The sequence below is a fragment of the Tasmannia lanceolata genome, unplaced genomic scaffold, assembly GCF_043159265.1.
Source record: "Tasmannia lanceolata isolate RefF3 unplaced genomic scaffold, GAP_Taslan_0.1 ptg000021l, whole genome shotgun sequence".
In the NCBI taxonomy this organism is placed as follows: Eukaryota; Viridiplantae; Streptophyta; class Magnoliopsida; order Canellales; family Winteraceae; genus Tasmannia; species Tasmannia lanceolata.
In genome coordinates, this window is record NW_027518698.1 from 7570800 (window position 1) to 7642888 (window position 72089).

General features: G+C 37.6%; 2 protein-coding genes and 1 non-coding gene across 3 annotated transcripts; 2 read left to right on the forward strand and 1 right to left on the reverse strand.

The window, feature by feature from the left end:
- Positions 1-31157: 31157 nt before the first annotated feature.
- On the reverse strand, positions 31158-31264 carry LOC143855564 (small nucleolar RNA R71). The gene has a single exon (XR_013237939.1). It is a non-coding gene; the product is annotated as a small nucleolar RNA R71 (small nucleolar RNA).
- A 665-nt stretch (positions 31265-31929) lies between these two features.
- On the forward strand, positions 31930-37621 carry LOC143855413 (uncharacterized). Its single transcript, XM_077365529.1, has 3 exons — positions 31930-32378; positions 35277-37446; positions 37550-37621. The coding sequence occupies exons 1-2, from the start codon at positions 31930-31932 to the stop codon at positions 36925-36927; spliced, it is 2100 nt and encodes a 699-aa protein (XP_077221644.1). The 3' UTR covers positions 36928-37446; positions 37550-37621.
- Positions 37017-38865, forward strand: LOC143855414 (uncharacterized). The gene is made up of 8 exons (XM_077365530.1): positions 37017-37199; positions 37315-37446; positions 37550-37621; positions 37727-37798; positions 37904-37975; positions 38081-38152; positions 38256-38492; positions 38588-38865. The coding sequence occupies exons 1-8, from the start codon at positions 37017-37019 to the stop codon at positions 38609-38611; spliced, it is 864 nt and encodes a 287-aa protein (XP_077221645.1). The 3' UTR covers positions 38612-38865.
- Positions 38866-72089: the final 33224 nt, after the last annotated feature.

Consider the following 72089-nt stretch of genomic DNA (forward strand, 5'->3'; position numbering starts at 1 on the left):
AGACGAATTGAAGGTTGCATAGGTATAATTGTACATCCCTTCTCTTTAGATTTTCAAGTCAAGGCAAAACGTTTTCAAAGTGTTTTCAAATTGTTTTTCAAAGAACACTTAAGAACTTAAAATGGATTAGTGAATGGTTATGTGGTGGACCAACATGTTGGGACCCTCATAAACATTCCAAAATAATCATAGGAGTTGAGTTCCAAAAGCTAAAAATCAAACAAGCAATAAAAATCAAAAACTGCAGATTTTTAGGCTTCTCGGAACTCCGAGATTTTTCTCGGAGCTCCGAGCTCGGAACTCCGAGAAAAGGTCCAGTAGCGTCTGGACAGCTCAAAATATAGCCGTTGGATTAGTGAATGGTTATGTCCAGACGCTACTGGACCTTTTCTCGGAACTCCGAGAAATGGTCCAGTAGAAAAATTCCATTTTCTAGCCGTTCTCTCGGAACTCCGAGAATATTTCTCGGAACTCCGAGAATGGTTTCTCGGAACTCCGAGAACCTTGCGACAGCTCAAAATATAGCCGTTGGGATTTGAATTAATTTGTGAAAATTGATATCTACACCCCCAAACGGTCATATTCTTTGAAGAGGCTATATATACAATATCTAGAGGATTCATTTCCTCTCTCTTGATTTTTGAAAAACCCTCTTAAGCACTCAAGCTAACTTGCAACCCTTTTAAGCATAAGATTTTTGGTTTTTCCCAAACTTGCCTTTCACTTGTGAACCTATTGAGTTTGGATATTTTAGAGCTATCACTTGCAAATCTTTGTTGAAGAGCAATCAAGGAACTACAAAGGGCATCAAGCTTTCAAGAAGAAGCCAAGCTATCAATCTTTCATATCTTGTATAGGTGGCTAGGGCATTCCGTTTTTAATTCCCTAGAGAGCAACCGCTTAGAACTCGGCGGAGAAGGAGAGTCTTTGTAAAGGTGTAAGGGCATCCTTGTTTAATATCCCTTGGAATTGTAACCGCCTCGGAGCCGGGCATAGTGGAGGTCTCCAATAGTGGAATCCCTCAAGTGCGACCTTGAGTAGAGTGGAGTAGGCCGTTGGCCGAACCACTATATATCGGTGTGTCATTTCTCACTCTTGCATTTTCATTATTGTTTGGTTTGGCATTTCATTTTGTTTTTCAATTATATTTGCACTAACCAAATATTTAATTAAGTGAAGAAAATTCCAATTAGGGTTCATAGGTAATTTTCAAAAGGCCTAATTTTGAGTTAAAATCAATTCACCCCCCTCTTGAATATTTCAATTGGTATCAGAGCCTCATCTTTAATTTTTAGAAAACCCTAACCGGTCTAGAGTAAAGATTCTAAAATGGCAAACTACCCTCAACACCATGAAGGTTATTCAAACACTAGGCCACCCTATTTTGATGGAACAAACTATGGTTTTTGGAAAACCAAAATGAAAATCTTTTTAACCCAAGACTATCAAATGTGGAGAGCAATTAATAATGAATACATCTTACCCACAAAAAATTTAAATGATTGGACCGAAGCCGAACAACAAGCTTCGAATTATAATGCCAAAGCCATGAATTCTCTTATTTGTGCTCTATCTCCCGGAGAATTCAATAGAGTATCAAATTTGAATTCGGCTAACGAAATTTGGGACACTTTAGAAGTCACCCATGAGGGAACCAATCAAGTAAAAGAATCTAAAATGAACCATCTTTTTCGGCAATACGAACTCTTTCAAATGACACCCGATTAAACAATTGCCGACATGTAAACTAGATTCACCAATCTTGTAAATGGATTAAGGGGTCTTGGAAAACAATTTTCCAATAGAGATTTAGTGACTAAAATCCTTAGGTCCCTACCTTTGTCTTGGGAATCCAAAACCTCCGCAATCACCGAAGCCAAGGACATGAACACATTGAACCTAGATGAACTAATAGGGTCCTTGATCACCCATGAAATGATTTTCAAAACAAAAGCACCCGAAATCGAAACTAAAATCGAAAAAGGAAAAGGAATTGCTTTTGCTTGTAATGTAGGTGAAAATGAAGATGCAAAAGAAGACATGGAAGATGAAGTTGCCCTCCTAACAAGAAGGATCAAATTCTTGCAAAGGAACATGGGAGGGATGAAAAATAGAAGGACAAACCCTCCATTCAAGAAGAAAGAAGAACTCGGTGATGGATCTTCTCAACCACGATGTTACGGTTGCAAGAAGCTTGGACACATTCGCCCGGATTGTCCACTCAACAATGAACCAACTTCAAACAACCGCTTCAAGAGAAGAGATGGCTAGAAAGGAATGACCGCCACATGGGATGAGGAAATTGATAGCGAAGGCGAACAAAATGATGGCGAAGATTGCTTGATAGCAAGGAACGTATGCTTCATGGCCTCAACAAACGACAACAATGAGGTAAACACTTTAAATGATGTTATTGTCTTAAAAGAAGTTCTAGATTCCTTACAAAATGCAAATGATGAACTTGAAATTCAATTTGATAAAATTGCATCACTTGAAAATTCTCTTGTTAACATGACAAAAGAATTTGGTTGGTTAAAAAAGGATCATGAATTTTTAGATGATGAAAATGAAAAATGCAAAGTAAAAATTCATGAGCTAAATGCTACCATTAAGACTTTGAATGAAAATCGACAAAATCTTTCTGTTGAAAATAACAAACTAAAGCATGAAAACGGTAAACTATCGTTTGAATATGATGAACTCAAGAAACTCTTTGAAAAATTTGAAAATAGTTCATTAAAATTGGATAGGCTTGTTAATATTCAAAGAATGTCAAGTGATAAAAGTGGACTTGGACACAAATGGAATACTACCATATCTAACTATAAAAACAAACTTGAAAAGGCTTCTTCTAGTGGTACCAAGATTATAGAAAAAAAAATCTCGAGTGAATAGATGAAATAATCGGATCTAGAAAATGATGGTATGGGATTACCATCAATCGGATTGTTTTCGTTGGGACTCCACCAACAAACAAGGGGTTTCGCCAACCCGCAGCGAGAAAGCACCACCACCCTGTCATGGCACTCACCGACAACGGCTATGCGCCCGACTGCGGAAGAATTTGAGGCATCGATCTGGAGTGGGTCTTTGATTGCTATTACACGAATGACAGGAGAGGGGCCAAGCACGGGCCTCCAACAAGAAAAGGTAGAAATATGGAAACTTCTCTGCCATTTGGATCGGAGAATTTATGGAGGAAATCGGGTTTCAAATTTCCAGAAGGTCATTATAAGGTTGCTTGCCTACATGCTAAACAAGATAAAATCAAATTGAACTCTAAAGTAAAAACAACTGAACATAGCAAGATTAGGAGGATTTGGGTACCTAAGGGATCTCACTTGCCTATTCATATGTAGGTATGCCTTAAAAGCCATAACAAGAGGAACACATGGTACCTTGATAGTGGATGCTCTAGACACATGACTGGAGACCTCACTCAATTCGCATCACTATCACTCAAGGATGGTGGAGAAGTTACATTTGGAGATGACAAGAAAGGAAAAGTCAAAGGTGAAGGCACCATAGGTAACTCTACCTCTCCCATACATGATGTACTCTTTGTTGATGGCTTGTCCCATAATCTTATTAGCATTAGTCAACTATGTGATAATGGTTTTGAAGTTGTCTTCAATCCTGATAAATGCATTGTTAAAAATAAGATAAATGGAGAAGTAAAATTCACAAGTTCTAGAGACAATAACATTTACACAATTGGACTAGATGATCTTAGACTTCAAAATGTGACTTGTCTTAATGCCATTAGTGAGGATTCTTGGCTATGGCATAGGAGGTTGGGTCATGCCGGAATGGATCTCATTTCGACCCTCTCCTCAAAAGAAAGTGTTAGAGGTTTGCCTAAGTTAAAATTCATCAAAGATCACATTTGTAGAACTTGTCAATTAAGAAAACAATTGAAAAGCTCATTTGCACCTAAAAATATGATTTCAACTTCCTACCCCTTGGAGCTACTTCATATGGATCTTTTTGGACCAATGAAGACTAGTAGCCTAGGTGGAAAGAGGTACGTGTTTGTAGTTGTGGATGACTACTCACGATTCACATGGGTCATATTTCTAGGACATAAAGATGAAACTTTTGAAAACTTTCTTACATTGTGCAATCAAATTCAAAATGAAAAAGGTATTGCCATCTCCCACATTAGAAGTGATCATGGAACAGAATTTGAAAATGTACATTTTGACACTTATTGTAATAAACATGGCATAAAACATAATTTTTCCGCACCTAGAACACCTCAACAAAATGGAGTAGTTGAAAGAAAGAATCGAACTCTCCAAGAAATGGCTAGAACTATGTTGCATGAAAATGATCTTCCTAGATATTTTTGGGCGGAAGCGGTTAGCACCGCTTGCTATATTATAAACAGGGTATATTTAAGGCCAATTTCTAAGAAAACACCTTATGAGCTTTTGAAAAACTTGAAATCAAATATAAGCTATTTTAGAGTGTTTGGATGTAAATGCTTTATTTTAAACATCAAGGATAATCTACACAAATTTGATAGGAAATCGGATGATGGAATATTCTTAGGGTATTCTTCTCATAGCAAGGCATATAGAGTATTTAATAGGAGATCCCTAGTAGTAGAAGAATCCATGCATGTGACATTTGATGAAAGAGAGCCAACACCACAAGAAATGCCACATGATGAGGATGAACCCATTGAACATCTTTTTCCAAAATTGAGTGCTCCTCCTCATGCATCAACAAGTCATACATTACCTAGTGAGGAAGTAGAAAATGAAAATGATGACTCATTGCATAGGGATAGGAGAACATTGGTAGATCATCCTGAATCCCAAATTTTAGGTGATGCCACATTGCCAGTAAGAACTAGATCATACTATCGTAGTGTGAGTAACAATTTGGCGTTCCTATCCGAATTAGAACCAAAATCCATCAAGGAAGCTGAAAATGATGAATATTGGTTGATGGCCATGCAAGAAGAGCTAAGTCAATTCGAAAGGAACAAAGTGTGGAGGCTAGTGCCTAGACCTAGTGATCATCCAGTCATTGGCACGAGATGGGTGTATAGAAATAAATTGGATGAAAATGGAATTATCACTAGGAATAAAGCTAGGCTTGTAGCCCAAGGGTACAATCAGGAGGAAGGGATAGATTATGATGAGACATTTGCTCCTGTTGCCCATATGGAGGCTATTAGGATACTTTTGGCATATGCATCTCATAAAGGATTTAAACTATATCAAATGGATGTCAAAAGTGCCTTCCTAAATGGCTATATCCAAGAGGAAGTGTATGTTGAGCAACCTCCAGGTTTTGAAGACTTCAAACATCCAAATCATGTCTTCAGGCTTGATAAAGCTTTATATGGATTAAAGCAAGCTCCTAGAGCTTGGTATGAGAGGCTTTGCACTTTCTTAGTTGAAAAAGGATTCGAGATGGGAAAGGTGGATAAAACCTTGTTTATCAAAAGAGAAAATCATGATGTCCTCCTTGTCCAAATCTATGTGGATGATACCATCTGTGGCTCAACTAATCAAAAATTGTGTGATGAATTTGCAACCTTAATGAAAAATGAATTTGAAATGAGCATGATGGGAGAGTTAACCTACTTCTTAGGACTCCAAATTAAACAATACAAAAATGGAATATTTTTAAATCAAGAAAAATATACAAAGGAGTTATTAAAGAAGTATGGCATGGATAGCAGTAAGACATCAAGAATTCCCATGAGTACTACTGCTAAGCTAGAAAAAGATGAATTTGGCAAATCTGTGGATCAGAAATTGTATAGGGGAATGATAGGTAGTTTGCTCTATTTGACAGCCAGCAGACCAGACATTATGTTTACTGTCTGTCTCTGTGCTCGATTTCAATCGGATCCTAAAGAATCTCACCTATTAGCAGTTAAGAAGATCTTCAAGTACTTAAGAGGAACCCAAAGTCTAGGACTGTGGTATGAAAGATCATCTTCCTTCACTCTCATCGGATATTCAGATGCAGACTTTGCTGGATGTAGAGTAGATAGGAAAAGCACTAGTGGGACTTGCCAATTCTTGGGTAAATCACTTGTTTCTTGGTTTAGCAAGAAGCAAAATTCAGTAGCTCTGTCCACAGCAGAAGCAGAATATGTGGCAGCTGGAGCCTGCTGTGCTCAAGTCCTATGGATGAAAAGCACATTGATAGACTATGCAATCAAAATGGAAAATTTTCTCATCCAATGTGACAATACTAGTGCTATAAGCTTAACAAAGAACCCCATACAACACTCAAGAACAAAACACATTGAGATTAGGCACCACTTCATCAAAGATCACTCACAAAAAGGGGATAGAATTAGCGGATATCTTTACAAAACCCCTTAGTGATGATAGAATTTGTTATATCCGAAGTGCCTTAAACATTTGGAGTGCGGATCAAGTCAAAGAAATTGCCAAATAAATACTCTGTGCCTTTCACCAGCTTATCTATATAGTATTTATACATATCATCTCTGTTTGGTAGTATCTGCATGAATGAGATGTCAAATATTAATCTTAAAAATCACTCAATTGATACTCTTAGCCTTCTTAGTTTTTCTAAGTTGGAGACGTATCTTCACTTTAATTAAAAATACCTAACAATTTGACATTTGTCAACATCTTGATCATGAACAGGTATATGTACATTACTTGGCTATATATTTCTATACCATAAGCATTAATTTAGGGGAGTTATCTACTCCTAAATTTTTTTTTTACACCCTTTTCTGTCGATGACAAAAGGGGGAGAAGGTTTTAAATTGATTATCTATTCAATTCACCATATGCACCACATGCTTATAACTTGTATCATTTATCTGTGTGCATATATTGAGGGGGAGTTCCAGTATTCACTTGCTTACTATGTCACTCCACACACACCTCATAATCAATTTTGTTTGTCATCATCAAAAAGGGGAAGATTGTAAGCCCAAGGGTCTACTCTCCAATCTTGTTTTGATGATTCTAAACATAATTGATTGTGTTTTTGAATACTAATCAATTTGCTTTGAAGTGTTGTGTTTAAGATAGGATTGATCATTGAAGAAACCAACACACAACATGGTCATGCTTGAAGATGTACCCAACAAGAGTTAAAGGAGCTCACATCATCACTCAAGCAAGCATACAAAGATGGAAGATCAATTGAAGACCAAAGCTAAAGACGAATTGAAGGTTGCATAGGTATAATTGTACATCCCTTCTCTTTAGATTTTCAAGTCAAGGCAAAACGTTTTCAAAGTGTTTTCAAATTGTTTTTCAAAGAACACTTAAGAACTTAAAATGGATTAGTGAATGGTTATGTGGTGGACCAACATGTTGGGACCCTCATAAACATTCCAAAATAATCATAGGAGTTGAGTTCCAAAAGCTAAAAATCAAACAAGCAATAAAAATCAAAAACTGCAGATTTTTAGGCTTCTCGGAACTCCGAGATTTTTCTCGGAGCTCCGAGCTCGGAACTCCGAGAGTTCCCTCGGAACTCCGAGAAAAGGTCCAGTAGCGTCTGGACATTTTCTCGGAACTCCGAGAAATGGTCCAGTAGAAAAATTCCATTTTCTGGCCGTTCTCTCGGAACTCCGAGAATATTTCTCGGAACTCCGAGATTTCTCGGAACTCCGAGAACCTTGCGACAGCTCAAAATATAGCCGTTGGGATTTGAATTAATTTGTGAAAATTGATATCTACACCCCCAAACGGTCATATTCTTTGAAGAGGCTATATATACAATATCTAGAGGATTCATTTCCTCTCTCTTGATTTTTGAAAAACCCTCTTAAGCACTCAAGCTAACTTGCAACCCTTTTAAGCTTAAGATTTTTGGTTTTTCCCAAACTTGCCTTTCACTTGTGAACCTATTGAGTTTGGATATTTTAGAGCTATCACTTGCAAATCTTTGTTGAAGAGCAATCAAGGAACTACAAAGGGCATCAAGCTTTCAAGAAGAAGCCAAGCTATCAATCTTTCATATCTTGTATAGGTGGCTAGGGCATTCCGTTTTTAATTCCCTAGAGAGCAACCGCTTAGAACTCGGCGGAGAAGGAGAGTCTTTGTAAAGGTGTAAGGGCATCCTTGTTTAATATCCCTTGGAATTGTAACCGCCTCGAAGCCGGGCATAGTGGAGGTCTCCAATAGTGGAATCCCTCAAGTGCGACCTTGAGTAGAGTGGAGTAGGCCGTTGGCCGAACCACTATATATCGGTGTGTCATTTCTCACTCTTGCATTTCCATTATTGTTTGGTTTGGCATTTCATTTTGTTTTTCAATTATATTTGCACTAACCAAATATTTAATTAAGTGAAGAAAATTCCAATTAGGGTTCATAGGTAATTTTCAAAAGGCCTAATTTTGAGTTAAAATCAATTCACCCCCCCTCTTGAATATTTCACCACCTTTACACCGACTCTTCTACTCCGCTGAGTTCTAAGCGCTTCTCCCTAGGGTATTAAGAATAGGATACCCTAGCCACCTTTACAATAAAGAAGAGAAGATTTCTATGCCTTCCGTTAAGGCTTGATGCACAATAAAATCCCCTTGAATGCTCTCCAAGATAATACAAGTTGATATCCTAAATCCAAACTCAAAGATTTGCAAGTAACAAGGCAAGTTGGTGGGGAGAATAAAAGCTTAAGCCAAATGGGTTTTGCAAGTGCTAATGAATGCTTAGGAGGTTGGTGAATCATTCAAGAGAGTTAAATGAACCTCTTGAATGTGTATTTATAAGCCCAAAACAAGATATGACCGTTTGGGGGTGGGGGTAACAAAAACAGCCCAAAAAGCAACTAGCCGTTTGAATTACAACGGATTTTTTTTTTGCTGTCGCGACGCTCAGAGTTCCAAGAGAAACTCTCGAAGTTCCGAGAAAATGACCAAAGAATAGAACAATATTCCCTGGACCATTTCTTGGAGTTCCGAGGGATTTCTCGGAGTTCCGACAAGCCTACTTTCAGCAGTTTTTCCTGTTTTCTTTTTGTTGCTGATTAATTTTGGGCTTTTGGAACTCTATTTTAACAAGATAAATGGAATGTCATGAGGGTCCAAATATGTTTGCCCACCTCACGAACATTCACTTAACCATTTAAGTTCTTAAGGGGTTTTGGAAACTGTTTTGAAAACCTTGCCTTGACTTAGAAATCTAAAGAGAAAAGGATGTACAATGAAATCTAGGTAACGCGCAACTTTTCTTTAGCCTTGGTCATCAATTGATCTTCCATTTTGTGTATTGCTTGTTTGAGAGATAATGTGAGCTCCACCTAGCTCCTTTGACTCTTGTGTGGTACATCTTCAAGCATGACCATGTGGTGTGTTGGTTCCTTCATTGATTAACCTATCTTATCACAACACTTAAAGGCAAATTGATTAGTATTCAAAAACATAATCAATTTAGTTTGAGAATCATCAAAACAAGATAGGAGGATGGACCCTTGGACTTACATCTATCTTACGATACCAGTCCTCCCTCCTATAAAGTTTGATCATTTTATTGCCAGAGACAACTGTGATGATTGGGATCACAAATCAATGGATTCTTTGTGGCCTCTACTGTCTAAAATTCCTAGAGGAGTGTTTGAAGGATATTATCGGTGGTTGGCTACGGACATAGAGGAGCGAAAACCTAAGAAGGCAAGATTGGGGGAGGAAAATGTTTGAGAATTTCATCTTGTAGACATATGTTACATGACCTGATTGTTCAAATCTATGTTGGTCATTTTACTGTTATTAGTTGTCATTTTGTTTCATCTTTGTACTCCAGTCAAATATCATCAATAAAATGTGTTCATGATTTCTCTTGTCTCTATTTCTATAGAATATTTTATCTCAATTATCATTTCTATAGAATTTTAACTTCCATCTCAGGATTCTAAAGTTGAGCAATCATCGCTCCTAGGAAAGACACCCTGTCAAAGCCTGCTTTGTCTAGACCTTCTTTAGTGTCTAGACTTATTTGTCAGTTTCATTCACCAGTCACACCCGAATTACCTCTACTTTCTTCACTACAGTCACCTGAAGCCAATCAAATGGCAGAATCTGCAGATATGTTAGTTGAGATGAGGGAAATGATGAGAAACCAGACAGGGGAAATAGCTACCATGAAGAGGAAATGATACACCTGAAAGCCCAATCCCATTATAAGGCTTCCACTTCAAGAGAGCCTGTGGTCCAACCTCCTCCAGTTGCGTCCCCTAACCTAAATAGACCTACTGTTTTACCAGTAGAGATTGACTTAGAGGATGAAAAGTATGCTGAGGAATATTGTATGCCGAATCTGGCTAAATCCAACAAAGAGAAAGAGCTTTCCAATAAATTGGAGAAGTTAGCTCAGGATATGGAGAACATCAAGTTTCAGGGGCAAAGAAGTTTGACATATCAGAACTCATGATGTTTCCTGGGGTCACCTTACCTCCAAAATTCAAGACTTCTGACTATGACAAATATGACAGGACTAGGTGTCCCCAGAATCATATAAAGTGGTACATTGCCCTTTCACAACAATACGGGCTCACACCTAAGCAGATGGCCAGATTGTTTTCGATGCCCCTTATTGGGGTTGTAAAGAAATGGTTCTTACGTTTAAAGCCAGAGGAAGTGAGAACCTTAGAGGACATTGCCAATAGATTCGTTAAGCAGTTTTCGATGGAAGAGGGTATCAAGGTCACAAAAAGAGATCTTAAAATGTTGAAACAAGGTCCCCAAGAGACCTTCACGTCTTTCACTAGGCGATGGAGAAGTAAGTTAGCACAATTGAGTCAAAGACTCTCTGAGGAGGTTCAGATCAAACTGGTAGTCAAGAGTTTGTCCTCACAGTAATTCCACTTCATGGCTATTCAGTATTACAGCGATTTTAATCACCTTATTAAAATAGGAACTCGAATAGAGGATGCGTTGGCCAAGGGCCTGAGAATAAGGACCTCCTCTGATGTCAAAGAAGGGAAAAGACCAATGGTTGTGCTGAAGGAGGTACACAATGTTAATTGTGCTAGGCCTCCAACCAAAAAGGTGTTAGAAGTAGAGGAACCTGCAAAAAAGAAAACAAGGCAATTTGACCCACTTCCTTATCCATTGTCCTCAGGAAATTACTTAGAAACAACAAAATTGAATTGCCTAATCCTAGAGCCTTTCCCAATCCTTTGCCTAAGAATTGGACAAAGGACATATATTGTGAGTAGCATCGCAGCTCGGGTCATACGACTGATAAATGTTTTACCCTGAAACATAAGGTACAAGATATGATCGAGAAGGGAGATCTCACTGTCGAAAAGCCTAATGTCGCCCGTAACCCTTTACCTACTCATACAGTACCTCCACCCGCTTCAATAAATGACATTTCCGTTGAAGAGCCAGTCCTAGATCTGCATCCCTTATCCGTCCTATCTCTGATACATCACTTGTCCCACCAAATGCCCTGTCTGCAGAGGAATAAGTCAAGAGAACAACACTTGTCAGAATGGAAAACTAGATCGTTAAACTCTTTGCTTAGATGTCCATGTTAACTGAGGAAATAAGAGAGATGAAAATCCAAATGCAATACTTGTCCACCATATGTGACCCAAAGCAGTTTGCCAATGTGAGTACTATGACAGAAGAGGCATAAGTTCCGAGTTTGATTCTCGAAAGATATGTTGATTTGCACAGTAGGAAAAAACCTTCCATTGTTCCAAAGGAGGTTAAAAAGTGTTTGACCAGTTCACCAAGCCTCCAAGAAGCCAGTAGTAGTACAAGAAAAGCCAGTTCAGAAACCACAAAGGGAATTCACTCAGTTACCTTATTATCACAAAGTTATCATGAAGAAGTGGATCAGTGAAGGTTATTTGACACTTCCAGATCCGAAATCCCTTTCTAATCCAGTCCCCTAACACTGGAGAAATGATCATCACTGCGAATACCATAGAAGTACCGGCCATATAACAGAAAAATGTTTGGCTCTGAAACACAAAATTCAGAATCGGATAGAGGAATATCCTTCCATTCTTGCTGTACTCCGTGCCTTTGTGAATCATGCACTTGTAAGGACCATTCAACCTTCCAGAGATCCCACCATCTATGTCACTTCAAAGACGAGAAATGAATTGAAATGAAAGGGAAAGATGTCAGAGTTTGAACCTCCTAAGAATGTCATGACAGAGAAGGTGTCGTCATTATCAAGTTCTCAAGAGCAGCTTGAGCCAAGTCGACAGGACTTCATGGGACCACCTCTTCTGAGATTCCTATACCAGGATCGAACTCCCTAGTCAGTACCATCATGGAGGAAGGCAAACTACTCGTGAACTTTCAGTACCAGTTCCTTGCCTCTATAAAAGTGTCAGTTTTTTAGATTTGTCGAGTGTATGCCAACTTTTCTGGTTAAAGTTGGTCAGTCTAGTCATGTCGCCAATAATTTTGAGTATATTGTGTGTGTCAGTCTTCTCATCGAGTCAGTGTTCAGTCCTTTGTTAAATCTGATGTAAAGCCCATAGAGGCGTGTCCAAGAATCATCAATGTACTTGAAGTTTCCAATTCAATAAATATTTGTTTTCATATCTTTGATATTCTATGATTCACTCTTGGATCTAATGCTTAAACAAATTAAAGACACCCTCCTCAGATGAGATGCAAACAAAATTCCCTCGAGATCTGAAAGACGGTCAAACGAGAGTAAGAGCCTCGAGCATAGCCACTTGATGAAGAAATCGAAGCTATCAATAGTGGTATCAAAATCAGAAACTCAGAAAAGATTGATTGGCAAAACTTTATCTCCCGTGGAACGCAAAGAATTGATAAACCTATTTAGAGGAATTCAAGGTAGTCTTGCTTGATCATATAAGGATAAACTAGGGGAATGCCCTAATATGGTGCAAAGTAAGATTTCATCAGCTTTAGACATCCAGTCGAAAAGCAAAATTCTAGAGAGATGAGCATCAGACATCCAGTGGAGCTAATGAGAGTTTTGAGAGAAGACTTTTGGATGAGGATGTCATGTTAAAAAAGCATAAGCCCTAAAAGATCACCTGGGCTGCATATCTTGATGAGATTCCGAGGTGGAATATTTCATGAATAACGGCATTCTCAATGTCCGAGAGCAGAAGAGAATACGAGAGAAAGATAAAAAGAAAAAGGGAATGAGTCCTTATGTTAGCATCTTAAGAATTTGAAAAACTCAGTGGAGTTAATAGAATAAGAATGATGATGACTAAGAGTGGTAGAATATTGACCATAAATTCGAGATCTCCGTGATGAGAGTTGAGCATTATGATTGAAGTCTTGCCTCAAAATACGACTAGGCACCAGTGAACCTTAATCATTCAAAAAGCTTATACGCCAAAGCACTAGGAGGCCATCCTTGGACGTTGGAGCCTCGAAAGCCAAACTCCTAATGTTTGAAAATCCACTTGCAAACCTCTTCGAACCGAAGCCAAATTAAAATATTTCTTTCGAACACACAACAAACCAGGGGCATTTTTGCACCCGAACTACGTCGGACCTGATCCCCAGCTCTTCGGGGTACATAGGCAGCCTGGCTTGTCAGGTTCGGTCAACCTTTGGAATAAATGTTAAAATTATTCCCTTTCAACCTTTGAGCTAAAAGCTAAATCGTCCTTTGCCAAACCGCAAAGAGAACTACGCGGACCTGATCCTCCATTTTTTTTGGTACGTAGGCAATCTGGCTAGACTAGATCCGGTCCAAATCCTAAGAACCAAAGAAATATCCTACCCTTTTGAACCCAAGCCCACTTAGAAAGTCCTTCTGGTGAAACATGCAGAGGTTCAAGGCGAACAAAAATAGAAAAGAAAAGAGAAAAATGAAAGTTTGAAGACCTGCTAGGTTGAAAACCCGAAAGGACGGTCTAGACAAAAGTAAGAGTCATGTACCTGCTAAGTAGATAGCCAAAGGGGTTGGCTTATGCAAAGGTAAGGGGAGCGGTCTGCCGGATTGAAAACCTAAGATGGCAATCCAGTCAGGGGCAAGGACTTCTCATGCCGAGTGAGTTGATGAGATGCAAAAGGAGTTCCTCAGTCATGAAGAATTCCAAAGTTTGAGTAATGCGAGCAATCCAGGCAAAAGTTAAAGCGAGTGGTCTGCTAAACCAAAACCCTAGAATGATAATAGTCATGAGTTCTTGCAACGATAGAGTTGTTGGAATGGAGAAATAATTGCAAAGCAGGTGTGGCGACGCCCGATCCGGGAGGAGATCCCTTCACGACCCACGAGGGTGGCTTGGATTTGAATTGCTCTTTACTGGTTTGTTTATTTAAAAAAAAATTCTTTTCTGTGAACTTGGGACTACAAGGGCATTCTGAATTTCATACAAAAGAAAAAACCAAAGTCACCAAGTAAGGGACCTAGGACCCATAATTGACATTGCAAAATGGTATGTGATCCCATATGTCTAGGTCCATTGTCTGGTTACGAGAATGGAAGGTGTTAGACATTGTTCTCGTCCTGTAAACCGGTCTTCAATTTCAAAGGATAATTCACTTAAACATGTTTAAAAAGGCTTGTTAAATTCTATAAGATGTGCGAACTACAGAACATGCAACCTAGAAATCTAATTTTGATGTGGTACCTAAGTAGTTTATTAGTATGATATGATCTGTGTAACATGTAACCTAGAGATCTAATTTGGATGTGAGACCTAGCATTTTACTTAATTTATGTATAAAGAAGGCAATAAACAAACATGCAAACCATAAAGCAATATATGCAAAGAAGCAAACAAAGAGAAATTGACCAAATGAGCAAGGAGATAATATATACAAGAGTGCAAGCAACAAAATAATATATACAAGAAGAAACAGAAAAGAAAAGAAAAAGCGTGCGTCTGAACCTGGAGGCCACCACCCAAGCTGCCTACGTACCCCAACCACACGGGATCAAGTCGCTCGTAGTTCAACGTCCTAAGGCGCCTAAACTATATGCTTAAATGCCTAACTTATGGGTCTGGGACTGGGACTCGAGATTGACTTTGTGTGCTTAAGGGTTCCATCTAGGATCTCTACATGTAACTAATGAAAGGGACCTAACCTTCTAAGTGCATCTAGGCTCGTCCTAAAAGGATTTGAGGGTTCGCAAGCGACCTATAGCTAAAGCTGGACTAGCCTAATGACTAGCCTAAAGGGATCTAAGGGTTCCTAAAGGGATTTAGAATCCAAAAGCTCTCAGGAATTCTGAATTCTTTTTTGGGTTTGTTGAGTCTTTTAGAGTTTTCTTAAGGCTTATAATTATCTTGAATTTTTCAATGTGTTGGGCATTTTTTAAGTTGTTCTGAACCTTTTTATTTTTGAAAATTACACTTGAGTTTTTTATTGGTTTTGGATTTTGTCTTTCGAATGTCTTATTCTTCGAATTTTTTCTTTATTAACTTGCCATTTTAAGATGTTCAAGCTAATATTGTGTTTTGGGTTGATTTGTTCTTAAAGTGTTATTGCTCAGGGACTTTTTTCTTAAGTTATTGTCATTTTTTAAAGGGAATTTGCTTTTCAAGTTTTTAATTAAACATTTTTAACTTATTTATTTAAGTTATATGTTAGAAAGTTTTTAAGTTGTTTTGTTAATCAAAGTTCAAGTTGTTTTGTTAATTAAAGTTCAAGTTGTTTTGTTAATTAAAGTTTAAGTTGATTGTTTTGATTAATTAGTTTTTTAACTTTTTTTTTGTCAAAGGAAATAATATTTGCCCAGCCATGTTTTGATATAACACTAACCCATCTTGTCTTTTAGTATTGATGAATTATCAAAGGGTCATTATATACCCCAAACAATTGCTACGAGCCTTTTAAAATAGAAAAGACAAGCTATGTTAATGCAATTATAAAAATATGGTAGTGGTATTATCATTGCCTTTGTTTTCTTATTGTTTTATTAGCTTTTCATTTGGAGAGGAATATGGGTTTAGGTTTTCTGGCATAGGTCTGGGCGTGATAACAGCACAGGTTTGGGCATTGGAATGTTTGAGCATGACTCAAGGGTTTTAATAGTATTAATTTTAATGTGGGTTTGGTTGAACGAATCTATTTTTGGGAATCTGTTGGTTTTGCAAGCATTGATCGAAACGGATTTGAACCATCCAATGATTTTGAGTCGTGGCGGGTAAGATGATTTTTTATCATAGGATCTTGATTGTATTGAAAGTGGGTTTTGAGAGGACGAGCTGAGGGGTGTTATTGAGGTGGGTTTTACAATTCCAGCTATTGTCTAAGCAATAGCTAGAGATATGACAATTATAGCTTATCATGGACAAACTCATCATGGAGATAGATGTGTATATCTTCAAAAATACATGATAAGCATAAAGATACATAGGATAAAGGATTAATCAACTGAATTAGGTTCCTATAAATGAGTTTCAATGAAATTGCAAGTTAAGGCTCAACATTTGAAACTTATCAAGGGTAGATGTTGAACACATGAGGTGCCACACGATAACACCAAAATGGGACATATATACCTTTAAAACTCCTCCTTAGTTAATGACTCATACAATGGATGCATCTAAGGGATGTCCAAATATAGTCCTCAAGGGAGAACAATGAGAATAGGTAAAGAAGAACCCTTGGGCTACAAAATTGCATGATTTCTAAATGAGATTATGAAATAATTTAGCATACACATGCATATAAAAATTGTTTTAAAAAAAGATATTTCATTTAAGCACACCCTACAAGATAAATGATCAAGTCTTAGTTTTAGGTACCCAAACCTTTTTGGGTCCATCTATGTTAGTTTCACAAGACTTGTCTTTTCTCACCCAAACATGGTGAGACGATCTTCTAAATTTACATGCATAGTTGAAATGTCCACGTACACCATAATAGTGACATGTAGGGATGAAGATGCTTGTGTTAGCATGAGTCTTAACATGAGAATAGCTAGCATATGAAGCTTTGGACTTGACAAACTTATTTTTGTAAGCAACTTTCTTTTGGAAATTTTGGTAACCAAGACCACTCTTTCCAAAAGAAATTTTACTTTCTAAGATCTCATTATGTTTGTTCTTGCCACAAGAATGTTTGAGAATAAGCTTATCATAATCACATTTTAGGTTCTTATTCTCCAAACATAACTTGTCAATATCATTGCAAAGCTTTTCATTTTGTTCCTTCAAATGATTAAATTTATAAATAAGATTTTCACATTTTCCACTCAATAAATGGTTTTCCATAATTAATTTATCATTTAAGGAGATTTTCGAATCAAGTTTATTTTTCAAGTTTCCAAAGTCCTTGGTTATCTTTTCAAGAGACTTTTTGAATTTTTGGCTTTTGGAAACTTCAAGAAGTAAAGCTTCTTTAGCTTGTTCACAAACTTCAATTAATTCTTCCATGGTAGGTTTTTCTATATCACTATCATTTTCACTACCATTATCACTATCACTTTCAAGGAAAGAATCTAAAATTTGACTTAAATTGAGTTGAGAAAGATCGCTTGCCATGTAGCATACAAAGTTGGACTTCTCATCTTCACTTGAGTTGCTTTTGGATGAGTCACTCAAGCCATCCCAATTTTTGCTAAAGCTCATCCTTTTCTAGTCCTCTTTCCTTTTTCTTCTAGTCTTGTCCTTTTTAAGATAAGGGCACTCCGGGCGAAAGTGTCATGTTTCCCACATTCATAGCATTGGACATAATCATCATCTTCTTGTCTTCTTGGGGAGTTGTTTCTTCTAGCATATCTATTCTTCTGGTTCAATCTCCCAAGCTTGTTCATCTTCTTGGTGAGGAGATCCAATGCTTTAGTCAAATCCTCAAGATTTGACTCTTGGTCACTCTCGTCTTCCTCACTATCAACCTTTGCCTTGAAGGCTACTCTTCTCTTCCTTGTTTCTTCATTTTTGCCTTGTCTTTTTCCTTCCCTCTTCTTCATCTTCATCTCAAGGGTAATGAGGTTTCCCATGAGATCATCAAGTCTAAGGGTATCCAAATCTTTAAATAGCTCGGTCACCGTAATGATTGGATCCCAATTGTCCGGGAAGCATCGAAGAAGCCTTTGGACCAACTCGTAATTTATATAAGTCTTTCCTAATGCACTCAACTCATTAGCAATATTAGTGAAACGAGTAAACATATCGAAAATAGACTCATTTTCATACATTTCAAAAGATTCAAAGTCACTAATTAACATATTAACTTTTGATTTCTTAACTTGATTTGTCCTTTCATGGGTTGTCTCAAGTGTGATCCAATTGTTTCTTGCCGTCTTACAATTTGAGACTCTATTGAATTCCTCGGAAGATAGGCACAAAACAACAGTGTCACTCCCTTGGCATCCAATGAAGCCCTCTTCTTGTTCGCGGCACTCCAATTCTTCCTCTCCGCGGTAGGTTCAACATATCATTCTTCAATTAGTTCCCACATATCAAAATCTACGGATTTAAGATAAAAAGACATTCTAATTTTCCAATATCAATAGTTTAGTCCATTAAAGTATGGGGGTCTATTTGAAGATTGACCTTCGGCGTACCCGGAGGGACTTAACAACAAAGGGATGGTTGCCATGAATCTTTCTCTTGTAGATTTATAGATCAAAAATCTATATAAGAGCCTTTGCTCTGATACCAAATGAAATCCCAATAGGCAAACCAAGAGGGGGGTGAATTGGGTCTAATTAAAAATCTCTACAATTTGCAATTTGTTTAAGCTCTAGAAATTTAAAGTGAGACTAGCCCTTGTTGATTAATGAATGAACAAGTAAAAGATATTACCATAATCTTGCACAAAGGAGAGAAAAAAGAAGGAGACAATATACACAAGATTTATAGTGGTTCGGTCTATCACAAGACCTACTCCACTCTTCACGCCCACGCGCGAGTTCCACTATCTCGATCCTCCTTCAAATGGCTGGATCAATGAGCCAATTACAATGATCAAGCTTCTCCTTTCATGGGCCGAAACGTAGAACCCTTTACAACCATGCTTTTCTTTTCTCAAGGGCCAAAGCGTAAAACCCCTCTCACAAGCTTCTCCTTTCTCAAGGGCCGAAGCGTGAAACCCTCTCCTCAAACAAGCTTTTTCTTCTATAGGGTTGAAGCGTAGAAACCCTCTTTACAAAAATTGGAAGAAAGAAAGAAATGAAAGCTCTCAAGCCTCTTAAAGGCAAATACAAACAATCAAAGCTCATAAACACTCCAAGGAATAGATACAAATGTAAAGCCTGTGGAGATCCTCTTGATATAATGTAAAAATACAAGTTCAAAGAGGTTTAACCTTTCATATAAAAGTTTAGGTTCAAGAAGATATGATTTGATCTTTCTAAAAGGTTATTTATAAAGGTTTTTAGATAGTGTATATATAGCCCACAAGGAAATATGAACGTTTGGGGGTAAAACTGTAAATTACAGGGTTGAAAAAGTCAACCTGCGAAAGCCCAAACTGATCTATTTCCAAGCCGTAGCGATCGCCCGCCCTTATCGGGCTCTTCTTTTGAAATTCAAAATTCATACCGGCGCGATCGACCGGCCCAAGGGCGATCGCCCGGCGAGGGCTTCTTGTTTGAATTAAATTTTCGGCTCAAAACACTATCGCGGTCGACCTCCGAGACCAACCTGGACTGTTTCTGTTTCAAACAAAAACATATCTGCGGTCGTCCGGCTTACCCCAGTCAACCGGCCTGCTAAATTTTGAGATGCCCTGGAATTCCAGGTTCCATCTCGCGGTCGCCCGGCATAGCCCGGTCGACCGGCCCTGAGTGAAATTCCATTTTTAACTTTAAAGCCAGGGGCTTTGGGCTTTGGTCTTTGCGCTTTAGTCCTAGGTTTTCAAACACATTTTTGGGTGTGTTGATGGTTTTCAAAGATGTAAAAATTTAAGTATGAAAACCATTTTGAAAACCTATTGAAAGTGCATTTAAAACATAAAATCAAGAGGATTCCATATACATTCTAAAAATAAGAACATTGAGTCATCTTGGAATGTCTTGGCTCCTTTGCACTTTCTTAGACTTCTTCGGTTTGAGTGAACTTCTTGAACTTCGTTTGACTCTTGTAACTCCTCCAATCTTCAATGCATGTTGAAAGGTGCATGAGGTGTCACTAATGACTTGTTCAACTCCAAACTTCTTCTTGACACTTGTTGGGAACTTGTAGGATCTTTATGTTGAGCTTCTTGACTTGAACATCTTCAAGTGAGGATGCCTCCAATGTAGGTGCAAGCTCTTGGTTCCTTTGCTTTCTTCATCCACAAGCTATGTGTTGAGAAGACTTGTGTAATGGCGATTATTACATGAAAATCCTGTATATACCACAACACCTCAAAGCAACACATCAGTCCATAAATGCTAATCAATTTAGTTTGCTAACATCAAAACATGAAGGTAAGATGAATGATTAACCCATGGGAACCCTTGGGCTTACACAAGCAATGTTAAATCAACATGGAAAATACTTACCTGTTAGATGACTGACCAAGAATTTGTCCTTCAAGAAGGTTCGGCCACTTGGAGATTCTAATCACAAATGCTTCGGCAAATTTTAAGAGAAGGGTGAGAAGTGGATTCGGTTGAAGGCCAGAGATGGGGAGGGCGGTTTGTGTTTATCCAGAGAGAGATAAGAAGAGCTGGAAAAGGGTAAATGAAAGAAGATGTGCAGATCAGCTTCTACCCCGAAGTTAATCCGTCAATGCCAACAACTAATTTATTTTTTTTAGAACAAGACAAAGAAGGGATTCTTTCTATAATGGGGAGAGAGGGAGAGGGTAAGCGCATCAAAAATGACCTCCTTGCATTGTGAACTGCTTCGTTGAATAAAAGAAATAGAGTATGCCCTTATCATAAGAAAGAAGGAGAAGAGTACGACCCTGGGTTGGAAGGTTTGCGCCCAATTTTCTCGATCAGATGGGTTGGACGGTTGTCTATAAACCAACGAGGAAGACAGCAAGTGGCTGGTGTCAAAATCAAAATGAACACATGATTTCCTTTTCCAACATAAGAGAGAGAGAGAGAGAGAGAGTTGAGAATCGTCCCTTTCTTGAATCAAGGCTTTAAGAGTCTTGAAGATGGGAACCTCTACCTATTGAAGGCTTCTGCTTCGAGAAGACAAAGAGCTTGCCCCCTTTGAAGAGAGGGAACAGCCAATATATAGAAATCCTAATGCTATTCTTTGAATCCCGAGTCTTCATATGTCTTCTTTCTCTTTTTGAAAAATAGCACCGTCTAGTTTAGCAACTTTTAAAGGCTCATTCGATCGAGTTTCCTTTATGAACAGCACATCTTCATTTTCTTGGAATAATTGCCAGCTTTGTAGATCTCCTTCTTATTTCTTTCATAGTAATATCATTTTTCTCCTTTTCATTTCTAATTAAAAGCAACCAAAAATTTGGCCGACCTCCCCTTTTTAAAGTCATGCAACACCTCCTCATACCCAACGGGAAGAGTCCAAAAAAATCAAGCCCAGCTGCGTAACATAAAAAAAAATGCCTGTTTTGGCAAGTGGATGGCAAGTGGGTGACAACCAATTTCTAACGCTTTCCAAAGAAATAAATAGTAGGATCTCATTTTCTAAAATAAAGAAGGCAATTATGAAACATGGCCTTTTAGGCAAGTGGTCTGCCAAAGGACTCCTTGGTAATTCCCATCCTAAATAGGCTTGCCACCTTTCAAACCAATGCATCCGATAGTATGTGAGAGAGAGAGAGAGAATAATCTCTTCTCTAAGAATGGATGGCAGTTGCCCTTATTAGAAGGTTTCCCAAACTGCCCAAAAGTGGAGAGTGGTATTTGGCCTTCTAACACCGACTACTGTTTTGGAGTGAGATAAGATAAGAAAGTGCTTCTAGGTCTCTTCTCTAAATTGAGACGAATTGGTAAGTGTAGCACTAATCCAAAAAAGTGACCGAATGGTCTCTTTGAACCATTTTTATACTTTTTCCAAAAAGCATCCAATTCAATCTCTAATCCTTTTTGAGCTAGAGTAAAAGACAAGTGTCTAATACATCCTTTGATATTTGATCCAACGATCATAAAAAAGTCTCTCTTTTCCCCACTTTAAAGTGGTCCCCACTTTACTCTTTATAAGAAAGATCAAGTTTTACATTTGATATGATGGGCCCTATCCAAGAATGGCCGGATTCCCTTAGAAATAAATTTTGATTTTTTTAACATGGCGGGCCCCACATGTGTAGATCAAATTTTACTTGTAACCACTCTCTCTTTCGCCCTCTCAACGTAACTCTTTCCTTCGCTCTTAGATCAAACCCACTCACAAAGGCTAGAACACATGTTGACTGAACCCCAAGTGAACTAAGACTCGAACTTTTGGTGGGCTCTTCTGGAATTTTGTTGAATTTCATTTGAATCTTTCGAAAAAACGATGGTCCCCACTAGCTTTGGCCGAAATTCCAACCCTTTTGGAACATGGATTTTTCATGGGGAAAATTTTTTAGAAAATGATTGAAAACGGATGGAAAATGATGAAAATTGAGGGGCATGTGATGAAAAAATGGAAAAACACAAGAAATAGACTCTAAAATGAGGAAAAATAACAAACACCTTTGTTGGATAAAGCGGAACCAAATAGGGGTGTCTAAAGATGCCCATCTTTGGCAGAGGTGGCGTAGTAACCGAATATCAAAGCAAAAGAGACAACATCATTTTGCGTAGCTTTAGCCAACAAAGGATCATCGACACAAAATGCAACCTAAATGCAAATGTAAACATGATACCTAATGCAAGATCCTAGATTGGAACCTTAAAATTGGATAAATTAGAGAAGTCGGATGGACATGATAGATTAACTAAACTGGATTCTCCGACACATAGGCATTAAGCTCTTCCTCTCGGGCAGAAGAAAGAATTTTTTGGTTTGGAGGCGCCTACAGTCTTACTCTAAACGGAAAGATTTAGCCTATTTGCGAGTGGGACAGAAGGCTAAGGGAATTAGCTTGTCTGGGAGCGAGACGGGAGGCTAACAGATTGACCTGGCTGCAAGCAAGCCCGAGGGTCGAGAGGATCGACCCGTCTGCAAGCGAGACGGGAGGTCAGAATGAATTAGCCTGTCTGTGAGCGAGATGGGAGGCTAAAGGATTGTGTGGGACCCTATCCCGAGAGAGGGAAATGGCGCGTGAGCCTCTTCCCTTTCTCTTGGTCTCTCGTACCCACGCAGTTGACGTGTGCCATTTATTATTGATTTAATTCATCTTTTCCATGAACTTGGGATCACTAAAGCAATCCGAATTTCACGCAAAAGAGAATGGTAGAGCCGCCACCTAGATAAGAGATCTAGGACCCATAAATGACCAGAAATCTAAATTCGCTACCTGATTACAAGAATAGAAGGTATGGGGAGTTACCATCACAAGCACCATTCTTGCCCGATAATCCGGTCTTCAATTCCAAAAGTTAACTCTCTTGAATTTCTTTTAAATGACTCATTTAACTCTTTATTAATGCGCGAACTATATGACATGCATCCCTAAATCTAATTTCAATGTATCCCCTAATGTGTATTTTAATTTTCTTGATTTATTTGGATTCAATCTAAGTGAATGTTCTCCTAAAATTCTAATTTGAGGGACATCCTATATATTTTAATTAATTTAGTTAAGAATTTAGAAAAAATTAATATACAAAACCCCGCCATTTGTGGTAGGTCGACTCGTGCTTGGTATGCCATTCAAAGCATCCAAAGCTGCCTACGTATCCAAGCCTCATTGGAATCAGAGTCGATCGTAGTTCGGTGCCGGAACTAAGCTACATGCCTAAGACATCTAGGACACCAATCTAGACTGGAAGGACTGTTTCAACAGTTTACGAGAGATTATTTAATTCAAGTTGAGTAAATTTTATTATTCTAGGACTCCATCTAAGATGCTATATGGTCCTATCTAAGTGCAAGACATCCCTTAGACTAATGCAGGTGAACCTACATCCTAGGTAACTAGGCTTGTCCTATGGAAAAAGAGGGTGACTAGTGTAACTAGATCTATGACTCAATTGCTAATAATAGCAATCGGCCGTGATGAGGTTAAACTCCCTAACTCTAGGACACCCACTCTAGGACACCATAAAACCTAGACCACAACACGACGTAAGTGTTCTTAAGGGGCCCAAAAGGTTCCTACAATGGGAGACCGCAATCCAACGGTTCCAAAGGCATGGATCGAATGATCTTAATTTATTAAGTTGATGATTTTCAATTTTTCAAAGATTTTCGATTCCTAACATCTAAGGAATACCAAAGGTTCTAGGGCTTCACGAACTTCAGCTTTGAGTTACATTCAAGAAAGGGAATCGTGCTTTCTACCCTTGCATAATTTGGCACATAAATTATAGTATCTTATTGCCTGGCATAGTTCTCAGGATTTTCGTGGACAGTGGACCTCGGAACCATCAACATACGATAATTTAAATGCACAAATTATCAAGGATTGATCCCAAATTGAATATGATTATGAACACAATCTGAGCGGTTAAGCTATAGCATAGCAAATATTGAATGCATGATAGAGAATTATAATTCTCTGAAAATTTGAATTTATTTCAATTCTCTTAAAGATTTTTAAAGTTTCAATTCAAATTATAGATTTACACATCAACCTATAACAAATCTAATCCAATTTGGCTCAAGTTTTTACAGTAGCTTCCTCTTGACCATAGAAAGTTAATATAAGATGTTCATGAATTTTCAAGATGATTTACTATCAGTTTTCCAATATTAAAGATTTATATCCAGATTATAGATTTACACATCAACTTATAGCACATCTAATCTAAATAATTTCAAACTTTTACAGTAACAACCTCTAGACCAGAAAAGATTATTGTACAATTTCATGGATTATAAAAATGATTTACTATCAATTTTCCAATGTTAAAAAGATCTGTCCAAATTATAGATTTACACATAAACTCATAGCAAATCTAATCAAAATAAGATGAAATGTTTATAGTAGATTTATTTAGACCAGATAGGATTACTGTAAAAGTTGCATGATTTTTCAAGATGATTTACAATCAATTTTCAATTTTAAAAGTATCTATCCAGATTATGATTTTACAAGGAAAACATAGTAAATCAAATCTAAATGAATCCACACTTTCTGAAAACATGTAATTACAGTAGCAAATATCAATAAAATATTTTCAGAATTTTTTATTGCACTTTGCTATTTTATTCTGATTTAATATGGAATGCCAGATTTGGAATAAAAAATCATAAACAAGTATCTAACAGCAACCAAAAATCTTGAAAAATTCACAAGATATTAGATCAAGTCTTAGTTACGTCTCATCCAAATTTTATCTCTGGAAATTCTATATATTTTTCAAAAATTAGTTTTTTCCAAAAATACCCCTTCGATTAAATAAATTTTTAAACAACTTAAATAAAATCTAAAACTTTTCAAAAAACTCGTACTGTTTCAAAACCTTAAAATTCTATTATGTTTAGATTTTCTTTGATTTTTTATCTGTTTTGGCATCTTTTTAAATTCGATCTTTAGAATTTTACCCCTTTAAGGGTAAAGTTCAAAAGGTCAAATCGTAGTCAAAATGAAGTCAAACTTTATGAAAATTCCAGCTTTCAATGCTTTTTAATACACAAAAGACTCAGAGATTGAAAAATTCAAAAAATTTTAAAGGTTTATTAAAGTTGCTTTGTAAAGTGGATTTAAACTCACTTAATTTCAAATTTTGGATTTTAATATTAAAAAATAGATTTTCTAAGAAAAATTTTAGATTATGAAATAACCTAAACCTGATCTCATCTCCTCAAAATTTCACATGCAAACAATTTCATCTTCATAGCTTTTTCAAAGAAAATCACAAATTCAATTCTAGCATGCTTCTAGTTTAAACAACATGAAAGAGGGTTTTGGAAGAGCAATCTTGCTAGCTCTCCTTGTCTCTAGGGTAAGTAATCCTCGGATATACGCTTTGACTTACCCTTTTAATCGCAAAAGAAACCCCAAAGAATCATAAACTAGCCTCCAATATGTTGACTGTATTGAATATGTGAAAGCACTTTGTGAAGAATCAAATAGAAGAGATGAACACCAAAGCAACAAAAGAGATGAATAAATTCCAAGGAGGAAGAGAGAAATTGATGAATTTTCTAGGGAAAAGGAAAAGGTTGTGCTTGCTTTGTTTTTATAGAAAAAGTTAGGGTTAAGAGAAAAATAATAATTTTCCATGTGAGAGCTCTCATCGTTAGTTAGTTTCCAATTTGTGCTTTGACTTTCTCATTCTTTGACTTCCATATTGAACTTATTTCTAAACCTTGTTTCTTGCAAGCTAAGCATTGTTAAATTAGACAATGGAGATCCTTCAATATCAATCTAGAAGCCTTCTCACATAAGAAACTAGCTTTTATGAATATTTTGTCCAAAAAGGGCCGGCTGCCCGACGTTTGAGCTCATTTTTTACCTATTTAGAGGCTGATTCAGGAAAAGTCATAAACTAAAAAGTTGTAGATCTTTTCGAGACATTCGAAACAAGACAATGGTAAATTTTTTGTATGAGAACGTAAAACGTTATGGCCATTTTCGTAACCTGAGACAAAAGCCCTTTTCTAATTATAACTCTTCATTTCTTTATTATTTTTTCAAAACAAATATGTTGTCACCAACCACCTCATCCCATGTTGGATGTTTTTGCATGTGGCATCCTCATGTAGGGCGCCCACTTATGTGGCCGACCCATATGGGTGGGTCCACATGGACCCCAACCTTGTAGGCATTAGCCCAATGGGCCTTAGGACATGTATTTTGGGTTTTTTTAAATGAAAATTCAATAAAATCCTTTAAATTTAAATTTTTTATTGATGAACCCAACCCATAAGATATTTATGGTGCACCATCGACATATGGTGAAACCATCCCCTTTAGAAAAAATAATTTTTCGGACCAAAATACCCTCAAATTGGTTCACCCCTTAAAGGGGAAAGTTAAAAATGGAAAGTCTTTGTAGTAAAACTTTTAAAATTGAGTCCTTTTGGTGGGCAATATCAAACAGGATCATTTGGTACTCCCTGAAAATACCCAAAATGCCCTTTACACATAATTTCCAAGTCAAGCGAAACCCCTGAGAAACTCTAAATTTAACAGGCTTTCCAAAATGAATGAAATGATCTAAGATTCGACACACCCTGGAGGTCAAATGAAACATATTGCAAATGACCAAAATTCCCCTGTAGTGCAAAAATGGGCAAAAATGAGGGTAACCCTGAAAATTCTTAAAATAGCAGGTTTTTTTACTTGCTTGGAAACTTAAACTTTCATCTTCCAGATACCATTGGAACACCCTAAAAACTTTTAGGATTACGAATCAACTTTCAAACACCTAAAATGAGATGAAATCTACCCTAGAATGCATGAATGCCTAATCTATTGCGAAATATGGACTCGAGACTTGACAAACTACCAAATCTTTTACTTTTTAAAGTGTAGCAAAATGGGGGTTTCTACAGATGCCCCACTTTGGTAAAGATGACGTCATCGAATATCAAAGCAAAAGTGACAGAACCATTTTGCGTAGCGTTAATCAACAAATGATTCACTGGACAATACAACATAACCTTATGCAAGACCCTAGATGAAGTCCTAGAACATAATCAAGATCATTTACTCTAAACACCGTGACTTGGTGGTTCGGAATAATGGAGAAATTGATCCAATCTGATTTGCAAAAATTACGCAACTTAGAATGAAAGATAATTATGAGGCAGCGCCTTTTTCAAATGAGCAATGAGGAAATGAGAGATCATTTTCGAATGGATACTGCTTTCAAACAGGCTCAACAGAAATGAGGCACTGTAATTGTACAGGCCAAAGGGGAAATAAGAGATAGATCATTTTCGAATGGACTCACAGAGAATGAAATGTCGTATTTATATTGATTCCAAGGAAATGAGACATCATATTTATATTGTTCCCAAAGAGGAACAAGAGACCATTTTTAAATAGACTCAGAAAGGATAAGATACTGTATTTGTACAGTTCCAAAGGAAATGAGACATCATATTTATATGGATCCCAAAGAAGAACTAAAGACCATTTTTAAATGAACTCAGATATGATGAAATACTGCATTTTTACTAATTCCAAGAAAATGAGACATCATATTTGTATGATGTTCAAAGAGAATTAAGAGACCATTTTTAATGGACTCAGATAGAATGATATACCGTATTTTTACGGATTCCAAGAAATGAGACATCATATTTGTATGATGTTCAAAGATAAATAAGAGATAATTTTTTAATGGACTCAGAGAGAATGAAATACCGTATTTATACGAATTCTAAGAAAATGAGACATCATATTCGTATGATGTTTAAAGAGAATTAAGAGACCATTTTTTAATGGACTCAGAGAGAATGAAATACCGTATTTATACGGATTCCAAAGGGATGAGACATCCAAGGAAATGAGACATCATATTTGTATGATGTTTCAAAAGAATTAAGAGACCATTTTTTAATGGACTCAGAGAAAATGAAATATCGTATTTGGACTCAGAGAAAATGAAATATCGTATTTATACGAATTCCAAGGAAATGAGACATCATATTTGTATGATGTTCAAAGAGAATTAAGAGACTATTTTTTAATGGACTCAGATATAATGAAATATAGTATTTTTACGGTTTCCAAGGAAATGAGACATCATATCTGTATGATGTTCAAAGAGAATAAGAGATCATAGTTGTATGGACTCGAAGAGAATAAAATATCGTATTTATACGGATTCCAAGCAAATGAAACATCATATTTATATGATGTTCAAAGAGAATTAAGAGATCATTTTTTAATGGACACAGATAAAATGAAATACCGTATTTTTACGGATTCCATGAAAATGAGACATCATATTTGTATGATGTTCAAAGAGAATAAAAGACCAAAGTTGTATGGACTCGAAGATAATGAAATATCGTATTTATACAGATTCCAAGGAAATGAGACATCATATTTATATGATGCACAAAGAGAATAAGGGACCATAGTTGTATGGACTCGGAGAGAATGAAATACCGTATTAATACGGAGTTCATGAAAATGAGACATCACAATTGTATGATGTTCAGAGAGAATCAAGAGACCATTTTTTAATGGACTCGGATAAAATGAAATACCATATTTTTACGGTTTCTAAAGAAATGAGACATCATATCTGTATGATGTTCAAAGAGAATAAGAGACCATAGTTGTATCGACTCGAAGAGAATGAAATATCGTATTTATACGGATTTCAAGGAAATGAGACATCATATTTATATGATGTTCAAAGAGAATTAAGAGACCATTTTTTAATGGACTCAGACAAAATGAAATACCGTGTTTTTACGGATTCTAAGGAAATGAGACATCATATTTGTATGATGTTCAAAGAGAATAAGAGACCATAGTTGTATGGACTCGAAGAGAATGAAATATCGTATTTATACGGATTCCAAGGAAAAGAGACATCATACTTATATGATGGTCAAAGAGAATAAGGGATCATAGTTGTATGGACTTGGAGAGAATGAAATACCGTATTTATACGGAGTTCATGGAAATGAGACATCACATTTGTATAATGCTCAAAGAGAATAAGAGACCATTTTCGAATGAACCCAGAGAAAATAAAATACCGTATTTATACGGAGTTCAACGAAATGAGACATCATATTTGTATGATGTGATGAGCACATTTATGTGTGATGGTAGGGGTTAAAAGCATGTATTTTTCTCATTTAAAGCGAAACTACTAAGGTATTTTCATTGTTTTTTGTGTTTCAGGTTATTTTCTGGATGTCCACAGAAAATACAGCTAAAGAGATGGAGTTCCACAGAAAATATCATTTTGCAGCCACACTAGTTATTGGGCCCACTTATATAAATATTTCTCTATCTTTAAATGAACGGTTTGGACCCACTAGAATTACATTGCTGCTGGAATTAAGTAGTGCTGAAATTGTCGAATTCAAAGCTACTGGAATCAGTTATTGGGATTCTGCTGGAATAACTTGCTGGAATGGGAATAAGAAGGTGGAAACGAATTGAAGCTGCTGAATTCGATTGCTGGAATTGGAACTGAATAGTGATGAATTTAAATGGCTGCTGGAATGGGAATGCTGCTGGAATCAGTTGTTGAATGAATTTAAATGGCTGCTGGAATCAAATTATTAGGGGTGCAACCAATGTAGAGTACAGCCTGTCCAATGGACTATTTGGATCATCCAACAAAAATAGAGGGGCGCCATCTATATATATTGTGGCCCATTTATTTTGCAGACCATCAAGTGAACGGTTTAGATCAGCCCATGGAAACGAATTGGTGGCCCCACTAATGGAAATAATATTTTGGGATGTAACCTTTGTGGAATCATCAATTTGAACGTTTCAGATCATCCTAGGACAACAAATGGACGGTTGGCCAAATCATGATGCCTAAACAAGAAAGTGGCTCTCTGCTACTTACCATGTATCCAATGCATGGTGTGGTCTCACTAGTCTCTCTTCACAAACCGGTTAATTGTAGTGGGCCCCATGTTTAAAAAAAATTCAAATGCCCATTCCAAAATATGGTTCGGCTGTTGATGGGGGCCACATGAAAAAATGGTTATTTAGAAACTCCCAATTAGGAAAGTTTTTGGCGCCGTTGCCGGGGAAGAGAGTTGCATTAGAATCTTAATTATTCGAAGTGTTAGATTAGTAGTTATTTTTAGTTTAGTTATATTTTTGGTTTCTTGCTTATCCATCTCTCTTACTTGGTTTTCTTGTGTTTATGACCGTAGGTTGGGTGAGGAACTCGGCCAATCGACTAGAAAGAGCAAACCGGTTAGAGACGGCGGAAGACATCGAACCAAATCCAAATCAAGTAGTCATGGCGGAAGAACAAGAGCCGCCAAAGAGTTTACGCGATAGCTTCTATCCGGCCCGAACCGCGCAACCTTTTTGCATTCAATTGCCGGTTGCGCAGGGCAATAATTTTGAGCTAAAATCACAATTTATCTCTTTGCTTCCTCATTTTCATGGCCTCCCTTCGGAGGATGCTTATTTATTTTTGCATGAGTTTGAAGATGTATGTGCTTTGATTAAGTTGCAACAACTTACCGATGATGCTGTAAAGTTGCGGTTTATTACGTTTTCACTCAAGGATGGAGCCAAAAAGTGGCTCTATAGCTTACCAACGAACTCCATCACCACTTGGGAGGAGTTCACCATCGCTTTCCTAAAAAAGTTTTTTCCATTACATAAAACTAATAAGCTTAGGAATGATATTTTACAATTCAAACAAAAGCCATTAGAGTCATTTTCTAAGTTTATGGAGAGGTTCAAAGACCTACTCCAAGAGTGTCCTCACCATGGAATTGATTTGTGGCACTTATGTCAAATTGTTTATGAGGGCATAGATTACCAAACAAAACAACTTCTTGAGTCCATGTGTCCTAACGGTTTTACATCTTTCACGGATGAGGCCGCGGCATGCAACTTCTTACTTAATTTGGCGAAAAAAATAAGAGAGTGAGAATCCACTCAAGACGGTAAGAGAGCCACTTCAAGTAAGGGATTTCTAATAGAGGGTGCCGTGGCAAAAGAGGCCCATCTTGATAGCCTAATCAAAAGGCTAGAAGCAATAGTTGTCAAAGGACTTTAACAAGATTGCACATAGTGTTCCCATGTGTAATTGGTGTCAAGCCACGGGCCATGTCATGGAAGAGTGTCCAACTCTTGCTAAATTTGGTAATTCTAATGAGAATGTGAGTGCTCTTTATGCTAATAATCCTTATTCTAGCACTTATAATCCGGGATGGAGAAATCATCCCAACTTTTCATGGAGTCAAGGTGGGCCATCAAATTTCCAAGGCCAAGGCCAATTTGGCCAACCTAGGCCCACCTTCCCTCCCACTTTTGTTCGGCCACCCCCTCCCCCTCCTACTTTTCAAAACCCCATGATTAATAATGTTTCAAATCAGCCCCCTCCAGGTTTTCAAAAACAAGGGGAGTCGACACGAATTGCATCTTTAGAGAAGAACATGGAGCTTCTCATGAGTACCTTCATGACGGGCCAACACAACCTAGAAAAGCAAATTTCTCAACTTGCTACGGCCCTAAGTGAAAGGGAAAAAGGGAAGATGCCAAGTCAACCCATTCCTAACCCAAGGAATGTGTCCATGAATGGGAATCAACAACCACAGGTGAATCAGTTGAATGTCATGCAATCTAGTTTGCCGCAGCAGGATCTTGCATACCAATGTAATGCGGTTTATGCTTTGAGAAGTGGAAAAGAATATCAAAAAGAGGAGGTCAGCACCGAACCTTCAAAAAATGCGCAAGATCTTCCCAAAGAGGTAAGTGAAGAACCTCCCTCCACAAGCTCAGAAGAGGAGCCCAAACAAGTAAGTCCAGAAGAGGTAACTTCTCCCCCTGCACGAGATTTCATTCCTAAGCTCCTTTTCCAAGTAGACTTGCTAATAATAAAAAGGTAGATCAAATTGATAAAATTTTAAATATTTTTAAACAAGTGCATGTGAGTATTCCTTTATTAGATGCGATTTCTCAGGTTCCTACTTATGCCAAAGTGTTGAAAGATTTGTGCACACAAAAGCGCACAACTAATGTGCCCAAGAAAGCTTTCTTGGCCGCAAATATAAGTTCCATCTTGTCTCAACAAATGGTGGCCAAGTATAAGGACCCAGGATGTCCTACTATTTCTTGCACTATTGGTAACACAAATATTGAACATGCTCTTTTGGATTTGGGTGCAAGTGTAAATCTCTTACTGTAGACACCCCATTTTGACCGAACCCTAAAGTGCCCGAAATTGATTAAAGTTCCCAAAACCCGAGTTTCGAAACCGAATTCAGAGTCAATTTCAAATTTTCAAAATCGATCTCAAAATTCCTAAAAAAAAAAAAAAAAAACAATCTAGTCCTGAGTGCGAGAGAGCCTGAAAAATCCAAACTCCAAAGTTCCCCCGTTTACATAAAAGATATTTTTGAAAATCCGGAAACAGGTACTGATATCATTTTTCTTCATTCAATGTTGAAGGAGCATGGCTTATCGAAGCGGAGATGTTCCCTTGTCAGTTCCCATCTACTGTTAACCCAAAAGAGAAAGGGTGAGCTGGGGGAGTGCGTTTACCAAAAAAATGGTTGTTCTCATATCATTTTCTTAGTTTTTTTTTTTTTTTTTTTTAAAAAGGACACGAAGGGGGGTTTATTTTGGACAAGGGATGTGTGCCAAACCAATCCCTTTGTCCTAAATGAGAAATGATATATTTGCCCCTCCCCTCCCCTTTGCCTAGCCACCCCCCCATATGATGAGAGAGTAGTGATAAATACACTGGTAGGGGCTGCCCATGGGGGAAAAGGAGGCTAAATATACCATTTCCCCTTGCATAAAACCCATGAACTAGGGTTTCCAAAGGGGATTTTCGGTTTTTCTTCTCCCAACAGGGGAACCCCATTTGCGGCTCCCAACGGGGAAGCGGAGGAAGAGAGGGAGTTGCAGGGGGAGAGGAATTAGGTTTTTTTTTTTTTTTAAGAAAAGGAGTAGCAGAGAAAGAGCTAAGGGAGGAGAGCCACCGATTCCATTTCCGCCGGAGCTCCGGCCATCTCCTCCGGCTCCACCACCTTCTCCCCTCCGGCACCATTTCAGCCGCACCATGTCCTACCTCAATCCCTCCATCACCTTCTTCTTCTTCTTATACACCTCTACCACCATCGCCGGAATCCGAGCCACCTTCATCCTCCGGCCTCTCGCCGGAGCTCCGGCCTTCTTCCACCCTCCAAACCCTCTTCCATCTCCATCTTCCATCTCCCATCTCCATGGATTCCGGCAATTTCGTCGGAATCCGATCGAACCCCTTCTCTGTAATTCTCAACCCCCTATACCACTATCTCCATCTCCACATCTCAACCCACCAACATCTTCTCCTCAATCCACCCAGCATTTCAATCTCTTTCTCTTTCTGACTTTTGTAGAAATTCCTATGGGTTTTAAGGAGGAAGTAGAAGAAAATGAAATGGGTTCCAAGGGAAAGGGTTACAGGATTTTTAGGGTTCTAGAGGAGGAAGAAGAGGATTTGAAGGAAAGTAGCTTTGCCTTTAGGGTTCGGTGAAGAGGAGAAAAAGGAGAGGGTTTGACAGCCACCAACATAACCCCTTTCCCACCCTAACATTTCCCCCTCTCATCTTCTCCGGCCGTGCTCCGGTCAAGCTCTGGCCGGCCATTTGCACCCCCCCGATCATCTTTCTCTTCATTTTCTTCTTTTAATAATCACCTCCATTTCCATTCACCTCCATCCATCTTCCCTATCCCCTAAACCCACTTCATCTTTTTTTCCCAAACCCATCTGCAGAGAGAGATTGAAAGGAGAGGGAGAGAGCCCACTTTCTCGCCGGAATCCGGCATCACCCACTCCCCTTGCATAAATCAAGCCCCATTACCAAACCATTCTCACTTGCATCCATATAAAACCCATCATTTATATCAAACCCATTTGGATACCCTCCATTTTTCCAGCAACCTCACCTGAATTGCCTCCATTTTCTCTTTCCCGAGCTCTATCCGACCTTAGTGTCCTTAAAACCCCATTACTTTTAGCTAAAATTCAGGCAAAGGGAAGAGAAAAAGGAGTCTTCTTCATTTGGCTGTCCCCAACTGAGAGGGAGTAGAGAAAATCGAGCAGGAAAAGTTATATAGCCTCCTTTGTAGCTAGTTGGAGCGCTAGCAAGGAATTGATTTCCAGCAAAAAGGGGCGACAACTCTGGGTTTGAGAGGAAATTGTAATAGGAGGGAGAGGAGCTCGCAGTTTCAGCATTCTAGTGTTTCTGAAAAAAAAAAAGAGGGCGAAGGAGAAGGCTTTCTAATCAAAGAAAAGGTAAGAAGCTTTACTCTTATCCTCGATTACAATTTTAATTTCTGAATGCTATTTGTGAATTTCCATAAGAAAATAAGGCTCTAAAATAAAAACGAATTTTGTCAGATGCTTAGATTTCGTCTATCATATAAGAAGGATACATTTCTGCTGTTTTGCAAATATTTTGGCTGAAATGTCTATCTGGGGTGAAGAGTTGTCCTGGGATTTTCATTGGAGCTAGAAATTGTGTCTGCATTGATAAGCACTTGGTAATCCCGTGTTGAGAATCAAAAATTCAGTATTTGTAAATCAACCAAAGATGTATGTTTAGCTAGTGTTGGATGACTTTTTATACTTCTTCAACAGATTTATTGACCATTAGAAGATATATGAAATGGACAAGAGTTGGATGAACAAGAAAAGGTATAACGCGAATCATACGCTTGGTTAAATTTTCAAGTCCTGTTTATAGAATTTGTAAATTTTTATAGATAACGCTAGTTTTGTTGGATTATGTAGGAATACAGTTGAATATGTGAATGGGATAAAGGAATTTCTAATATACGCTTTCAATAACTGTGTTGATGGGAAGATCTTGTGCCCATGTACCAGATGTGTTTGCTCCTACCGGGTGAATGCTAAAACGGCAAAGGAGCATTTATTTTGGAGGGGAATGATGAAGAATTATACAACTTGGGTTTTCCATGGAGAAAAATCATCACATTATACCTCTACTAGCCGGAATAGTGTGGTTGAAGAAGAGGATGCGAATGACGACATGCATGAGATGTTGGATGACATGCAAGAAGCTATGCAAGATAGAAATCCAACAAATGAAGATAGAGGGGAGGGGGGTGTTGATGAAGCAGGTCTTTCATTTTACAATTTGTTAAGGGACGCCGAACAAGAGTTGTACCCTGGTTCTAAGATGTTTACGAAGTTGTCTTTTATAGTTGAGTTGTTTCACATTAGGTGCTTATGTGGATGGAGTGATAAATCATTCAACATGTTACTAGATTTGTTAAAGCGTGCTTTTCCTGAGGGCGTATTATTGCCGAAGAACATGTATGAAACGAAGAAAATCATTCGGGAATTGGGACTCCATTACGACATGATTGATGCATGCCCGAACGATTGTATGTTATATTGGAGAGAGACCGCCAATCTTACCTCATGTTACAAATGTGGTATCTCGAGATGGAAAACGGTTGAGAACAACTCAGATAATGAGGGAATAGATTCGTGCAAGAAAGGAAAGAAAATTCCTGCAAAGGTTCTTCGCCATTTCCCTTTGAAACAAAGGCTTCAGATGCTATTCATGTCATCAAAAACAGCGGCCTACATGAGATGGCATGATGAGGGCAGGAAGGAAGACGGTGTATTAAGACATCCTGCTGATTCCCCAGCATGGCAAGATTTTGACGTACAACATGAAGGGTTTAGTTTGGAGACTCGCAATGTTCGTCTTGGGTTAGCAAGCGACGGGTTCAATCCATTCAGGACCATGAGCATTACACACAGCACATGGCCCGTCATTCTTATTCCTTATAATTTGCCACCATGGATGTGTATGAAGCAACCCTATATGATGATGTCTTTGCTTATCCCTGGCCCACATTCACCTGGTAATGCAATTGATGTGTACTTGCAACCTTTGATTGAAGAGCTTAAGGAACTTTGGGTGCATGGGGTGGATACTTATGACCACTCACGAAAGGAATCTTTTAGAATGCGTGCAGCACTTCTATGGACTATTAGTGATTTTCCCGCTTATGCTATGTTGTCAGGATGGAGCACTAAAGGGGAAAAGACTTATCCTTGTTGCAATGTTGATACATGTTCTCAGTGGTTGACCCATGGAAGGAAGTTTTGTTACATGGGCCACCGGCGATTTCTACCAGAAGATCATAAATTTCGAGCAAATAGAAACCAATTCAACGGCGAACAAGAATGGAGATCTCCACCAAGAAGGCTGTATGGTTCTGATGTGTTGAAGCAACTACAGGGCTTAAAATTCACATTAAGGAAGGTCAAAAGAGGAAGAGACAAGAGAAATCGCCGAGGAAGAAAAAATTTCCGAAGAAGAAAAGTTCAACGGAGAATAAAAATTCACCGAAGAAGAAAAAATTACCAAAGATTACACTATTACTGGGGCCGAAAAAATGGGTGAAGAAGAAAAACCCACCGTGGAAGAAAAAAAGTATCTTCTTTGAGTTGCCATATTGGCAAACTCTTCTTTTGCCTCACAATCTTGATGTGATGCATATTGAGAGGAATGTGGGCGACAAAGTGGTTGGTACGTTGTTGAATATTACAGGAAAAACAAAGGACACTGAAGAAGCTCATCTCGATCTAGAAGAAATGTCTCTAAGGTCAAGGGATAGCTTCACGATGAGTAGGAAACAAAAGAAAATTTTTTGCGAAGTGTTAAAGCGAGTGAAGGTCCCAGATGGGTATGCTGCTAATATTTCAAGATGTGTCAATCTTGAATCACTGAAGATTTCAGGACTAAAGAGCCACGATTTTCATGTTCTGATGCAACAATTACTCCCATTAGCTGTACGACCAACGTACTAATTCTCCAATTGTTCTTCCTACCAATCTTCATGTTCCTATTGCTCGGCATACCACTCTTGTTGGTGCTAACACTCCTCGTGCTTCACCTCGGACTAAGGCTCGTAATAACCAGGTATTTATATTTTTTGTTGTGCAAGTTTAAGTACATGATAGTTCTTATTACTGATTGAATGAAGTTCTTATGTGCACCATATTTATGATTTAATTATTTTCAGATTCAGCATACCGCTCCTGTTGCTGCTAAGACTCCTCGTTCTTCACCTCAGACTAAGGCTCGTAATAACCAGGTATTTATATTTTTTTTGTTATGCAAGTTTAAGTACATGATAGTTCTTATTACTGATTGAATGAAGTTCTTATGTGCACCATATTTATGATTTAATTATTTTCAGATTCAGCATACCGCTCCTGTTGCTGCTAAGACTCCTCGTTCTTCACCTCAGACTAAGGCTCGTAATAACCAGGTATTTATATATTTTTTGTTATGCAAGTTTAAGTACATGATAGTTCTTATTACTGATTAAATGAAGTTCTTATGTGCACCATATTTATGATTTAATTATTTTCAGATTCAGCATACCGCTCCTGTTGCTGCTAAGACTCCTCGTTCTTCACCTCAGACTAAGGTTCGTAATAACCAGGTATTTATATATTTTTTGTTATGCAAGTTTAAGTACATGATAATTCTTATTACTGATTAAATGAAGTTCTTATGTGCACCATATTTATGATTTAATTATTTTCAGATTCAGCATACCGCTCCTATTGCTGCTAAGACTCCTCGTGCTTCACCTCAGACTAAGGATCGTAATAACCAGGTATTTATTTATTTTTTTGTCCAAGTTTAAATATATGGTAGTTCTTATTAGTGAATGAATGAAGTTCTTATGGGCACCATATTTATGACTTAATTGTTTTCAGATTCATGTATGTATTCCCTGTAAGTTGATGAAGTTTGAAGGCGATGCTGTGGCAAAAGGGTTCCTCAAAAGTGAAGATCCCAACCAAATTGTAGGGGGGAAAAAATTGGGTGAGGGATGGTGTGAAGTAACGATCAATGGAGGTATATCCCGAAAAGCAAAGTTGCCAAGATCGTATGGAAAACTTCAAGTCATCGGCGATGTCTTAGGAAGTAACGTTGCTTGGCCTCGTGCATTTGTAAGTGTACAATTTGTTTTGAAAGGCAATTTAAATTCTTAAAATGGGTTTACTTTATATGCATCTGTTCATTTATACATGGTATGTGTTTGTAGGTTAAATTGTTAACTCGCAAATGATAATTGGAATTGACGAGATGATGAAGAGGAGATGAAGAAGATGATGAAGAGAGGAGAAGATAAAGAATGTTGACCAATATATAATATTTTGTTTTGATATGGTTGGGAACAATGTAGCTACTATTTTGTTTTGATGTGGTTGGGCACTTTGTTTTTATGTGGATGGGAATAATATAGTATTTTGTTTTGATATGTGGTTCGGAACATATATTGTAGTATTTTATTGATGGAACAATTATAAGATGTTAGCTATGGACGAATCGTGAATTCATAAATATTCTAAATTTAGATAACTTTTTTTTATTTTTATATGTTGTGGGAAATGGGTGTTATAATAGAAATTTTGATAATATGTTTAGATTGTTTGTGGAAAGTACAGGTATCATATAGGTCACAAGAAATGGTTATTTATAATGGATTTTAAAAAAAAAATTTGAGAAGTCTATCCCTACAGATTTTATTTTGCATTTATGCAGGGAAAGAACCTTTTAGCTACGGCTGAGTTTAACTTATCTGTAGGGAAAAGTGCCTTTTTCCTACTTTTTTCCTGAAAATATGTAGGGAAAAACTCCTTTTGCCTACTTGTTTTTTACCAATCCGTAGGGAAATCCCTCTTTTCCCTACGGTTTTTTAAATTTTAGTAAGGAAAACTAATTGGAAAAAATATTTTAGATGGAGTCGGATCTCCTCCCACCTAGTGCGTCGCTCAACTGCCGCAGAGGTTGTGAGCCAGTGAGCTTCCTTCCGTTAAGTCGATCTTTTCTCCTTCTTGGTTCATCCTCTGCTTTTTTCCGGAGACTTTTTGTTTCCCTTTTGGCCTGGCCTTTCATCCTGGAAATTGCTTAGATAGGCAGCCCTTGTCTAATTAAGTCACGTATAAGCAACAGATAGCAGATCTACAGTTTTTATATATTCCGTATGGAGAAACACCATTTTAACTACGGATTTTATGAAACACCGTAGGGAAAATCACATTATCCCTACGGATGTTCTGGATATTTAGTAGGAATAAACACACCTTTACCTACGGCGTTATGCATTTACGTAGGGAATGTTCAACACTTCCCCTACGGATTATTCCGTAGGTAAAAGTAGTATATCCCTACGGCACACAAAATCCGTAGGGAAAAGGCTTTCCCTACCCCCACCTAGCCTACGGAAGGTGGGATCGGCAAAATCCGTAGGGAAAGGTCTATCCCTACGGAGTTTGATACTTTTCCCTACGGTTTTTTCCGTAGGGAAAGGCCGGTTTTGTTGTAGTGTTTGATGCATGCAAATTCAGAAGTACCGATGGTTATAATGTTGCTGAGATTTTCGGTCATTATAGAGTGTAAGCTAATGGAGTATCTATTGGAATCCTAAGCCAAGCTTTTGACTAAAATTGATTGAGATTCTACCTTGGTGTTGTCACTGAATGGATTAGACTCTATCTCCTTTAAGTGTTTGTAAATCCAATGTGCTCAAAATGCTTGCAAAGTCGATTTGGATGATAATTGCATATCAGGCTTGTTTTAGCACCCTCATTCCTCAAGTACCTCTTTCCAAGCCCCCAAAAGTTAATGTCGGTCCTAATTGTGCTTTGTCAGCTACATCCCCCGCCCCCTTTTGCCCTTCAGGTTTCTTTGTATATCTCATCACTTTTCATGGGGCTTACGGGTTTCCTTTTTATTGAGGGCCTCACTTTAAGGTTCAAGAGTTCTTTCACTTTCGAGATTGTTCTTCATGCGTTCTTTGGGATCCTCTTCGAGTTTCGATGTTCTATCATGTCTTGAGAACACTTTGTCGGGTCAGGCGATGACGGAATGTTTCTTGAGCCAACCTCTTGCCCTTCTTATCATTTTTCCCATCTTAGGGCCTTCACAGGGTTTGAGGGGTTTCCTTTCTTTCCGGGACTATTCTTGGCACGTTCCTCGGGATCCTTTTCGAGTTTCGGGATTCTATCGATTTAGTAGTTCTTTTTATAGGATTTTGTCTGTTCCTTTTGTTTAGAAGTCTACCCTTAGGGTTAGAAGTTTTTCATCTCTCGTTTATTTAGGGTTTTCCCTCGCTGGCTAAGTCTCGTCAGCTTTTGGTCATCTCTTTGAGATTATTTTTCTCGTATCGGAACTTTAGTTCCCCCGTTTTGTCTTCTTTCCCTCAAGGCTTTAGGGATCCCGTTTCCCTCTGTGATACTCTACCGCGATATGGTGGGTATAGAGGCTCTTCTATCGGATCCCCTTTAGCTGAAAGGGTGTTAACACATTTTTTTGTCTTCTTTTTTAACGTCAAAAATATAAAAGCACTTCAAAAAAAACATTTGAAAACATCAAAAACCTTTAAAAAAAAACCTAAAAGTGTTGAGTTTTATAGCGTATTAGGAAAGTTCGTTTCGAAATATGTTGGCTTGATCCTCTTTCACGAGGTACGTAGTGCAGCTTGGGATTCTTATCCCAGGTCTAGCCAAACTTTGTAAATAAATCTTTTAACCCTTTTAAAAAATATAAAAATCTTCCAAAATATTGTTTTTCGAAAAGATCTTCCTCTAGAGTTAGGACTTTGTCCTAGATAGAGAGTTTTAGAGTTAGGAGTTTGTCTTTTGTTGTGTGCTTGTTGTGTGTTTGTGTTAGAGTTAGGAGTTTGTCCTAGCTAGGAGCGCCTCCGTCCGGTCAGTTGGCGATTCACATCGCCGACTGATGACTAGGTCTTGGATACGTTAGCGATCCCATTGTTTTTCTTAGGACGCACAGCCTAGTTACACATAGGTTCTAGGAACCACCTGCATTAACTTAGGGCTAACCTGCATTTAGTTAGGGCATATAGGGTGTCCTAAAATCTACAATTCACTGGAATTTAAATAATCGTTCAAGAAGCTTTAATAACTAGTCCGGTCTTTTAGATCGAGTCTAAGATAGAGGTCTAGGTGTCTTAGGCATCCTAGCTTAGAATAGGCGCGAAGAACTACGTTGCCTTGATTTTCGTGGAGGCGGGGATACGTAGGCTTCTTTGGATGAACATCAGACCATCCAAGGACTCGGGCTAAATCGTTTAGAGTCTTAAGGTTCGTTGTGTTGTTATGTTGTATATTGTGTTGTGTTTTCTTACTTTCTTGTACAGACCCTATACCTGTAGCTGTAGCATGCATGTGTTTGTCCACCAGAACTTAGACACCAGTTAGGTATGTCACTCATAACCTAGCAATATTTAGGTGGCACCTCTTTCATTTATTTTTTGTGTGCTTATTATTTCTATTCTCAGGAAATGCGTGCTTAGAAAGACGACTCCTGATGATTGTTCTCATTTCACATGATTTTTGCCCAAAACTCTTCGAGGTTAATAATAAATGGCATAAGAGACCAAGTGTTTGCACTCGGGCGAATTGGGGGCGCTCTTCGGACCTTCTCCATTCGTCACCAGGCACGGACCTTTAGTATCTCTGGTTTTCCATTGCAAACAGAGCATTTGTTTTGGTTCCATGGCGCATCCATGGATGGCGACTCTGAGTTATTTTCAGATATATCTTGGTTTCGAGCTCTGGCTCCGGATCAGGATGTATCTCTTTCTTTTTATATCGCCACTCATGCTATGCTGTGAGGGTGGCACCACTTTCGAGAGTTCCCTGGTAGAGCTCTCATTCACATTGTGGAGATCTTAGAGGATCGCAGAAGGGATCTCGCGTCCCTCGGCACCGTCCTCGGATCGGGGTCCACACTTACCTTTTTCTGTATTTAAGCAACTAAGATTAGGAGACCTCAAACCAACCACCATCACTCTTCAATTGGCGGATGGATCAATTAAAACACCCAAAGGGATGGTTGAGGATGTGTTAGTTAAAGTAGGTGATTTTTTATTTCCCGTAGATTTTGTTGTGTTAGATACCGAGCCTGTTGCTAATATCAAGGATCAAATCCCTATCATCCTTGGTAGGCCTTTCCTTGCTACTAGCAACGCTTTAATTAACTGTAGGAATGGCCTAATGAAATTATCTTTTGGAAACACATCGGTTGATTTTAATGTCTTTAGATTGGGTAAGCAACCTAATTTTCATGAAGAAATCAATATGTTGCATTCTATTCCTGATGATATTCTTACTAATTTCGAAATTGATTTTGATGCAGGTTTCCAAGAATGCTTGGACGAGCTAGGAGGTGATGGAGGAAGCGATTTCTTTGCCGATGCATCTGCCATTCAAAATGTGGAGCCCGTTGGGCCACTCGCAACATCTCTTCCAAAGACATCAATCGAAGAAGCCCCACAGTTGGAGTTGAAGCCCTTGCCTTCTTATTTACGTTATGCTTTTCTAGGTGACAATTGTACTTTGATTGTAATAATTGTTGTGGACCTAACCTCCACTCAAGAGGAGGAACTCATTAAATTGCTAAAAGATAACAAAGAAGCCATAGGTTGGACAATGGCTGACATCAAAGGAATTAGTCCTTCAATTGTGCAACACCACATCCACCTCATTGAGGGTTCCAAACCTTAAAGGGAACCTCAAAGAAGGGCTAATCCTGTGATGAAGGAAGCCATCCAAAAAGAGATCTTAAAATGGTTAGATAACGGGATCATATATCCCATCTCAGATAGCCAATGGGTGAGTCCCGTCCAAGTAGTGCCTAAGAAGTCGGGAGTTACCGTTATACAATCCGCCACCAATGAACTTATTCCTACTCGTATTCAAACGGGGTGGCGGGTTTGTATTGACTACCGAAAGCTTAATGCGACTACTTTGAAGGATCACTTTCCTTTGCCTTTTATTGATCAAATGTTAGAAAGGTTAGCGGGTCACGAGTATTACTGTTTTCTAGATGGCTATTCCGATTATAACCAAATTCCCATAGCTCCTGAAGATCAAGAGAAAACGACATTCAAATGCCCCTTTGGAACGTTTGCTTATAGACGCATGCCTTTTGGCTTATGCAATGCACCAGCAACTTTCCAAAGATGCATGATGAGTATCTTTTCTGACATGGTGGAGACCTTCTTAGAGGTTTTTATAGATGATTTTTCTATTCATGGCTCCACCTATGCCGAATGTTTACATCACTTAAAGTTGGTCCTAGAAAGAAGAAGGGAAAAGAACTTGGTCCTTAATTGGGAAAAATGTCATTTTATGGTAAAAGAGGGCATCGTTTTAGGCCATGTGATTTCTAAAGAGGGAATTAAGGTTAATAAAGCCAAGGTGGACCTCATTGTCCATCTTCCACCACCTAAAAGTGTGAAGGATATTCGATCCTTTTTAGGCCATGCGGGCTTTTATCGGCGTTTTATAAAAGATTTTTCTAAAATTGCTAGGCCTCTAACTAACTTGTTAGCAAAAGATCAAAAATTTGAGTTTTCCAAAGAATGCTTCGATTCTTTTGAGTGTTTGAAAAATGAGTTAACTACAACTCCCATCATTCAAGCACCCAATTGGACTAAACCGTTTGAAATTATGTGTGATGCTTCTGACTTTGCAGTAGGAGCCGTGTTGGGTCAAAGATTCAATAAATTACCGCATGTAATCTATTATGCAAGTAGGACTCTTAATGATGCACAACTCAACTACACCACTACGGAAAAAGAATTCTTAGCAGTTGTGTTTGCACTTGAGAAGTTCCATTCCTACTTGATTGGATCGCATGTGATAATTTATACCGACCATTCGGTAATCAAGTATCTTGTTGGAAAGAATGATGTTAAAGCTCGCCTCATTAGGTGGGTTTTACTTCTTCAAGAGTTTGATTTGGAGATTAGAGATAAAAAGGGTACGAAAAACTTGGTTGTCGATCACTTGTCTAGACTTCCTGATGCAAAGAATAACGAAGGTCCAATTAATGAAAACTTCCCTGATGAGCAATTGTTTGCTATTTCTAGTGACCCATGGTATGCGGATATTTTGAATTACTTGATTACAGATGCTACACCGGATCATTGGACCAACCAAGACAAATACCGGTTTCACTCACAGGTAAAGTATTTCTTTTGGGATGATCCCTATTTGTTCAAAACTTGTTCGGATCAGATTGTCCGACGATATGTGCCCGATCATGAGCACCAATCGATTCTATCTTTTTGCCATGATCAAGCCTGTAGTGGCCACTTTAGTACAAAGAAAACCGCGCACAAAGTTTTACAATGTGGTTTCTATTGGCCTAGTCTTTTTAAGGATTCTTTTGATTTTTGTCAAGCTTGTAGGTCATGTCAATCCTTAGGAAGAGTTACAAAGCGGAATATGATGCCCCTCAACCCGATCTTAGTGGTAGAAATCTTTGATGTATGGGGTATTGATTTTATGGGTCCGTTTCCCAACTCTTTTGGAAACTTGTATATTTTATTAGGTGTAGATTTCGTGTCAAAATGGATTGAAGTCATTGCTTACAAATCCAATGACCACAAGGTGGTGGTCAAGTTTCTTAAAGAAAATATCTTTTCGCGCTTTGGTACACCTCGTGCCATGATTAGTGATAGGGGTAAACACTTTTGTAATAGACTGTTTGTAGCTCTTATGAAGAAATATGGTATTACTCATAAGTTGGACACCCCTTATCATCCTCAAACGAGTGACCAAGTGGAGGTTTCAAATAGGCAAATTAAGCAAATTTTAGAGAAGACAGTGAATCCAAACCGCAAAGATTGGTCCATTAGAACGGCATTCAAGACTGATCTTGGTCAGTCTCCTTATCGCCTTATGTATGGAAAAGCTTGTCACATCCCGGTTGAATTGGAACATAAAGCTTTTTGGGCTATTAAGAAACTAAATTTTGATTTGTCTTATGCAGGTAATCATAGAAGACTTCAACTTGCCGAGTTGGAAGAGTTGCGGAATGATGCCTATGAGAATGCAAAAATCAACAAAGAGAAGACAAAAGCTTTTCATGACAAACATATTTTGAGAAAATCATTTCAAGAGGGCGAAAAAGTGCTTCTCTACAATTCAAGATTCCATATCTTTCCAGGTAAGTTAAGATCTCGATGGGATGGACCATATGTAGTTAATAAAGTTTTCTCCCATGGTGCGGTTGAGGTTCTAAATCCCAGCAATGGTGAGATTTTTAAAGTTAATGGTCAAATATTAAAACCGTTTATTGAGTTGTCAAAGCCGAATATGGAAGAAGTCATGGATCTCCATGCACCTTCCTATTCGACTCCTGCCTAAACAAATACGGTACGTACCCTCCTTTCTATTTTTAGTCCTTATATTTTTCTTTCTATTTTTAATGCATAGAGGACAATGCATAAATCAAGTATGGGGGGGTAGCTTTTAGAAACTTTTCTTTTGTAGTCTTTTCTATAATTTAAAGTTAGAAAGTTTCTTTTCTTTTTTATTTTTGGTAATTTTTCTCAAATTAGAAAGAACTTGGTATTCTTAGAAAGAAAGTTGTTTTCCTATTTTAAGAAAGAAAGTTAGCGGATATTTTAATTTTGGAATCCAAAAAATTTAGAAAGAATACTTTCCTTTCTTAGTTTTGTTTTCTTTTGGAATCTTTCTTTTAAAAGGATTTGAATAAGAAATAGAAATAGAAAGTTGCTTTTTATATGGTACGGTTAAAAATGAAAGAAATGTTGAAACAAAAGAAATAAAGAATTATTTTTAGAAAGTTTGCTTCTTGATTATAGTTTTGATTTGTAGCCTTTTTTACTTGAGCTATTAAGTCTTAAGGGTTTTTATGCCTAGTTCCTTAAACCAACTGGCTTGAGAGCAACTGACTGAAAACTCCGTACATGGGTCAATTAGAGAGCTTAATAAATCAAAGCATTGCACGTAATTAAAGGTAAAACTTGAACTCATGTGCATCAATGTCTATGATATATGCAAATCAAAGATTAGTCGGACACTGCTTAGTAGCCTTGGTGTCTGGTGCATGCCCTGCATGTCATTCACGCCAAAAGCAGTAGAGGATTACAAAAGTGAGTTCTAATCTTAGAAAGTATGGAAAAAGTGGAAAGTATGGAGGGCCATATAAATTTGCAAATTTTTTACTAAGTTTCCAATTCAAATTTCTTTTATGGTATGATTACATTAGAATCAAATTTAAGGTAGAAGAGTAGGACAAATTCAAAAGAGGATTCCTTGATTAAAATATTTTTCTAATTTTTTCAACTTGGGATAGGATGCAAAGTTTAAGTATGGGGGTATTCTTGTTCTTCTATTTTGAGTAATTTATCAAAGAAAAAGGATTAGAAATTTTTTGCTTTACTCTATAGTGGGATTTGGAAAGAAAATTTTATTTTTAGAATTTTGTGTATATATTCACTGCAAACACTCACGAGACAAAACGCGTCCACTAGGGTGACCTAAAGGTTTAAAGGCTTGTTGCACGTGCTAAGTGCAATCGTGATTCCTACGAAAGTGAGTTATGATTTTATTTTTTGTTTTGTTTTTATTTTTGTGTTTTCTTTTTGGTTGCTTGAGGACAAGCAAAGCTCAAGTATGGGGGAATTTGATTAGCACATTTATGTGTGATGGTAGGGGTTAAAAGCATGTATTTTTCTCATTTAAAGCGGAACTACTAAGGTATTTTCATTATTTTTTGTGTTTCAGGTTATTTTCTGGATGTCCACGGAAAATACAGCTAAAGAGATGGAGTTCAACAGAAAATATCATTTTGCAGCCACAATAGTTATTGGGCCCACTTATATAAATATTTCTCTATCTTTAAATGAACGGTTTGGACCCATTGGAATTACATTGCTGCTGGAATTAAGTAGTGCTGAAATTGCCGCATTCAAAGCTGCTGGAATCAGAAACTGGAATCAGTTGCTGAAATCAGTTATTGGAATTGTGCTGGAATGGGAATAAGAAGGTGGAAACGAATTGAAGCTGTTGAATTCGATTGCTGGAATTGGAACTGAATAGTGCTGAATTTAAATGGCTGCTGGAATGGGAATGCTGCTGGAATCAGTTGTTGAATGAATTTAAATGGCTGCTGGAATGGGAATGCTGCTGGAATCAGTTGTTGAATGAATTTAAATGGCTGCTGGAATGGGAATGCTGCTGGAATCAAATTATTAGGGGTGCAACCAATGTAGAGTACAGCCTGTCCAATGGACTGTTTGGATCATCCAACAAAAATAGAGGGGTGCCATCTATATATATTGTGGCCCATATTTTTTGCAGACCATCAAGTGAACAGTTTAGATCAGCCCATGGAAACGAATTGGTGGCCCCACTAATGGAAATAATATTTTGGGATGTAACCTTTGTGGAATCATCAATTTCGACGTTTCAGATCATCCTATGGACAACAAATGGACGGTTGGCCAAATCATGATGCCTACACAAGAAAGTGGCTCTCTGCTACTTATAAGATCAACCATGTGTCCAATGCATGGTGTGGTCTCACTAGTCTCTCTTCACAAACCGGTTAATTGTAGTGGGCCCCATGTTAAAAAAAATTCAAATGCCCATTCCAAAATATGGTTCGGCTGTTGATGGGGGCCACATGTGAAAAATGGTTATTTAGAAACTCCCAATTGGGAAAGTAGCAATTTGAGCACACATCCCAAAATACAAGATACTTGTATATTGGAAATAGCTTTTGTGAGAGAATGTGGTATTGGAAAGTTGGCATAAAAGGGAGAAGTGCATGGTGTCACGTATGCATGGCTTTTGTAAATCCATGCAAGTCGGGATTAGATTATAAAGAGGCAACCATGCACGTGTAGGGAAATAGAAATAGAAGCTTGGGTTGGCATTTTTTTTTTTTAGCAATACAAATGGGCCCCACATGGCCACCGAACATCCAAGGCAATGCTTACTTGCTATATGCATGCACACTAAAATAAGTAACATTCCTATATTAATAATAGCCACTTGTTACTTTTCTTGTGAGAACAAGGGAATGAAGAAAATTAAGCATTCGGTCAAATTAGAGATGGGGTCCACTTTTAGGTGGTTGACACTTGGGGTCTACACCATGCATGCACCCTTCCTATTCGTCCCATGGCCCATTTCTAAGTTTCCAAATTGAATGAGTAAAATGGATAGTTCTATAGAAATGACTTTAGGGGGACGGTAGTAATTTACATTTTTCTCATAAAATAGACGGTCAGATCATCCCATGTAAATCATATTGGTGCCACAATCAAGTTAGATTGCAACCTATTAGATGGGTGGCTCGGATCAGTCTAAGGACATGGTTAGAAAGAAGCACGTTGGGAATTAGTGGGACCCACTTGGACCTACCTTATTTTTAGAATGCATGTTATTCTTTGTTGCTTTCTTGCTGAAACAGTAACTCTAGTGATGTCAAGATGGAGTTGCTAGAATTGAAATAGAGACTATATATATATATATATATATATATATATATATATATATATATATATTCCAAGATGAATGACGGCTGAAATAGAAAGAATGGATTTTTAGGACTGCAAGTTACCCATATGAAAAGCATCCTTCCTGGATGTGCAATGGTTATTTTTGGGAATCCTAGCTTAGCTTTCATATTGCCAAGTTGCTATATTTTAAATTGAAAAATAATAACAACTACCTCAACTTGGACGTGAGTCCAGTTTTAGAAGTTTTTCTTTCGTCACCTCTATATATCAACTTGGAAGAAGAATTACTAGGGGGTTGGCAAGAGGAGACGTTTTTTGGATTTTCTTGGGGATTCTCATTGGCATCTATATCTGTCTCTTGATTTTGTTTGTTCTCTCTTGATCTCTCTAAAAAATTTTAGTTTTTATTTGCAGCCCATTGTTTTGCTATTTCTTCACTTTCTTACAAATTATATGCTCTCTTGATTTCATCTTTCTAACTCTCTTGCTCTCTTTTTCTTTACCAATTGCGGCGAGGTGTTTGGTGCACTCTTTCATTCAAGCTAATAGTCAAGGTTCAAACCAAGGGTGAAACGCAAAGCATTAAAGAAGGTGACCAAGACAATCAACAGTTGAAAGGAGGGCGATCAAAGCTTCAACCATTGTTTGAAGAAAAAGAATAAGTTTTCTTTTTATTTTGTTCTATTTTCTAGTTCCAAAGTGATGTATTTTTTGTTTAATTTAAACTAGTGGAGAGGTTATTTTTCTTTTAGTTTTCCTTTCCAGTAATTATATGGCATCTCTTCTGTTTTCTATCTCCTTTATTTTTGTTTTTCTTCCCTTTTCCATGAACAAAGTTGAAGCCATGGTGAGGAAAAATATTTATAATTAAATCAATCGACTCAATTGAAACATTGTGTAGGATTTTGTGTTTGGAAAATCTCAATCATTCATGCCATTGGATTTCCCCTCTCGTATGAATGATTGTTGATTAACAAATATAAAGTTCTATATAATTAATGTAAATTGGAGAGTGGATTTGATTAATTACTTATAAGGAATGACATCCCTTTGATCTTATTCCCTATTGACTAGTTAATTGAATTTTCAACCCAATTCAAGAGTTATTTTAATTAATCAATTTTATCCAAACCCATGGTGGATTCTAACCCTAAGTACTCTTTTATATTGAATTAAGGTTTTTACACTATTCCAATTACTTTTAAAATTTTCCAATTAACTTAGGCCCTTAGAATTGTGGTTTTCTAATTAAATTAAATAAGTAGTTAAAAGAGATCATTAGAAATTTAGTATACTTTGCCTAAATTAGGATTTTAAATAAAAAAGATCTTAGTCGAATTTGATTCTTAGATTGAATAGAATATACGTTTATATATAGTGTTAGCTCCGAGGTCAAGTCCACGAAAATTCTGAGATTTTGCCAGGCAACATTATATCATAGCTAGTATTCTAATCGGTATAAGAATATGATTGGCAACTAGATTTCTCTTCCCTGAGTTCGACCCGTGACTACACGCGATCCTTGCACCTTGCGGGTACTTTTTAAATCACAAACATGATGTTCAAAGAGAATTAAGAAACCATTTTTTAATAGACTCAAATAAAATGAAATACCGTATTTTTACGGATTCCAACGAAATGAGACATCATCTTTGTATGATGTTCAAAGAGAATTAAGAGACCATTTTTTAATGGACTCGGATAAAATGAAATACCGTATTTATACGGATTCCAAGGAAATGAGACATCATATTTGTATGATGTTCAAAGAGAATTAAAAGACCATTTTTTAATGGACTCAGAGAGAATGAAATACCGTATTTATAGGGATTCCAAGGAAATGAGACATTACATTTGTATGATGCTCAAAGAGAATAAGAGACCATTTTCGAATGGTCTCAGAGAGAATGAAATGCCGTATTTATACGGATTCCAGGGAAATGAGACATCATATTTATATGATGCACAAAGAGAATAAGAGACCACTTTCGAATGGACTCAGAGAGAATGAAATACCGTATTTATAAGGATTCCAAAGAAATGAGACCGTAATTGTACGGACTCGGAAGGAACATGACGCCGTAATTGTATGAACCCTGAATGGAATGAGACACTGTAGTTATACAGCCTCAAAGGGAATGGGACACTGTAGTTATACAGGCTCAAAAGGATAAGAGACCATAGTCATATGGACTCAAAGAGAATGAGACATCGTAGTTGTACGGGTTAAAAAGAGATAAGACAACTTCGGTTGAAATGAATTGATGAATTCGACAATGAAGAATTTGGTGATTTTTTATGAACTTGAATTTGAGCTAAACTCGAATTTGATGAATTTTAGATGCTTGAAATTGGTGTAAGATTTTGTAAACTAAGACTTTGACGAATGACGAGACGACAAACCTTGGGAACTATGCAGCATGATTAACGAGAATGGTTTAGGAATGCTTTCAGGAAGCTTTAACAAGATTTTTTCGCAAAGAGATTGTTGGTCTTTTCTGCTGGGTATTTTGATAACTGAAACCTTGATCTAAATACCTGGAATTGGTAACCTAGAACAGCAGCTATTTTGAATATAGAAATTGGAAAGCGGGATTTTTCTCTTGACAGGTGTTTAGATAAATATTTCTTTACCAGGATAGTATTCAACTGACTGGAAGAAAATTATGAATTTCAATAGTCAATCTTTCTGAGAAACTGGCCCAACCATCATCACATCCAAAGCTCTCTCAAGCTTCGTGTACCCTTTTGGGGCATGGTCTTCTTATGAAAACTGCACTTCCCGATATTTCTACTTTAGAATGCTTCTGAGCTGATCTTCTTGCTTTTTTACTAGATTCTCCAGATCTTTCCTTCGGGATTAACTTGGAGCGGTACAATCGCAGGGAGCTGACAACACCTGGCTTCTTTCACCGAGACAGTTACATCATTTGGACACAAGGACGGCGGTTGACTCTTCTTTAAGAGAAAATTTGGGTAAAGGACACTATTCAAAGGATTGAGGAACTCTGAAAGAATGAACTTGGAATGACAAAGATTGACTAACTACACTGACAGATACAGTGATGCTTCTGACTTAGTTAATATTTTGTTTGGTAAATCTATCCTTTCAAAGAGTAGTTTCTCAATTGATAAACACTAGAGTTTTTCCTTAAAACAGTAATGCCTCAAGAATTTGGTTACCATTCCTAGGATTGCTTGTTTTCAATGCCCCCAATTTCTAGGATGACACTTGAACTTGCTTGAACTTCCTTTCGAACTTCAGTCTTGATACTGGCTGTAGCCTTCGTAAAATGATTCTCTTACCGTGACTAAGTTACCTCTTCAGGATTTTTAACTTGGCAGACCGTGTTAGCCTTAACTTTTGCTGGAACCACCCTTTCAGATTTTCAACTCAGCAGGTTATCCCCTTAGCTTTTGCCTAAGCTGCCCTTTCGGGTTTTCAACTTAGCAGGGGAATGATCTTAAATTTTGCCTAGACCGCCCTTTCAGGTTTTCGGTCTAGCAGATCTTCAAACTCCGTTCTTTTTTCTTATTCATTTTTATAGGCCTAGATCTTTGATTCTGAACATCTAAAGACTTTATAGGTAGGATAGGGCTTTTCAAAGAATGGTTTAAGGTTGAACAAAGATTTCGACCGAACCTTTGAATAGGTTGCCTACGTATCCCAGGGCAAGAATCAGGTCATGCGTAGTTCAGGGCGAATGCTCTTCGTTTGAAGGTAAATTGATTCTTCTCTTCTTTTTCTTTTTAGAACAATTGAACTTTCTTCTCTGATTGATTAACTTTCTTCTTCTTTTTTTCTTTTTTGAACAATTGAACCTTTTTTATCTAACTGGTTGACTTTTTTTCTTCTTCTTTTTGGAACGATTGAACTTTTTCTTTTGAAATGACCGAACTCGGTTTGACCAAGCTGCCTACGTACCCCAGCGTAGGGATTAGGTCTCGCGTAGTTCAGGGCGGATGCCCCTAGTTTGATGGGTTTTCAAATGAATTTTATTCAGGCTCAAAGGGGTTTGCAAACGGGTATTCTTTTTTACACTGGGTCATGAATTTGGAATTTGTTCGGCCAAAGAAGCCCTTCCAATGTTTAGGTTCGGAATTGATCTAGGTTGATAAATTTGCTTTATTATTCTTCTTTCTTCTTTCTTTTTTCACAGAGTTTGACGGTATTTTCAAGTAAGAGATAATGGATCTTCTTCTTTCAAGATTTTGATATGTGCTTTCGACTTTGATGGTGCGAAACTTGTTCCTTGACATCCTCCATCTATGGATCTGTAACTCTTGATATTTGATGATCGTTTTTCAATGCTTGCTCTTGAACTTCTTATTTTGAATTTGTTGGCTTCATATTATGAATTTGAGAACCAAGGTCATTGACTTGAGATATGAAAGTTATTTCCAATCCATGCTCCTTGTATAGCATGTGTCTCTCACTTTCTCCATTCTCTTGAGCTTTCTATCTATGTCTTGCCCTGGTATCGGTTGTAGCGCTTCTAAACAATCTTCTTATCTTCGAAATGGGTTTATCAATTCCTCACACTCTAATGTATTTTCAGTAGGCATTCACTGAATCAAAGTTTCAGTGCCGATATTTATCATTTCAATTTTCTCTTTGAGAGGCTAAGATTGGCGTTCCTCCTCTTGTTTGAACATATGCTGCCAACCAAGGGGAGTTTCGTCGGGTATCCTTTTTCCTCATTTGAGGCGAGAGTATTATTTTCATTTGAGTCAGAAGCATACACACTAGAACATATGAAAAACAAACTTTATTGAATGAAAAAGATTACATCGTTATAACTCATCCTGAACAGGCTCAGGATTCACAACTTTAAAAAAGAGAAGAAAAGCAAAAGATAACTTGCTTGGACTAGGCATTGACCTTCAACTATAGAACTGTAAGACATGACTCAATAACTGAACTAACATGATGACTGACTCAAAATAAAATTGCTGCAACTGTTTGGTTCTGGAGGCGAAGGCGAAGGCTTCATCATAACTGGTAATCTCAACTTCTGATTCTTTTCATTGCAACTAGACCTAAGCTTAATTGAACCCTGGGTCGTCTAAGCATTATGATTTGGCGGCGGCAGTGCTGCATGAGTCGGCATAGGGTTATTGACAGTATTTGGCCTCTGTTGAAATGCAAAATTTTTATCCTCAATCAGCTTTTGGACTACATACTTCAAAGCTATGCATCGATCAGTGATGTGGCCCGGGCTCCCGTGGTAATCACAGTGGTCCTGTGCTCTCCAATTTTGAGGTAATGGATTGGGAGGAGGTTTAATGAGAGGTAGGGTGATACGACCTGAGGCTAGACATTCTTTTAATACTTCAGATGCTGGAAGAGGGAGAGGAGTGAATTCCTTCTTGAGTGGTTGCTTAGGTGTAGCCCTTGACTGATCGTATTTGAATACCATAGGGTTTTATAGCTCCTTGATATTTTTTGAAGTAAAATTGCCCCTGTTATAAGCCCCATGCGTTGTGGCCTCTTTGATTTTCTGACCTGTGGAGACCGGGTTCAATATATTCCGACCCATCATTGTACATGGCTGGTCGTGATTATCGTAAGACTTTCTCTTCATTTGCTCAAACCATGGTTTGCTGTATTCAGGAAAGGATGGAGTTCCGCCGCTTGACAAAAGATTTTGAGGGTCGAGGAGCTCCATGTCTATAAGGTCTTGAATATCATATTTCAAACTGAGGCATTTATCAGTAGCGTGACCAGAACGTAAATGGTAATCATAAAATTCTTTCATTTAGAAGGTCCTGGGAAGAAGATTAGGAATAGGCTCTGGTCCCAATAGTGTTATCATTCTCTACTTAAGCAACCATTTCAAAGCATCAGGTCGAGAGATCGGCAAGTCAGTGAATTCTCTTTTAGGAGTCTCAGATGGTGGCTCTTTGTCATATTCAAGAATTAAGGGCCTAAGACATCTAAGACACCAATCTAGACTGGAAGGACTGTTTCAACAGTTTAAGAGAGATTATTTAGTTCAAGTTGAGAAAATTTTATTATCCTAAGACTCCATCTAAGATGATATATGGTCTTATCTAAGTGCAAGACATCCCTTAGACTAATGCAGGTGAACCTACATCCTAAGTAACTAGGCTTGTCCTATGGGAAAAAGGGGTAACTAGTGTAACTAGATTTATGACTCGATTGCTAATAATAGCAATCGGTCGTGATGAGGCTGAACTCCCTAACTCTAGGACACCCACTCTAGGACACCCTAAAACCTGGACCACAACATGACGTAAGTGTTTCTAAGGGGCCCTAAAGGTTCCTACAATGGGAGACCGCAATCCAACGGTTCTAAAAGCATGGATCGAATTATCTTAATTTATTAAGTTAATGATTTTTAATTTTTTAAAGATTTTCAATTCCTAACATCTAAGGAATACCAAAGGTTCTAGGGCTTGACGAACTTCAGCTTTGAGTTGCATTCATGAAAGGGAATTGTGCTTTCTACCCTTGCATTATTTGGCACATAAATTATAGTATCTTATTGCCTGGTATAGTTCTCAGGAATTCCGTGGACAGTGGACTTCGGAGCCAACAACATACGATAATTTAAATGCTCAAATTATCAAAGATTGGTCGCAAATTGGATACGATTATGAACACAATCTGAGTGGTTAAACTTTAGCATAGCAAATATTGAATGCATGATAGAGAATTAGAATGCTCTGAAAATTTGAATTTATTTCAATTCTCTTAAAGATTTTTAAAATTTTAATTCAGAATATAGATTTACAAATCAACCTTTAACAAATCTAATCCAATTAGGCTCAATTTTTTATAGCAGCTTCCTCTTGACCGTAGAAAGTTACTGTAAGATGTTCATGAATTTTCAAGATGATTTACTATCAGTTTCCCAATATTAAAGATGTTTATCCAGATTATAGATTTACACAACAACTTATAGCAAATCTAATCTAAATGATTTCAAAGTTTTACAGTAACAACTTCTAGACCAGATAAGGCTACTGTACAATTTTCATGGATTATAAAAATGATTTACTATCAATTGTCCAATGTTTAAGAGATTTGTCCAGATTATAGATTTACACAAAAACTCATAGAAATTCTAATCAAAATAAGATGAAATATTTACAGTAGATTTATTTAGACCAGAAAGGATTACTGTAAAAATTGTATGATTTTTAAAGATGATTTACTATCAATTTACGATTTTAAAAGTATCTGTCCATATTATGAATTTACAAAGAAAAACATAGTAAATCTAATCCAAATAAACCCAAACTTTGTAAAAACATGTAATGCTAGTAGTAAAAATCAATAAAATATTTTCAAAATTTTTTATTGCACTTTGCTATTTTATTCTGATTTAATATGGCATGCTTAATTTGGCATAAAAAATCATAAACAAGTATCTAACAGCAACCAAAAATCTTGAAAAATTCACAGGAGATTAGATCAAGTCTTAGTTACGTCTCATCCAAATTTCATCTTTGGAAACTCTATATATTTTTCAAAAATTAGTTTTTTTCTAAAGATCCGCCTAGGATTAAATAAATTTTTAAACCTCATAAATAAAATCTAAAATTCTTCAAAACATTCGTACTGTTTCAAAACCTTAAAAGTCTATTATGTTTAAATTTTCATTGATTTTTTATCTGTTTTGACATCTTTTTAAATTCGATCTTTAGAATTTTACCCCTTTAAGGGTAAAGTTCAAAAGGTCAAATCGTGGTCCAAATGAAGTCAAACTTTCTGAAAATTTCAGATTTCTATACTTTTTAATATACAGAAGACTTAGAAATTCAAAAATTCAAAAAAATTTAAAGGTTTATTAAAGTTGCTTTGTAAAGTGGATTTAAACCCTCTTAATTTCAAATTTTGGATTTTAATATTAAAAAATAGATTTTCCAAGAAAAATTTTAGATTATGAAATAACCTAAACCTGATCTCATCTCTCAAAATTTCACATGCAAATAATTTCATCTTCATAGCTTTTCAAAGAAAATCACAAATTCAATCCTAGCATGCTTTTAGTTTAAACTACATGAAAGAGGGTTTTGTAAGACCAACCTTGCTAGCTCTCCTTGTCTCTAGGGTAAGTAATCCTTGGATATACTCTTTGACTTACCCTTTTAATCGCAAAAGAAACCCTAAAGAATCATAAACTAGCCTCCAATATGTTGAATGTATTAAATATGTGAAAGCACTTTGTGAAGAATGAAGTGGAAGAGATGAACACCAAAGCAACAAAAGAGATGAATGAATTTGAAGGAGAAAGAAAGAAAGGGATGAATTTTCTAGAGAAAAACCAAAGGTTGTGCTTGCTTTATTTTTATACAAAAAGTTAGGGTTAAGAGAAAAATAGTAATTTCCCATGTGAGAGCTCTCATCTTTAGTTAGTTTCCAATTTGTGCTTTAACTTTCTCATTCTTTGATTTTCATATTGAACTTATTTCTAAACCTTATTTCTTGCAAGCTAAGCAGTGCTAAATTACACAATGGAGATCCTTCAAGATCAATCTAGAAGCCTTTTCACATAAGAAACTAGTTTTTATGAATGATTTTCGTCCAAAAAGGGCTGCCGGATGTTTGAACTCAGTTTTGACCTATTTAGATGCTAATTCAAAAAAAGTCATAAACTAAAATGTTGTAGATCTTTTCGAGACGTTCGAAACAAGTATAATATAAAGTTTTTGGATGAGAAAGTAAAAAGTTATGGCAATTTTAGTAACCTGACCACACAAGCCCTTTCTATTTATAACTCTTCATTTCTTTATTATTTTTTCAAAACAAATATGTTGTCACCAACCACCTCATCCCATGTTGGACGTTTTTGCATGTGGCCTCCTCATGTAGGGCGCCCACTTATGTGGCCGTCCCACATGGGTGGGTCCACATGGACCCCCACCTTGTGGGCTTTAGCCCAATGGGCCTTGTGACATGTATTTTGGGCTTTTTAATGAAAATTCAATAAAATCCTTTAACTTTAAAATTTTTATTGATGAACGCAACCCATATGACATTTATGGTACACCATCGACATATGGTCGAACCATCCCCTTTAGAAAAAATAATTTTTCGGACCAAAATACCCATATTCGACCATTACACATCCAAATGCGACCAAAATACCCTCAAATTGGTTCACCCCTTAAAGGGGAAAGTTAAAAATGAAAAGTCTTTGTAGTCAAACTTTAAAAATAGAAACTTTTAAAATTGAGTCATTTTGGTGGGCAATGTCAAAAATCATTTGGTACCCCCTGAAAATACCCAAAATGCCCTTGACACATAAAATTTCCAAGTCAAGCGAAACCCCTGAGAAACTCTAAATTTAGCAGGCTTTCTAAAATTAATGAAATGATCTAAAATTCCTTAGACACACCCTAGAGGTCAAATGAAACATATTGAAAATGATCGAAATACCCCTGTAGTGCAAAAATGGGCAAAGGATAACCCTGAAAATTCTAAAAATAGCAAGCTTTTTCACTTACTTGGAAACTTGAACTTTCATCTTTCAGATACCATTGGAACACCCTAGAAACCTTTAGGATTGCGAATCAACTTCCAAACACCTAAAATGAGATGAAATCTACCCTAGAATGCATGGATGCCTTATCTATTGTGAAATATGGACTCGAGACTTGACAAACTACCGAATCTTTTGCTTTTTAAAGTGTAGCAAAATGGGGGTGTCTACAGATTGATTGGCTGCGAGCAAGCCTAGGGGTCAAGAGGATTGACCTATCTGTGAGCGACAAGGGAGGACAGAAGGAATTAGCCTATCTACGAGCGAGATGGGAGGCTAAAGGATTGACCTGGCTGCAGGGGTCAAGATGATTGACCTGTCTGCGAGCGAGACGGGAGATCGGAAGGAATTCGCATGTCTGCGAGTGAGATGGGTGGCTAAATGATTGACTTAGCTGCGAGTGAACCCGTGGGTCAAGATGATTGACCTGTCTGCGAGCGAGACTGGAGGTCGGAAGAAATTAGCCTGTCAGCAAGAGAGACATGAGGCTAAAGGATTGACCTGGCTGAGAGCAAGTCTGGAGGTCAGAAGAAATTAGCCTGTCTACGAGCGAGATAGGAGGCTAAGGGATTGACCTGGCTGCGATCGAGCCCGAGGGTCAAGAGGATTAACGAAATTGGATTGGATTCTACTTAATGAAGAATGAGGTTATGAATAGGAATGGGATCTAGTTTGCTTGATTGATCGATTGAGAAAGATTGATTGATCGAGATGACTTTGATTAAGACGAATTGATGACTTCGACGATGGGGATTTAGTGTACATAAGGATTGGAGAACAGGGGAATAAGGGAATGAGAAAATAGGGAATTGGAAAAAACGGAGGATGGGAGAAGTTGGAAAAATGAACTCTGTAATAATTGATAAACATAGAGTGCCTCAAGGGACTTATAAAGATTGATGACTTTGGAAATTTGACACAAACTTGAATTTGAAGCGAACTAAAATTTGGTAAATTTTAGATGTTTGACATTGGTGAAGGATGAAACAATAGAAAGCGTGCCTGATGAAGATATCGACATTAAGACTTTGACGAATGACGAGACGACACATATCCTGAACTAAACATAATAGCTATTGCCACCTATCCTTGTGGGAGAAACGACGAAACATGACTTATGGGAATGGTTAAGAATGCTTTAAGGAAGCTTTAACAAGGGTTTATTGCGGAGAGACTGCTGGTCTTTTCTGCTTGGGATTTTGAATGTTTCATTATGACAGAAATAATTCATGCTCATAGACACAATTTGAGAAGTAAAGATTTTTTTTTCAAACTTTCATAACTTTTGGGGACAAGCTCCTAAATGCTACTACATCCAAAACTCCTCCAAGCACGAGGTATTCCCTCCTTATATGACCCTCAGACGACATTGCATTTCTTGAAGGCTTTTGTTGTTGAACTGTCTTTGCAATTGAACTAACTTTGCTTAAACTGGCTTTTCTTTCACATGAAACCTGAATTCCTTCCCCAATGATTTGTATGGCTCTGGTACAATTGTAGATAAGCTGACACCTTACCTCTTTCACCAAGACGGTTGCAACTTTTGTACTCAAAGACGACTACCGACTCTACTCAAAGGGAAAAACTGGTAGAAGATACTATTCAAATGATTGAGGTTTTCTAAAAGAATTGACTAAAATAGACAGGGATGGACTGACTAGACCACTCAAAGTGATGCTTCTGACTTAGTTAATATTTTGTTTGGTAAGTCTGGCCTTTCAAAGAGTAATTTTTTCATTGAAAAACACCAGACTTCTTCTTTAAACAGTAAGAGTCCAATGATTTGATTACCACTCCTTGGATTGCTTAGTTTCATGACCCTAGTTTCGAGAATTCAAAATATGCCTTCTTGAATTCCTTGGATCTTTGATCTTGATACTGGAGATAGCGTCCTTGAATATCTTCTCTTCCCATGACCAATTTGCCTTTTTCAGGTTTTCAACTTGGTGGAGCGCTTGACCTTAATTTTTGCCTGAGTATCCCTTTCAGGTTTTCGACTCAGCAGGTGGATGATCCTAAATTTTTCCAAGACCGTCCTTTTAGGATTTTCAGCCTAGCGGATCTTCAAACTCTATCTTCTTCTTTTTTCTTTTTTTGTCTTTTGGGCCTAAAACCTTAGCTTTGAACACCATAAGGACTTTGTAGGTTGGATGTGGTTAGACAACAAAAGGCTACAGGTTTGCAAATTTCGACCGAACCTGTAAACAGGTTGCCTACGTATCCCAGTGTAGGAATCAGGTCACACGTAGTTCAGGGCAGATGCCCCTAGTATAATGGTAAATAATTTTTCTCTTCGATGGATTGATTTTGGCAGCGACCAAACTTGGATTAACCAAGCTGCCTACGTACCCCAATGTAAGGATCAGATTGAGTGTAGTTCAGGGCAGATGCCCCTAATGTAACAAGTTTTGAAAGAAAATATTATTTAGGCTCGAAGGGTTTGCAAAAAGCATATTCTTCTCTTTTCTTTTCTTTTTCTTTTTGACATTTGATTATGATTTTGGGATTTGTTCGGCCAAAGGAGGTCTCCTGGTGTTTAGACATGAAATTGATCTAGGTTGATAAAGGTCCATCAACTTTGGTGATTTTTCTCAGAGTTTGATGGCATTTTTAGGTAAGAGTTCATGAGTTTTCTTCCATCTGAATTTTGATGTGTACTTTGTTATTGAGGACGCGAACCGGTATTTAATATCCTTGAATGAGACATCTGAACTTGAATTTCATCTGAGACTTTTACTTGACAACTCTTGGCATTGACAATTGCTTTGCGATGTTTGCTCTTGATCTTTTCATATTGGACTTCATGTCTTCATATTATCACTGATGAATTTGGCAAACAAGGCCATTGATTAAAAATAGAAGAGGCGATTTCCATCCCATGCCCCTTGTATAATGTGTTCCTCACACCTTTATTCTTTTTATCTTGTTATCTTGGGGCTTGCCCCTTGTATCTATTGTAATACTCACTAGACGATCTCTTCCTCCTCGAAGTAGGTTTATTAATTTCTCACGCTCCTTAGAGGGTAATGTATTTATAATTAGTATTTACTGGATTAAAGTTTCAGTGCTAATGTTTATCATTTCAATTTCCTCCTTGAAAGGATGGGCTCGGCGCTCCTCCTCTTGTTTAAGAATTTGCTGTAACTCAAGTGGAATTTCGTCGACCCCTTTATCCTCATACGAGGACGGAGTCTCATTTTTCTTGTTATTAAGATCGGAAGCATACTCGAGAAACAAACACAGAGGAGCTATTGAGACTGAAATTTCATTCAACGAAAAGCTATTACATTGAATGACCTATACTGAACATGCTCAGGATTCATAACTTTCAAACTAAGAAGAAAAGTAAAAGATAACTTTCCTGGACTAGGCATTGACTCTGACGTAACTTAATAACTGAATTGACCACAATGACTGACTCGACACAAAATAATAAAGGACTAAAACGGCAACTGCTGCAACGGTCTGGCTTTGGAGGTTCTGTGAAGGCTAGCTCATAACGGGTATCCTCAATTTCTCATTCTTCTTTACTACAACTGGACCTGTGTTTCTTTGAACCTATCGTCGTCTAAGCATTGATATTAGCCGGTGGCGATACTGCATGATTTGGTATAAGGTTATTGACAACATTAAGCCTTTGTTGAAATGCAAGCTTTTTGTCAATCAACTTTTGGATCACGTGCTTCAAAGCTATGCATCGATCAGTGATGTGTCCTGGCCCCTGGTGGTAATCACAATGGTCCTGTGCTCTCCAATTTTGGGGTAATGGATTGGGAAGGGGTCTAATGGGAGGTAAATTGATGTGACCTGAGGCCAAACATTTTTGTAGGATTTCAAAAGGTAGAAGATGTAGAGGATCGAATTCCCTCCTTGGTATCTGTTGAGGTACAACAGCGGGTTGGTTATATAATCCATGACAATGGGGCTCTGAGGTTTTGGTGGTTGAGGCTAGAATGGGAGACATTATTGACCTAGGTGGGAGCGGAATTTTTGGATTCTTAAGGATTCGGGTTGCTTCCGTTGTACACCCCCTGAGCCATTGCTTCCTCAATTTGTATGCCAGCGTTAATGAGATGCTTAAAGTCTGGGTAGTACTGGAGGGATATGTGATGGCAGAGTTGGGGGAAAAGACTCTTGAGTATTATCTGAACTTGCTCTTCCTCAGAAGGGCAGCCTATCATCCGTGATGTCATTTCCCTCCATCTTTTGACGAATGTGAGGAAAGACTCCTTTGAATCCTGCTTGGTTCTCTCTAAATCTTTCTTAGTGACTTCTGCCCCATCATCATATTTGAACTGCTTAATAAACTGATCACCAATATCCTTCCACGTCAGTAGAAGGATTTATCCAAACTCAGAAACCATCTCCTGGCCACCTTTTTCAGAGAAACTGGGAAGAGTTGGGCCATCTATTCAAGGGATAAGTTTTGAGGCTCACACATGATGGTAAACATTTGGAAGTGCAAAACAGGACACCGCGAACCATCGTACTTGTCAAAGTCCAGCATTTGGACATTCTTCAGAAGACGAATTTCTGGGAAAAGTGTAAGATCATTCGGATTAAAGCTTCCTTGTTCCTGAAACTGAATGTCGTCAACCTTCGTGGTCAATTGTTCCAATTTTTTCATGACCGATCTATCGAATGACATTGAAATCGTGTTGCAGTTCTCTTCACCATACTGCTCTTCATCAGTAACATCAAACGGTCATTGAGGAACAAGGATAACCATGAGCTTAGGGAGAGTCCCAGAAGTAACAGGTCCATAGGTTCTTTCTCTTTTGAACTTGGAGGGGTGGGTTCAACCTTTTCAGAAAGTCGAGCTTTGATGGATTGATTCTCCTCTTTCAAGTATTTCAATTGTTTGAGAACCAAAGTAAGGCTTTCTGTAATGTTAGTGAGTTGCGAGTTTTCTGTGGAATCTGCCATGGGTGTAGATGGTGGTAATGGAGAAGATTCCAAAAGAGATGGGGGAGGTGACTTTCTTACTAACCGAAAAGAGGTTCTAACCCAAGAAACTTGAGAGGAATCAATGGTGAACTTTCCTGACATCGAAACAACAAATACCAAGTTTAGCTTTAAACTTAGGATTCATTTCATCTCTTAAGCAAACCAAGATTGAAAACTGCTCTAATCATGTTATGCAATGGGAAACAATCGGATGGATCTTTAAATGAGTGAGATATGACAACCGTGACATAACAGATTAAAGAGAATGCCACTAGTCTAAGCTAAGGACCATCATAATCTAGGGGCTAATAGATAAACTTTAAAGATATGCCGCTAGTGTAAAGAAGAATGTGACCCTAAACTAGGAATGGGAATACCTTATGAGAAATGAACTATAACCTAAGAGAATAACATTCAAAGTTAAATGACCCTAAAATGGAATTCCTAACCTAGGTAGAGAAATTATTCCTAAAGAGCAACCCTATTATTCCTAAAGAGCAACCCTAAGCCATTTGAGCAAAATCCATAGAGAATGAATGGAGGATGATACAAGTGAAGGTGAACTAGATAGCGACCCGTAAGGCAATGTCTAGATGGATAATAATGATGATCACAATCTATGATGAGGACGAAAGAACTTATGAGATGGATTTCCTAGATCTAAGAGTGATAAGATTAAATGAGAAGGAATTTCTTAGATCTAAGAGTGAGAGGTTGAATGACATTGAGTTTCCAAAATCTAAGAATGGTCGGATTAAATGAGAGGGAATTTTCTAAATCTAAGAATGGCGAGATTTTATCCCAATCTCAAAGGATTTTTCAGTTTTTACTCTTTTTACATTTTATGCAATGTTACCTAAAGGCATCAGTCCTAATCCTAATATAGCGGAGCTGAGAGGTCCCCAACTCATGATTGGTTCGTGTATCTAGGACCGATCGTAGCCATGAAACATGAACTACTTTCTAATCTAGAATGGGTAGGGTATCCTAAACTAAGCTCACACACGTGATATATACATGTTCGTCATACATGATTGTGTGGGGTAATGCAAGGGGTAAGGCCAAGAGTTCCCTTAGCCCGAATTCGTATTCGATATACTCTACCAGTGCCTGGGTAGAAGTACATGAATCAACTGATCCGTTTACGCACCATAAAGGTACTAGGCTAAGAGTGGAATGTTTCTCTAGAAAGAGAGCGACTAAGTATCAAAGCCTAATCCCCCCTAACTAGATAGCACTCCAGGACAAATAGGGACGTGTGTGTAAGTGATATGCAAGATGGATGCAAGTGATGTAAGTGTGTGCAAAAAGTGATCGCAATCTACAATGCCTTCAGGTTTTTTGAAATTTAGTTTGTAGTACGGTGTGATAAGCAATAAAGCATGGCAACAAACTAATCTATACATAGAAAAGCATGCACTATACACAAAGGAAATATGCAAAACAAGAATTTAAAAAGCCTTTTTAACCAAATTTAGGTGAATCATTCTTTGAAATTGTAATGAAGTTAGGCGAGTCCCCAGCAGAGTCGCCAAGCTGTGGCGCCCGATCCGGGAGGAGTTCCCTTCATGACCCACGAGGGTGGCTTGGATTTGAATTGCTCTTTACTGGTTTGTTTATTTTTTTTAAAAGTTTTCTTTTCTGTGAACTTAGGACTACAAGGGCATTCCAAATTTCACACAAAAGAAAAGACTAGAATCGCCACCTAGGTAAGGGACCTAGGACCCATAAGTGACACTACAAAATGGTCTGTGATCCCATATATCTAGGTCCCTTGTCGGGTTACTAGAATGAAAGGTGTTAGGCACCATTCTCGCCCGGTAAACCAGTCTTGAATTTCAAAGGATAATTCACTTAAGGGCGATGATATTGTCACCCCCCCTGCGTACGCATTCGCCCCCCTTATTAATGCTTTTTGACGTCAAATCAAGCCAAAAGGGGAGCGAATGCGTAATTTAGGGGGGGTGACAATATCATCGCCCTTCACTTAAACACGTTTAAAAAGGCTTGTTAAATTCTATAAGACATGCGAACTACGGGACATGCAACCTAGAAATCTAATTTGGATGTGGTTCCTAAGTAGTTTATTAGTATGATGTGATCTATGTGACATGTAACCTAGAGATCTAATTTGGATGTGAGACCTAGCATTTTACTTAATTTATGTATAAAGAAGGCAAGCAACAAACATGCAAACTATGAAGCAATATATGCAAAGAAGCAAACAAAGAGAAATTGACCAAATAAGCAAAGAGATAATATATACAAGAGAGCAAGCAATGAAATAATATATACAAGAAGAGAAAGAAAAGAAAAGAAAAAGCATGCATTTGAACTTGGAGGCCACTCAAGTTGCCTACATACCCCAACCGTAGGTGATCAAGTCGCTCGTAGTTCAACGTCCTAAGGCACCTAAACTACATACTTAAATGTCTAACTCATGGGTCTGGGACTGGGACTGGTGATTGACTTTGTGTGTTTAAGGGTTCCATCTAGGATCTCTACATGTAACTAATGAAAGGGATCTAATCTTCTAAGTGCATCAAGGCTCGTCCTAAAATGATTTGAGGGTTCACAAGCGACCTATAGCTAAGGCTGGACTAGCCTAATGACTAAGGGTTTCTAAAGGGCTCTAAGAGTTCCTAAAGGGATTTAGAATCCGAAAGCTCTCAGGAATTCCAAATTCTTTTTTGGGTTTGTTGAGTCTTTTAAAGTTTTCTTAAAGCTTTTAATTATCTTGAATTTTTCAATGTGTTGGGCATTTTTTACGTTATTCTGAACCTTAATTTTTTTAAATTACACTTGAGGTTTTTATTGGTTTTGGATTTTGTCTTTCGAATGTCTTATCGTTCGAATTTGTTCTTTATTAACTTGCCATTTTAAGATGTTCAAGTTAATATTGCGTTTTGGGTTTATTTGTTTTTAAAGTGTTATTGCTCAGGGAATTTGTTCTTAAGTTATTATCAAAATTTAAAGGAAATTTGCTTTTCAAGTTTTTAATTAAACATTTTTAACTTATTTATTTGTTTTGGTAATTAAAGTTTAAGTTGATTGTTTTGATTGTCTTATGGTATTGATGAACTATCGAAGGATCATTGTATACCCCAAACAATTGCAATGAGCCTTTTAAAATAGAAAAGACAAGCTATGATAATGCAATTATAAAAATATGGTAGTGGTAATATCATTGCCATTGTTTTCTTGTTTTTTTATTAGCTTTTTTTTAGAGAAATATGGGTTTAGGTTTTCTGGCATAGGTCTGGGCGTGATAACATCACAAGTTTTGGCGTTGGAATGTTTGGGCATGACTCAAGGATTTTAATAGTATTTGTTTTAATGTTGGTTTGGTTAAACGAATCTATTTTTGGGAATCTGTTGGTTTTGCAAGCATTCATGGAAAGGGATTTGAGCCATCCAATGATTTTGAGTCATGGCGAGTAAGATGGTTTTTTATCATAGGATCTTGGTTGTATTGAAAGTGGGTTTTGAGAGGTCAAGTTGAGGGGTGTTATTGAGGTGAGTTTTACAATTCTAGCTACGGGTGCAAGTTTGGCCCTGCCAGTCCTGACCCGCCTTGAGCCCGAACGTGGTCTGGGTTGAATTTTCCAACCCTGAGGGCAGGTCAGGGTTCATTTTTTAGGCCCTGACTCAGGGTCAGGTAGGGTTTAGGGTTAATACTTCAGGTTGGCCCGACCCTAAGTTTTCTATTATAGAATTGAACCATATGTGCATGTTTCTTTTGCTAATGTTTTCTATTATCTTGGATTGATGTTTCTTTAGATTATTATTATTAGTTGTCTCTACTGCCCGTCATGTTGTTGAATTCATATTGTCTTATTTTATTCCCTTTCTCTGTTTAATGATCATTTTGTTCTATATGACATGTGATTGCTTTATTTTTCGCACTCTTAACAAGTATTTGCACTAGGGTCAATCAGGGCTAGCCCAGCCCAATTAGGGCGAGCTAGGGCCGAGTTGAGCCTTGTAGGGCAGGCAATGGGTTGAGGTTTTTCGGGCCTGACTCAGGGTCAGGGTGGGTCAGGGCCGAGATAATGGGATCCATGGTTGGGCTAGGGTTTTGAAAAACCTGACCCATCCCGACCCTGTTGCAACCCTAATTCTAGCTATTTTCTGAGCAATTCATGTGAACTTATTTTTGGGTTCTTATCATAAAAAATCTGCTCTATTTGTTTTGCCTAGAAAATTCGAAGAATCCCTAGAGCTAAAAGATCCAAAATTCCATCCTAGGTTCTCTAATAGGGTGTCCTAATTAAGGTTCCATAATAGATTTAATCAAAGTATATATATATATATATATATATATATATATATATATATATATATATATATATATAATAAGGTCCTAAGCATGCAAATCAAGAGTTAAAAATTAAAGTTATGACAAGTAAATTAATGCATGCAATCTTAGATCATGCAATGCTAAATCAACATGTAAAATACTTACCTGTTAGAAGATTGACCAAGAATTCGTCCTTCAAGAAGGTTCGACCACAAGGAGATTCTAATCACAAGTGCTTCGACAAATTTTAAGAGAAGGGTGAGAAGTGGATTCAGTTGAAGGCCAGAGATGGGGAGGGTTGTTTGTGTTAATCCAGAGAGAGATAAGAAGGGCTGGAAAAGGATGGATGAAAGAAGATGTGGTGATCAGCTTCTACCCCAAAGTTATTCTGTCAATGCCATAAACTAATTCCTTTTTTTAAAACAAGACAAAGAAGGGATTCTTTCTATAATGGAGAGAGGGAAAGAGTAAGCCCATAAAAAATGACCTCCTTGCATCGTGACCTGCTTCATGGAATAAAAGAAAGAGAATCTGCCCTTATCATATGAGAGAAGGAGAACAGTATGACCATCGGTTGGAAGGTTTGCACACAATTTTCTGGATCAGATGGGTTGAACGGTTGTCTATAAAACAATGAGAAAGACAGCAAGTGGCTGGTGTCAAGATCAAAATGAACACATGATTTCCTTTTCCAACATAAGAGAGAGAGAGAGAGAGAGAGAGAGAGAGAGAGTTTAGAATCATCCCTTTCTTGAATCAGTGCTTTAAGAGTCTTGAAGATGGGAACCTCAACCTAATGAAGGCTTTGGCTTCGAGAAGACAAAGAGCTTGCCCCCTTTGAAGAGAGCGAACAGCCAATATATAGAAATCCTATTGCTATTCTTTGAAGCCCTGATCTTCGTTTGTCTTCTTTCTCGTTTTGAAAAATAGCATCGTCTAGTTTAGCAACTTTCGAAGGCTCATTTGATCGGGTTTCCTTTATGAACAGCACATCTTCATTTTCCTACAACAATTGCCATCTTTGTAGATCTCCTTCTTATTTCTTTCATAATTATATCATTTTTCTCCTTTTCCTTTCTAATTATAAGCAGCCAAAAATTTGGCCTACCTCCCCTTTCTAAAGTCATGCAACACCTCCTTTATACCCATTGGGAAGAGTCCAAAACAATCAAACCCAGCTGCTAAACATAAAAAAAAATTCCTGTTTTGGTATTCTAATAACAGCCACTTTCTAATGCTTTCCAAAAAAATAAATAGTAGGATCTCATTTTCTAAAATAAAGAAGGCAATTATGAAACATGGCTTTTAGGCAAATGGTCTGTCAAAGGACTCCTTGGTAATTCCCATCCTAAATAGGCTTGCCACCTTTCCAACCAATGCATCTGATAGTGTGTGTGTGTGTGTGTGAGAGAGAGAGAGAGAGAGAATAATCTCTTTTCTAAGAATGGATGGCAGTTGCTGTTATTAGAAGGTCTCCCAAACTGCCCAAAAGTGGAGAGTGGTATTTGGCCTTCTAATTCAAGAAGGAAAAAGGCACCGACTACCGTTTTGGGGTGAGATAAGATACGAAAGTGCTGCTCGGTCTTTTCTCTAGATTGAGACGAAAAAGTACACCGAGATTGGCTTTTGCACAAAATTGGTAAGTGTTGCACTAATCCAAAAAAGTGACCGAATTATCTCTTTGAACCATTTTTATACTTTTTCCAAAAAGTATCCAATTCAATCTCTAATCCTTTTTGAGCTAGAATAAAAGACAAGTGTCTAATAAATCCTTTGATATTGATCCAATGATCATGAAAAAGTCTCTCTTTTCCTTCTTAAAAGAGATAAAGATAGATCACTTTAAAGTGGTCCCCACTTTACTCTTATTAAGAAAGATCAAGCTTTACATTTGATATGATGGGCCCTATCCAAGAATGGCCACATTCCCTTAGAAACAAAATTTGACTTTTTTAACATGGTGGGCCCCACTTGTGTAGATCAAATTTTACTTGGAACCATTCTCTCTCTTTCTCCCTCTCAATGTAACTCTTTCCTTCGCTCTTTGATCAAACCCACTCACAAAGGCTAGAACACATGTTGACCAAACCCCAAGTGAAATAAGACTCGAACTTTTGGTGGGCTCTTCTCGAATTTTGTTGAATTTCATTTGAGTTTTTCGGAAAAAACGATGGCCCCCACTTGCTTTGGCAGAAATTCCAACCCTTTTGGAACATGGATTTTTCATGGGAAAAAAATCTTAGAAAATGATTTAAAATGGATGGAAAATGATGAAAATTGAGGGGCATGTGACAAAAAAATGGAAAAACACAGGAAATGGACTCTAAAATGAATAAAATAACGAACACCTTTGTTGGATAAAGCGGAACAAAATAGGGGTGTCTAATACAGGGCAGAATCCCGGAATCCGAGTAGTGTCGACAAGACTTACTTTGATATCTTTCTAAACTAGGGGCATCAAAACTGAGCAATCCGAGGGGATAATAACCATGACAGACATACTGATGGAGGAAATTAGTGCCTCTTGACATGGTCTTCGAGATTACTCTGAGAGCGGCTAGACCTACCACAAAAAAATAACACATCAGATCTAAGGGTGAATCAAAAGTGAATCGAGTCCCTTGAATAATGTAAATCTTCTCTAATTGAGTCCTTGGAAGTCAATTTCTCATTCGTATTCATTTCTTTCAAGGTCCAAAGTTGTCAGGCACTAGAAAGAGTGGGAGTACACTTTCCGAAATGCGAAGAAAATCTCGGGTAAATCCTGGTTTAGGAATCAAAGAAGGGCAAGAGACGTATTGTTCAGACCTGCTGGAGACATCGAGCCTCAAACAATGAGTAGTGGAATGAAGAATTGTCAGACTCAGCTTTTGTCCTACCTTTATACCAAAGAAAGAACCCATGCAAACTCAAATTTTCTTACCTACCCCGGTTCTGCTCTCCTATGAATCTTGTTATGGAAGTAAAATCTTACTAGGGGCATCTTTTATGACCTAGTATATCAGGTCATAAAAGATGTCAAACAAAGAAAGATAATTGGGATAGCTATTTTCAGAAGATAGAGACAAGAGAAGCTTAAGCATATTTCATTGAATCATGATGTGATTAATTATTCTCGGCAGGAGATAGCTATTCCATCAGTGAAATCAACTCAAGTTTGGTAAATCCATCAATCATGATGTGATTGATGAAAATTCTCTTTGATTCTTGACTTTGTTGGCTAGTCGGTGAAATACCAAGTAGTGGTCCATCTGGTCGTTCTAGCAATTAACAGTGAAGTGTCAAGTAGTGGTTTGTCTTATTGTCATCTTGCAATGTACCGCTACCTAAGGAATTAGGAGTCAGGTATATCTGCATTAGTTTATATGGAGCCTTTCCACAAGACCATATAATTTTTAGGTGATCCGCTACTTGAAAAACATGAGTCAGGGTTACCTGAGTAGCTAGTACGGATGGATTTAAAGCAATGGTCTATATAGCTATCGTCTGGTGCAAAGTAGTCTCTCCATGGTTTTGAAGTTTTGGGCAAAAAGTAGTTTCTCCGAGGTTTTGAGTGTTTCATTGTGGTTTTGAATTTCTGGTGAAAAGTAGTTTCTCCATGGTTTGAAAGTTTTGGGCAAAAAGTACTTTCCCCAAGGTTTTGAGTGTTTCATTGTGGTTTTGAATGTTTTGGACGAAAAGTAGTTTCCCCATGGTTTGGAAGCTGTGGGCGAAAAGTAGTTTCCCCGAGGTTTTGAGTGTTTCATCGTGGTTTTGAATATTTTGGGCGAGAAGTAGTTTCTCCGTGATTTTGAATGTTTTGGGCGAAAAGTAGTTTCCCAGTGGTTTCGAAAGTTCGGTGAAAAAGTAGTTTCCCCGTGGTTTTGAATGTTTTGGGCAAAAAGTAGTTTCGCCGTGGTTTTGAATGTTTTGGGCGGAAAGTAGTTTCCCCGTGGATTTGAAAGTTATGCGAAAAGTAGTTTCCCCGTGATTTTGAATATTTTAGGCGAAAGGTAGTTTCTCTATGGTTTCGAGTGTTTTGGGCGAAAAGTAGTTTCCCCATGGTTTTGAAGGTTGGGCGAAAAGTAGTTTTCTCGTTGTTTTGAATGTAAGAGGTGAAAAGTAGTTTCATTGGTGTTTTGAGTGTTTGAGTGAAAAGTAGTTTCACTGTTGCGTTTGATTAGGCGAAAGGTAGTATCACCGATATGTCTTGTTGCCGAGTTAAGTGTTTGGTGAAAGATAGTTTCATTGATATGTTTTGTTGCCGAGTTAAGAGTCAGGTGAAAAGTAGTTTTACCAATATGATTTGTTTTCACGAGTTAAGAGTCGAGAGAGAGGCTATCTCACCAACATAATTTGTTTTCACGAGTCAAAAGTTCGGTGAAAAGCTGTTTCACCAATTTACTTTTGTGAATGTTGTTTTCAAAACCAAAATTCAATTTCGGGCCGGCAAAAATGTATTGTCTCGTCAGCTTTGGCATTCGTGTGACAAGCACAT

Coding starts and splice junctions, on each gene's coding strand:
- LOC143855413 (XM_077365529.1), top strand. CDS start 31,930: ATGGAGCTTCTCATGAGTACCTTCATGACGGGCCAACACAACCTAGAA. Junction 32,379..35,276: donor GACTTGCTAATAATAAAAAG/GTAGATCAAATT, acceptor TGGATTATGTAG/GAATACAGTTGAATATGTGA.
- LOC143855414 (XM_077365530.1), top strand. CDS start 37,017: ATGCATATTGAGAGGAATGTGGGCGACAAAGTGGTTGGTACGTTGTTG. Junction 37,200..37,314: donor AAGTGTTAAAGCGAGTGAAG/GTCCCAGATGGG, acceptor TACTCCCATTAG/CTGTACGACCAACGTACTAA. Junction 38,493..38,587: donor TTGCTTGGCCTCGTGCATTT/GTAAGTGTACAA, acceptor ATGTGTTTGTAG/GTTAAATTGTTAACTCGCAA.